General features: G+C 47.2%; 1 protein-coding gene, 6 non-coding genes and 3 pseudogenes across 7 annotated transcripts; 3 read left to right on the top strand and 7 right to left on the bottom strand.

The window, feature by feature from the left end:
• Positions 1–13,993: 13,993 nt before the first annotated feature.
• Positions 13,994–19,731, bottom strand: LOC132866596 (zinc finger protein 208-like; the record flags this gene model as incomplete). Its single annotated transcript, XM_060899401.1, is given in 4 exon segments — positions 13,994–15,634; positions 16,136–16,453; positions 18,289–18,571; positions 18,656–19,731. Coding segments are annotated over 4 exon segments (3,318 nt in total), but the record flags the coding sequence as incomplete, so codon positions are not given.
• Positions 19,732–20,671: 940 nt separating this feature from the next.
• Positions 20,672–28,097, bottom strand: LOC132866571 (zinc finger protein 208-like; annotated as a pseudogene).
• Positions 28,098–29,265: 1,168 nt separating this feature from the next.
• LOC132866570 (zinc finger protein 850-like) lies at positions 29,266–32,816 on the bottom strand (annotated as a pseudogene).
• A 5,091-nt stretch (positions 32,817–37,907) lies between these two features.
• On the bottom strand, positions 37,908–43,696 carry LOC132866595 (zinc finger protein 208-like; annotated as a pseudogene).
• A 4,537-nt stretch (positions 43,697–48,233) lies between these two features.
• trnay-gua (transfer RNA tyrosine (anticodon GUA)) lies at positions 48,234–48,321 on the top strand. The gene is given in 2 exon segments: positions 48,234–48,270; positions 48,286–48,321. It is a non-coding gene; the product is annotated as a tRNA-Tyr (tRNA).
• Positions 48,322–48,422: 101 nt separating this feature from the next.
• trnae-cuc (transfer RNA glutamic acid (anticodon CUC)) lies at positions 48,423–48,494 on the bottom strand. The gene has a single exon. It is a non-coding gene; the product is annotated as a tRNA-Glu (tRNA).
• A 10,286-nt stretch (positions 48,495–58,780) lies between these two features.
• Positions 58,781–58,868, top strand: trnay-gua (transfer RNA tyrosine (anticodon GUA)). The gene is given in 2 exon segments: positions 58,781–58,817; positions 58,833–58,868. It is a non-coding gene; the product is annotated as a tRNA-Tyr (tRNA).
• A 104-nt stretch (positions 58,869–58,972) lies between these two features.
• trnae-cuc (transfer RNA glutamic acid (anticodon CUC)) lies at positions 58,973–59,044 on the bottom strand. The gene has a single exon. It is a non-coding gene; the product is annotated as a tRNA-Glu (tRNA).
• A 4,110-nt stretch (positions 59,045–63,154) lies between these two features.
• On the top strand, positions 63,155–63,242 carry trnay-gua (transfer RNA tyrosine (anticodon GUA)). The gene is given in 2 exon segments: positions 63,155–63,191; positions 63,207–63,242. It is a non-coding gene; the product is annotated as a tRNA-Tyr (tRNA).
• Positions 63,243–63,345: 103 nt separating this feature from the next.
• Positions 63,346–63,417, bottom strand: trnae-cuc (transfer RNA glutamic acid (anticodon CUC)). The gene has a single exon. It is a non-coding gene; the product is annotated as a tRNA-Glu (tRNA).
• Between the last annotated feature and the right edge of the window lie 7,492 nt (positions 63,418–70,909).

Raw genomic sequence — 70,909 nt, 5'->3', positions numbered from 1 at the left:
GCATCATTGACATTACCAAGGTGTCATCAGCTCTCGGAGCCAGTGTGTGTTCAGCCTTGATTGGGATACATACATTCACTGGTTGTGACTCCACAAGTGCCTTTTATGGCAAAGGCAAAAGGAAGACATTTGCTGTGGCATGTGAGAAAGATGTCTACCTGAAGGCTTTCAAAAATCTGGGGACTGACTTTAACTTGGACCACTCAACATTTGCATTACTTTGCAAATATGTATGCCATCTGTACGATCAGCCAGCTGCAGAAAATATCAATGAGGCTAGGTACAAGGCTTTCTGTATGGCATCATCAGCCTTGCCAGAATTATCTATCCCCCAACAAGTGATGCCCTCCACCAGCACTGCAAAAGGGCAAATTATCAGGCTGCAATCATGAGGTCATGTATGAAACAAAACATTGGCGCTCCATCTCCCGCTGGATATGGTTGGCATCTGGAAAATGGAAATCTACAAGTGACATGGATGACAAGAAATCCAGCCCCTGACACTGTTCTGCATGTGATACACTGTGGTTGCAGAGGGAGTGCCTGTGAGACAAACAGATGCTCCTGTGTCTCTGCAGGACTCTGTTGTACAGACTTGTGCAGGTGTTCCAGCTGTTTGAACACAAAGGAAACAGAAGAGAAAGAAGACGATAACTGCCCTGACACTGACAGTGAGCAATAGCATGTCATGTGGTTTTTACCTCTATTCTATTCCATTGATATCATTATTCATTTTATTATATGATGTTTATTTATATATGTATACAAGTTTATGCCAGTCAATGTATACTTATGATTGTTTTTATGTGTTGTATATAGTTGTGAGTGAATAAATGAATACCTGAATGTTCCTTATCATTGATAATTAGAATTATTTCCATTTATTGATCAAAATGACAACATGAAAGGTCACTTGCATCATTGTTCTTCGTGCTATAAATAAAGCACTATTTAGAATCAATTTGGCCCACTTTAGAAGGATATTTTGGGAGATTCCTTTATGTTGGTTACATTTGACAACACCAGGCAGGCTGTCATTTTTCCAGTTTGTTGTCGTAAATCGGCTACGCAATTGGTATAGTGCGGTCACGTGATAAAAACTGCAAGAAAACAAGAAAAGCATACATAAACTTCACATACTAAATCTTGCACTCAAACATAACACACTGCATCTTTTAGCTTCCACGAACGTTACAAGCCTTGTTCGACTAGCATCGAAATGCTAGGAAACAAACATCTTATTAATTGCCAGAAAACTGAACTAAACTATCAGATTTTGCCGTAATTTCAACTCATTATGTTCAAACACAAATACATAGGCTACTTACAGACATAAATCATCCAGAGCTCAAGTGTGTAAAACAAACAACAATGCATGATAGCGTGGCGTTGTGAAGTCAGACTCAACAATTTAACAGGAAGTGGAACCCATACATCCGATAGTGCTGTTGCACATTAAGTCCACTAGGTGGCAGCATCCACCAGACCAACTGACCAAACTACATATAACCCAATACCCTTTACAGAAGGCAGAATACCATAGTAGTTTATCGATATGCCGCATAATGTCCTCCTTTTTGGTGTTATGGAAATGGTCACCCTAGTAAGGAATGGGGGTAAAGTTGAGAAAATAAGGAGGTAATGGTGATGGGGGTCAGGAGAAACTTGTCTTGGGGCCAGTTTGATCGGATATGACGGTTTAACACACAAACCAAATCCACGCAATGTGAGGGGTAAGACGGCGGCCAGATGGCTTCACTCTAACGAGCCTATGAGCTCTCGGTCCGGGAGAGAAGATGCAAAGCCACCCACACAGAACACTGAATGGGCTACTGAACAACACAGAGCAATCAGGATGCTCTCTCTCTCTCTCTCAGGGAGCTGATGTCACCTGGTCACATGACCTGGGTTTTCCCCTAAAGTTTAGGAGAAAACCCAGCTCGCATGATTCAATTTAATTAGTTTAAATGAAGACAGTTTAATGAGTTATGTTTCAAAATCTGCAGCTATATAAGAGCCACACATCCACACAGAGCTTCAGAGCGAGTAACAGCGAGTTTCCAGAGATTATCAGCAACTTGTCAGCAATTCATCAGCGAATCTCAGCAGTTTAATCTTCTCTTTCGTAGTAAGTCACCTTATACTAACTGAGTGATTTGTATTTTTTAAAGTTTTAGTAGTCTACTAACACAACACACACTAATCTCATAACTGTCTTTTGGGTCATTCCATGCCAAATCAACAAGAGGTTATGCTTGACCATCTCAGATTTCAATGAAATTTGGAGGGCTCAGAGATACTATTAAAAGAAGTTAATCCCCAAAAACTTGAGCTTCCTATCACCAATAGTTTCAGAGATACAGGCATTTGAATTTTTCAAATTTTTTTGTTTTTTGCTCAAAACATACATAGTTCAAAGTGCAATATAATCTTTATTATGCAAGACAGAAACCTAAAATTTTGCACAGAGAGACTCAATGTCTTGTAGTACAAGCGTCAACTTAGAATTTCAATGGTCATTGTATATTAGATGGTGATTTTAACAAGGAAATTAAAAAGACAAATTTGCATTTTTTTTGCATTTTTAACTCATTCTGGAAGCTTGCCTGTGGCAGTAATGCTTAAACTAAGAATGTTATTCAAATCTACACAGAAATATCTACCAATTTCAGTTTTACCAAGTCTCCAGTATTCCTAGTTTGTCTGTAATAGGGTTTTGAAATTCGCCGATTTCTAAAACATGCTATTTTCAGTAGCAAGAAATCCAATGTGGGATAGCAGTTAGGAACTTGTAAATTTTTTTCAGTAATCCCCAAGACCCATATTTTATATTTCCAAATTTTTGTTCTGTGTCTCTCAAGTATTTTTAAACTACAGGGGTTTAAAAAAATCCATTTTCACCAAATTCGAATTTGATATATTTTCATATAACTGACATTTGAGGGTTAATAAATGCTTCAATAAGGCTCAAGTAGGTTAGGAGACATGTTTCTTCCTCAATTTTAAATAAAATTTCAATTAATGCTCAGTATTAATTATTTGTAAATTGATTTTAATCTAAGACTGTGTAACATTAGCAATCAATGACCAGCTATTGTGTACCAGTCAACAGCCAGCCTTATCAATATCAACACAGCACAATAGGTGACCTTTGATACCAGAACAGGTGACTCGTATCTTATAGTTTTAGAGTCTGTAAACTGCATACTTGTTCAGATAACATTATATTGTTTGGATTATATTAAATACATTGCAATACAGAGCACTGAGAAAATTTACCAATGTTATTAACTGAATGTGTTTCTTTGCAAGGATTGGATATTTTGAATAGTTGACTAGGGAATTTAATTGTAGTTGCTTTCAATTTGAGATCAGTATAAATGAGTTTGTTCTTAGACATCTAGAAATGGCTGAACTTCCTCCCTGTTCTATAGGAATTGGACTAAAGAAAGATTCTGACTGCCATAAACTAACATACAACAGAAATTGTAAGTTAAATACACTCTCAGTATAGTTTGGAGCAAATTTCATTAATTAATAAAATTTCATTTTAGAACGTAAAGTTTCTTCTACTCGTTGCAGCTTTGCTTTGCCATATGCAGCTTTCTGTTTGTGGCTATACTTGGCAATTTTCATTGGAGAGCAACCAATTGACACAAGGCTTCTGTCAAGTGATTCAGCTACCTCACCAGTGTATGTTGGATCCACATCTACACACATGCTCTCTTGTTCTGATTCTGTAGAACCTGCTGAATCTGCTGGGCTTAAATGTTCTTTCACTCTCTGTGAACATTTAGAACACAATTTTTGTCCAGGTTTAATATTTTTATTTATCAGTTTTGAAAGTGAATCTGCTGTTTCAGGAAGAATTGAACGTAATTCTGTTTTAACTTTTATCTTGTGCCTTTCATATGGATCACAGCAACTTTTCTGTAGCGCTTCATATTTCATCAGAAACAGTTTCTCATGATGCAGACATACTGTGTCTGTGTTTGAAATGTTCTCAAGTTCAGTTCTCTGTTTAATTAATGAAATTTGCTCCAAACTATACTGAGAGAGTGTATTTAACTTACAGTTTCTGTTGTATGTTAGTTTATGGCAGTCAGAATCTTTCTTTAGTCCAATTCCTATAGAACTGGGAGGAAGTTCAGCCATTTCTAGATGTCTAAGAACAAACTAATTTATACTGATTTCAAATTGAAAGCAACTACAATTAAATTCCCTAATCAACTATTCAAAATATCCAATCCTTGCAAAGAAACACATTCAGTTAATAACATTGGTAAATTTTCTCAGTGCTCTGTATTACAATGTATTTAATATAATCCAAGCAATATAATGTTATCTGAACAAGTATGCAGTTTACAGACTCTAAAACTATAAGATATGAGCCACCTGTTCTGGTATCAAAGGTCACCCATTGTGCTGTGTTGATATTGATAAGGCTGGCTGTTGACTGGTACACAATAGCTGGTCATTGATTGCTAATGTTACACAGTCTTAGATTAAAATCAATTTACAAATAGTTAATACTGAGCATTAATTGAAATTTTATTTAAAATTGAGGAAGAAGGGGTGGCATGGTGGTGTAGTGGTTAGCGCTGTCACCTAACAGCAAGAAGGTCCGGGTTCGAGCCCCGTGGCCGGCGAGGGCCTTTCTGTGTGGAGTTTGCATGTTCTCCCCGTGTCCGTGTGGGTTTCCTCCAGGTGCTCCGGTTTCCACCAAAGACATACAGGTTAGGTTAACTGGTGACTCTAAATTGACCGTAGGTGTGAATGGTTGTCTGTGTCTATGTGTTTGGTTATCCCACCAAAAGGGGGCATCAAGACGCAGTAGATCGTAATAACTCTTTGTGGTTCTTTATTCCTTTTCAATTCAAGTTTAGTTCCACGTTTTCTTTAGTGGTTTCACACTTTCATTAGCTGAATTCAAGTTCATTTCCACATTTCTTTAGTTGAATTCAAGGTTTAGTTCCACAATCTTTAGGTTATTAATCTATAAACACAAGAGACCATGATGTAAGTGAAAGCCAAGTCCACTAAACAACATCAGAGTACACAAACATATATATAGCAATAGGCTAAAGATGAAAATATGTACCCAGAATTATAAATATTAGTTAAATGTAAATCGCATTATACTACATGTCTATAATGTCAACATATTAATCAGTAAATGTACGTTTAACTGAATAAGGAAAAGGCCACAATACAACAGCCTTGCTCTTTAACTCTAGCCACACAAGTTTAGCATTGCAAATAAACCACATAGCATAGCAGAGTTAGCACAGCATAGCAGTTAGCAATGTAAATAAACAGCATAGCACAGTTAGCACAACATAGCAGTTAGCAATATAACACATAGCCGTAACATTCAACATTGCATTAAACCATTTGTGTTACTAAACATCATAGCCATTACCAGTAAGTTTAACACTATATTTACACACTATATTTACACAAGACAAGCCCACAAATAATACTTATCCGCACAACCAAGAGCACAAAGCCATAAATGCAATTATCAGTAAACTAATTCATTGTCAATGCAAATGTCGGATCAAATCAGATACCGCGACCAGCGCCAAGCTTACAAACAGTGGATTTCACCCAGTGGACTAAAACAGTGGATTAAGGCCAAAAGTACAATTTAAACTGCAGCTTGAATGAATGAAGGAGAGATGACTTACCAGTGGTGTACTACTGTCTCAATGGAACGCTATACTAAAACTTTGGATCTCACGCTGGTTTAAAGCGCATGTGCAGCTCCAATTGGATGCCAAATCGGCAGCTTCAGATCTCATTGGCTCGCGTCACAACAGTTAAATTTGCCCTGCATACCAACCAGGGAAGACATCTCTCTCGCTCATTTTCTTGCGTTGCGTTGTTTTCAATTTCATTTGCCGCGTGCAACCTAGTGAACTCCACCCACTATCTCGGCCACGCACCGTGAGCAAAACAAAACACTTCTCACTTGATCGAGTGATCACAGATCCAATGAGGTCACACACAAATATTACATTATACCACATATACAATTATTTTATTTTTTTTGCGTTGCACCAAGTGTCCATGCACAGTTCAGTGTCCATAGTTACGTACATTCCATGGCAGGTGTGTGATTTCCCGCTTGGGTACGTGGAATGCAGCGAGTGCGTATGTTTATGTTAGTCTCTGTTCTTCATGTTGTGCAATATAAGGGCATGGTGGCAGCATTAAGCGTACACCACCAGCCTGGCGCATGTGCAATGTACTGGGCATGGTGGCAGCATTTGGCGTACACCACCAGCCAGTTTTGACAATAACGACTTGACCCAAGGAAAGTGGATCAAGTGGTCACCAGAGGAGGATTTTTGTCTTCCGCTGGAAGAAGGACCACCAGCCTTCTTATATCCCTCCTGATGACTGCCGTGGGCAATGGAGAACTGCCCTTCTTGCGGCCACCTGCCTGGGAGGCTGGAATGCCAGCACAGGTTACAATCTCTGCATCCCGGACAATCCCTTTGTTGTCAGGGTAGACAGTCAGAATTCGGCCCAGACGAAACTGACCTCTTAAAGCATTTGGATCAGCTACCCAGACGAGGTCACCAACTTGAACATTCCTCTCCGACCGGTGTCACTTCTGTCGAATGAAGAGATTTGGGCTGGCAAGTTCTCTCCATTTTGCCCAGAAGCGGTCCACCCTGATTTGGATGGCTCGTAGTCGGCGCCAGGAATGAGTCTCAAGATCAAGACCACAGGTGTCTCCTCCAGGCGATGCCCGACCCAGGATTAGGGAGTTCGGTGTTAAGTATTCAATGGACTTCTCCTGTTCTTGAGCTCTAGCATCTATTGGACGTTCATTCGTTAAATTGGCTGCCTGATAGAACAGAGTCTGCAGTTCTTCCCATGTAAGAGACCCTGTAGTCCCACCAAGGCTTGTGAGCGCCCTCTTCAGAAGCTTCACAGCGGCCTCTGCAGCTCCATTTCTATGGGGTGCATCTGCAGGGTGAAACTCCCAATTCCACTCAGTTCCATTCTTGGCAGCCACATTCTCCATGGACACAGCCTGCAGGCAATCCAGATGTTTGTAAAGCTGTTGCAGGGCAGGTTTAGCACCAATGAAGTTTGTCCCTCGATCAGACCATAGTTTTCTTGGATGCCCCCTTAGGGCAACAAAGTGGGTGTATGCCTGGAGGAAGCTTTCTGCAGACTGGTTGTCAGTGAGGTCTGCATGGACTGCTCTGGAGGCCATACAACAGTAGACAATACCCCACACTTTCTTTGTCGTCCTCCTTTTCACAGTGTCCTTCACTTCAAAGGGGCCAAACAGGTCAAGGGTAGTGAACTCAAAGGGGCTGGCTCTCTGGGTGCGTTCTGGAGGCAGATCACTCATTACTTGGCGGCACAATTTAGCTTTCTGCTTTGCGCAGGTGACACAATTGTTAAGGATTTTCTTAACCAATTTTCGTCCCTGCATGATCCAGGCTTTCCTTCGTGTTCGCAGGAGGGTTGAGGCAACGCCCTCGTGGTTTTCTTCATGGGCCTCCCTGGCCACTAGGGTTGCGAGCCACGATTTGCATGGGATCAATGGTACTGCCACTTGGTCCTCATCCCAACATTGAATTCTCCCTCCGCAGACGAGGAGACCTGTTTCTTCCCTTTGAACGACCAGGCGATCAAGAGTTGTGTGACGAAACTCAACACCATCTTGAGCCTCAAGAGCCAAGAATTTGAAAGCAGTTACTCTTTCTTCTGCCGACAGGTATGCTCTTGCCTCCCACTTTGAGCAGCCTGGGGCTTGCGTGTAACTACCCAGCCAGGTGTCCACTGCTCTCTTCAGCCAGCCCACAGCCCCACGCAGACGAGTCAGGGAGCTGAATCTTTTGGGTTTTACCAGCTGCACGAGTGCCATGATTGTCAGGCCTGGCCACTTCTGGGACTGATCTCCAGTTGCTGTGACCGCTGAGAATGCCTTTCTTTGGAGTCCTCCGATCTCCTCGGTGACAGAGGAGATTATTTCCCTGGTAGTTTTAACAGGCCAATCTTCAAAGGGGAGTTTGAGAAATCTGGGGCCTTCCTGCCAGGCTGATCCTTCAGCATGGTCCTCAGGGGGTGCTCCCCTTGTGATGAGGTCAGCAATGTTTTCTTTTCCTTCGACCCATCTCCAGCTGTCAACAGGTCCAGCCTTCTGTATTTCTCCTATCCGATTTGCAAAAAATGTCTGATAGCCATAGCTATCCTTCTGGATGGCCCCCAGTATTGTCTGGCTATCGATGAAATGGATCCACTTATCGACCTTGATGTGACAGTGCTTTTCAAAATAGGTCTTCAGACGGGTTGCAAACACAGCCCCACACAGCTCTGCCTTAATGACATCACCCTTTTGATCTAGTGGGGTGAGTTTGGCCTTTGATTCGACTAGCTTTACAATGACACCATCTTGCGCTGTCTTCCAGCAAAGGTAGAGAACGGCTCCGTAGGAAGTTTTGCTGCCGTCGGAGAACGTTACTCCCATTGGATGGCCTATGGCTCCTTGGGGTGTAAGGCTCCTGTCAAATCTCACCTGGCCAAGTCTTACACACTGCTCAGAGTGTTATTGCAGCCTCCCGGAGATGTGGAGAGAGAGGCTCATCCCAGGTGTCTTTGGCAGGACAGTCTTTTCCAGCCTCCTGAAAGGACTCCTTCACAAGCATCACTCCTCTTTGCTTGACTGGTGAGGCCAGGCCAATAGGGTCGTAGAAGCCCGCAATCTGGCTCAGCAGCATTTGTCGGGTGAGAGGGTCAGGGATGTTTGCTCTGACCTCATTCTCTCGTAGGTCCAGACCCGTCCTCATTTTCCCTCGCCGCTTTGAAAAATTCACCAATGTCAACAGGCGGAGTTGATCAGATTCTGGCTCATATCCTAGCCCAAGAGCCTTATTTTCTTTGTCCTGCATCTGATTTGGGAGTATCAGGGTCTTGGGCTCTGTTGACCTGTCATTACTGGTGCTGTCAAATTCCTCACTCCTCCCACTTTGACCGGTCAGGACCCAGGGTTTGAGTGAGAAACCTCCTACCTTTAAGATAGTTTTGACTCCTCTGGTCATCCTAATTAAAGCGTGGAGGTCATCATGGGAGGTTAATATGTCATCAACATAGCAGTCCTCTGTCAGAATGCGGCATTCTGTGATCATGGATGCGAATTGGGGCAGGTTAGCAGTCTCCCTCATGGTGACCTGAGCAATGCACCCGGCAGGTTTGTCGCCAATGTTGACCCTAACAACAGCAAACTCACTGATTTCCTCCTTGGGGTCATCCCTCCAGAGGAATCGGTGGAGGTGTACTTCCTTGTCCTTAAGCCACACCGAATTATACATTTTCTTGACATCGCCGAGGGCTGCATACAACCCGCTCCTGAATCTCAGGAGGACTCCTCAGATAGGGTTGAGAACATCAGGGCCTTTATAGAGCAGGTTGTTCAGACTCATCCTTTTGAACTCCTGGCTGCTGTTCCAGACTATTCTTACTGGCATGGAGCTGGAGTGAGGATTGGGTGCGACCTGGTGGCTGATATACCACACAGGCCCATTCCAGTCTTCCATCTGCTTCCTGGTGAGCTTAATGGCTGCTCCTCTTGCCACCATGTCATTAATCTGCTCTCCATAAGCTGCTTTCCACAAAGGTTCTTTTGCCAGCTGTGCCTCAGTGTTCCAGAAGGTTGCTTCAACTGCTTGGCAGTTGTTTAGCAGAATTGCTGGGCTGGCCTTCCACGGATAAGCAGCATCCCAGTGTGGAGAATCACTGTGTTTGTCTGCCAGGACATATGAGAGACAGGCTTTTATTTTTTCCAAGTCCCTTTCTTCTCCAAGGGTCATCTCTTGGCCACCCGGGGGACATTTGCCACACTTGCAGCCCCCACATTTTGGGTTGCATGCTGCCCCAATACTGTCCCACTTGAACCATTCAAAAATTGCTTTATTTGTGGCACTGGTGTTACTGAGAGTTACGGTCCGTGTTGAGTCCTCATCCGGGCTTTTTATGCTTACACGGACCTCTCTGTAAAGCCTTGAGGAGGTCCTCATGGTTCAATCAAAGTGGGTTTCAGACTGGTGTAGCGTCAGGTCAACAGACTCGAAGAGGTCAGGGTGGGTACCGCCAACCGTTTTGCCTAGCGGGCCATCCCAGAGGACGAGATCACCCTCCCTCTTGAATGGTTGTGGAACCAGACGGCCTTCTCTATGACTTATGAGGAGGTCGATGGTCTCAGGGCGGGCCAGCTCTGCCATAGCAACATCAGGAAATATTTTCTGGAGTTGTTGAGGGGTGACTGAGTGGCTGACCTCAGCGATGCTTTCCAGCCCGTAGCAAAGCAGCTTGTGTTCCACCACCATTCCCTTGATGGTCCTCACTCTCAGGCAGAGGGTATACCTCTTTGTTCTGACCTTCTTGGTCATTCCTCCGACACCATGAACTATCAGTTGAATGCTCTCACCATTCAGTCCGAGCCGCTGAGCGGCGCCATGGGTGATGTAATTTGTGTTGGAGGCGAGATCTATCAAGGTGCCTATGAGCTGGCCTGAGTTGGTTGTGACCTCCAGCAGCATCATCACTACCGGATACTCCACTGGTCCATTTCCAGCAGCACAGGTTATGGCATAGGTCTTATTTGAAAAGGCATTTCTGAATTCCTGCCTCAATTCAGGAGCGACCTTTGCCAGGAGTTTTTCTTGCCGACTAGCGAGACCGAGGCCTTTGCTATTTGTCCTCCTCTTGGCACTTTCCAGAGGCATGACTCGGGGACAGAGTAGGTAGTGGTCAGGCTCATCGGATCGGCAGTCTGCTTTGGTGCAGATGAACTTTTTGTTGTTGCAAGCACTTTGCATGTGAGAGCCAAGACACTGACAGCACAGCCCGTGCGAGTTGAGATGACTTTTCTTTGTATGAAGATCCATCCCTCTAAACGAGGCACATGCAAAAAGTCTACCGGCATGGGTCTTTTCAGAGCAAGCTGTGCATGAGCCTGCCTGTAACTTTGACCCCCTTTGGCCTGAGGTGGCTTTGGAGAATGCCTTTTTGGCTGACTTGTCCACCGGTGATTTTGCTGAGGAGTTGCCTTCTCTGAGGCTGTCATCTAACTGGTCCAACTCCTCCAGCATAGCCTCCTGTTTCTGGAGGAACTTCAGTAGACAGTCAAAGTGGTTTTGCGGGCTGAATTCATTCAGTGGCTCTGCCTTATGCTCAATCCATTTTCCTTTTAACGAGCTGGGCAACTTTCTCTCCAATGACTGTGCAACGAGGCGGTTTTTTAATACGTCCTCTTCCCCCAAGATCACCAGATTGCTCAGGGCCTGCTCCACGGCCTGGATTAACTCGATCGCTTTCCGAGGGTCATTTCCCTTCACAGGGGGTAGGCCTTCGATTTCCTCAGCAATCTTCAGGACGATCCTCGCTTTATTCCCAAAGCGGTTATCGAGGCGTCTGAACATCTCATCATCTGTGGCACAACTAGACAAGACAAGGTCTCTTTTCACTCAGGCTTGCCAACAGGTGGAATCGAGTGACTGCAGCAGTCCTTAGTGGGTTGCCCAATAGCTCCAATTCTGCCCACTCAGCCTTCCACCGATAGTAATCGGTCATGTCTCCTGAGAAGACAGGTAGCCGTGTTCTCTCCAGACTGATTTGTGGTTTTAAGATGGTAGGCGGGCTAGGTGATGGTAAGGCTGCTGGGGTGGTGGGTTGGCTGAGTGTTTTCTGCACATCAGATCTGCTTGGTTCTCACTTGGGTGTGCGGCTTGATATCTTCCAGCCAAGCTCCCAGTCCCGTGCTCTGTTCCTGAGCTTGAAGAGACGCTGCTTATGGTGGGTGACCTTGTCCGAGACAATGCGCTCCCATGCAAGCACCTTCTGCTCTAGCTCATGTATCATTTCAAGTAGGCCGTCACGTAGGGCTTCATAATCATGCTCCAGCAGGTCTTGGATATTTGTGGCTTCCACCACTTTACATCTCTCTTCTGTGGCTTCAGCATAGAGCTCGATTTCTGGCTGAGCAAACTTGGTCCACAGGGTTTCTCTGGCCAGCTGGATGGTTTCAGTGTAGGCAGAAAGGCATTGCTCTGTTTTTGCTTTGACTCTCGCTGCCTCTCCTTCAGCACCATCCACCTCTGCTAAGGCCTCCAGGAGCTCTAGGCTGATGTCATGCACCTTGCCGAAGTCACCACTAAGTGCACGGATTTCTTCAATGAGTGCTCCTTTTTCAATAATGTCAATAGTGAGAGAGAGCTTGTTACTCCTTTTTGTCAATGCTGCGTGTGCAGAGGCCCGCTTTACCTTTAGGGCCACAATTTCAGTCGACTCCATTTTGCTATATGAAGAAGTGGAGCTTAACAGAGGGCTTTTCCTCTTCCTCTTCTTCTTAACAGGTTGACTAGATGGCTTGGTGGTTTACTTGGTGGTGCACCTTGGTTAATAACTGTTTGGTTATCCCACTGAAAGGGGGCATCAAGATGCAGTAGATCATAATAACTCTTTGTGGTTCTTTATTCCTTTTCAATTCAAGTTTAGTTCCACATTTTCTTTAGTGGTTTCACACTTTCATTAGCTGAATTCAAGTTCATTTCCACATTTCTTTAGTTGAATTCAAGGTTTAGTTCCACAATCTTTAGGTTATTAACCTATAAACACAAGAGGCCATAAGGCCATGATGTAAGTGAAAGCCAAGTCCACTAAACAACAACCTCAGAGTACACAAACATATATAGCAATAGGCTAAAGATGAAAATATGTACCCAGAATTATAAATATTACAGTTAAATGTAAATCGCATTATACTACATGTCTCTAATGTCAACATATTAATCAGTAAATGCACATTTAACTGAATAAGGAAAAGGCCACAATACAACAACAGCCTTGCTCTTTAACTCTAGCCACACAAGTTTAGCATTGCAAATAAACCACATAGCATAGCAGAGTTAGCACAGCCTAGCAGTTAGCAATGTAAATAAACAGCATAGCACAGTTAGCACAACATAGCAGTTAGCAACATAACACATAGCCATAACATTCAACATTGCATTAAACCATTTGTGTTACTAAACATCATAGCCATTAGCAGTAAGTTTAACACTATATTTACACACTACATTTACACAAGACAAGTCCACAAATAATACTTATCCATGCAACCAAGAGCACAAAGCCATAAATGCAATTATCAGTAAACTAATTCATTGTCAACGCAAACGTCAGATCAAATCAGATACCGCGACCAGCGCCAAGCTTACAAACAGTGGATTTCACCCAGTGGACTAAAACAGTGGATTAAGGCCAAAAATACAATTTAAAACCGCAGCTTGAATGAATGAAGGAGAGATGACTTACCAGTGGTGTACTGCTGTCTCCATGAAACGCTATACTAAAACTTTGGATCTCACGCTGGTTTAAAGCGCATGTGCAGCTCCAATTGGATGCCAAATCGGCAGCTTCAGATCTCATTGGCTCGCGTCACAACAGTTAAATTTGCCCTGCATACCAACCAGGTAAGACCTCCCTATCACTCATTTTCTTGCGTTGCATTGTATTCAATTTCATTTGCCGCGTGCAACCTAGTGAACTCCACCCACTATCTCGGCCACGCACCATGAGCAAAACAAAACACTGTGTCAGCCCTGTGATGACCTGGCGACTTGTCCAGGGTGTACCCCACCTTTTGCCCGTAGTCAGCTGGGATAGGCTCCAGCTTGCCTGTGACCCTGTAGAACAGGACAAAGCGGCTTAGACTGGTACGAAAATCCGGAATTGTGACACCCAAAGGCATTTTTGAGACAAAGTCGGCAAACAGTCTTATTTTGTCAATTTGGGTGTGCCGAATTCAAATCTGCAATATGCCGAGCTCTATCTGACCTCTGTTGACCTCTAGAGGTCATTGAACTTTGGGCCTGTAAACGTCTCAGCTGAACCCAGTTTCTCAGCTTTCAAAGGAATGAAATGTACTAAAATGATGAATGAAGTTAGCAAAAGGCCAGCAGCGATACGGCTTCTCTCCTGTGTGAATGCGCTGGTGTTTTTGGAGAGCACTCTGCTGAGTAAAACTCTTTCCACACTGTGAGCAGTGATACAGTTTCTCTCTCGCGTGAATGCGCTGGTGAGTTTGGAGATCAGTCTGGGGAGTAAAACACTTCCCACACTGTGAGCAGTGATATGGTTTCTCTCCTGTGTGAATGCGCTGGTGTGTTTGGAGAAGACTCTGCAGAGTAAAACACTTTCCACACTGTGAGCAGTGATACAGCTTCTCTCCTGTGTGAATGCGCTGGTGTTGTTGGAGATGACTCTGACGAGTAAAACTCTTTCCACACTGTGAGCAGTGATACGGCTTTTCTCCTGTGTGAATGCGCTGGTGTGTTTGGAGAGCACTCTGCTGAGTAAAACACTTTCCACACTGTGAGCAGCGATATGGTTTCTCTACTGTGTGAATGCACTGGTGAGTTTGGAGAGCACTCTGCTGAGTAAAACTCTTTCCACACTGTGAGCAGTGATACAGCTTCTCTCCTGTGTGAATGCACTGGTGTTGTTGGAGATGACTCTGACGAGTAAAACTCTTTCCACACTGTGAGCAGTGATACGGTTTCTCTCCTGTGTGAATGCGCTGGTGTGTTTGGAGAGCACTCTGCTGAGTAAAACTCTTTCCACACTGTGAGCAGTGATACGGCTTCTCTCCTGTGTGAATGCGTTGGTGTAGTTGGAGAGCACTCTGCTGAGTAAAACTCTTTCTACACAGTGAGCAGCGATATGGTTTCTCTGCTGTGTGAATGCGCTCATGTGTTTGGAGAAGACTCTGCTGAGTAAAACTCTTTCCACACTGTGAGCAGCAATATGGTTTCTCTGCTGTGTGAATGCGCTGGTGTTTTTGGAGAGCACTCTGCTGAGTAAAACTCTTTCCACACAGTGAGCAGTGATACGGTTTCTCTCTTGTGTGAATGCGCTGGTGAGTTTGGAGATCACTCTGGTGAGTAAAACTCTTTCCATACTGTGAGCAGTGATACGGCTTCTCTCCTATATGACTGCGCTGGTGTTTTTGGAGATGACTCTGCTGAGTAAAACTCTTTCCACACAGTGAGCAGTGATACGGCTTCTCTCCTGTGTGAATGCGTTGGTGTAGTTGGAGAGCACTCTGCTGAGTAAAACTCTTCCCACACTGTGAGCAGTGATACGGTTTCTCTCCTGTGTGAATGCGCTGGTGTTGTTGGAGATGACTCTGACGAGTAAAACTCTTTCCACACTGTGAGCAGTGATACGGCTTCTCTCCTGTGTGAATGCGCTCGTGTATTTGGAGAGCACTCTGGTGAGTAAAACTCTTTCCACACTGTGAGCAGTGATACGGCTTCTCTCCTGTGTGAATGCGCTCGTGTATTTGGAGAGCACACTGGTGAGTAAAACTCTTCCCACACTGTGAGCAGCGATACGGTTTCTCTCCTGTGTGAATGTGCTGGTGTTGTTGGAGAGCACTCTGACGAGTAAAACTCTTTCCACACTGTGAACAGTGATACGGCTTCTCTCCTGTGTGAATGCGTTGGTGTTGTTGGAGAGCACTCGGGCGAGTAAAACTCCTTCCACACTGTGAGCAGTGAAATGGCTTCTCTCCTGTGTGAATGTGCTGGTGTGCTTGGAGATGACTCTGATGAGTAAAACTCTTCACATACTGTGAGCAGCGAAAGGGCTTCTCTCCTTTGTGAATGCGCTGGTGTTGTTGGAGAGCACTCTGGTGAGTAAAACTCCTTCCAAACTGTGAGCAGTGAAATGGCTTCTCTCCTGTGTGAATGTGCTGGTGTGTTTGGAGATGACTCTGACGAGTAAAACTCTTCCCACACTGTGAGCAGCGAAACAGATTCTCTCCTGTGTAAATGCGTTTGTGTTGCTTGAGATGACTCTGACGAGTAAAACACATCCCACACTGTGAGCAGTGATATGGTTTCTCTTCTGTGTGAATGCGCTAGTGTTGTTGTAGATGACTCTGACGAGTAAAACTCTTCCCACACTGTAAGCAGTGATACGGCTTCTCTCCTGTATGAATGCGTTGGTGTTTTTGGAGATGACTCTGCTGAGTAAAACTCTTCCCACACTGTGATCAGCGATATGGTTTCTCTGCTGAGTGAATGAGCTGGTGTTGTTGGAGAGCACTCTGGCGAGTAAAACTTCTTCCACACTGTGAGCAGTGAAATGGCTTCTCTCCTGTGTGAATGTGCTGGTGTGTTTGGAGATGACTCTGACGAGTAAAACTCTTCCCACACTGTGAGCAGCGATATGGTTTCTCTCCTGTATGAATGCGTTGGTGTTTTTGGAGATGACTCTGCTGAGTAAAACTCTTGCCACACTGTGAGCAGCGATACGGTTTCTCTCCTGTGTGAATGCGCTGGTGTTGTTGTAGATGACTCTGATGAGTAAAACACTTCCCACACTGTGAGTAGTGATATGACTTCTCTCCTGTGTGAATGCCCTGGTGTGTTTGGAGAGCACTCTGGTGTGTAAAACACTTCCCACACTGTGAGCAGCAATATGGTTTCTCTCTCCTATCTGAATGGGCTGGTGTTGTTGGAGATGACTCTGACGAGTAAATCTCTTCCCACACTGTGAGCAGTGATACGGCTTCTCTCCTGTGTGAATGCACTGGTGTTCTTGGAGAGCACTCTGGCGAGTAAAACTCCTTCCACACTGTGAGCAGTGATACGGCTTCTCTCCTGTGTGAATGCGCTGGTTTTGTTGGAGAACACTCTGACGAGTAAAACTCTTTCCACACTGTGAGCAGTGATACGGCTTCTCTCCTGTGTGAATGCGTTGGTGTTGTTGGAGAGCACTCTGGTAAGTAAAACTCTTCCCACACTGTGATCAGCGATATGGTTTCTCTGCTGAGTGAATGAGCTGGTGTTGTTGGAGAGCACTCTGGCGAGTAAAACTCCTTCCACACTGTGAGCAGTGATACGGCTTCTCTCCTGTGTGAATGCGCGGGTGTGTTTGGAGAGCACTCTTGTGAGTAAAACTCCTTCCACACTGTGAGAAGTGAAACGGCTTCTGTCCTGTATGAATGCTATGTTGTGTTTGGAGAGCGCTCTGATGAGTAAAACTCTTCCCACACTGTGAGCAGCGATATGGTTTCTCTCCTGTGTGAATGAACTGGTGAGTTTGATGATGACTCTGCTGAGTAAAACACTTTCCACACTGTGAGCAGTGATACGGTTTCTCTCTTGTGTGAATGCGCTGGTGTTGTTGGAGATGACTCTGATGAGTAAAACTCTTTCCACACTGTGGGCAGTGATACGGCTTCTCTCCTGTGCGAATGCGCTGGTGATGTTGGAGATGACTCTGACGAGTAAAACTATTCCCACACTGTGAGCAGTGATACGGCTTCTCTCCTGTATGACTGCGTTGGTGTTATTGGAGATGACTCTTCTGAGTAAAACTCTTCCCACACTGTGAGCAGTGATAAAGCTTCTTTCCTGTGTGAATGCTCTGGTGTGTTTGGAGAGCACTCTGCAGAGTAAAACTCTTTCCACACTGTGAGCAGTGATACAGCTTCTCTCCTGTGTGAAAGCGCTGGTGTTTTTGGAGAGCACCCTGTCGAGTAAAACTATTTCCACACTGTCAGCAGTGAAACGTCTTCACTCCTGTGTGAATGCTCTGGTGTGTTTGGAGATGACTCTGACGAGTAAAACTCTTTACACACTGTGAGCAGTGATACGGCTTCTCTCCTGTGTGAATGAGCTGGTGTTGTTGGAGATGAGTCTGATGAGTAAAACTCCTTCCACACTGTGAGCAGAGATATGGTTTCTCTCCTGTGTGAATGTGCTGGTGATGTTGGAGATGACTCTGACGGGTAAAACTCTTTCCACACTGTGAGCAGAGATATGGTTTCTCTCCTGTGTGAATGCGCTGGTGATGTTGGAGATGACTCTGACGAGTAAAACTCTTTCCACACTGTGAGCAGTGATACGGCTTCTCTCCTGTGTGAATGCCCTGGTGTGTTTGGAGAGCACCCTGTCGAGTAAAACTATTTCCACACTGTGAGCAGTGAAACGTCTTCACTCCTGTGTGAATGCCCTGGTGTGTTTGGAGAGTACTCTGGTGTGTAAAACACTTCCCACACTGTGAGCAGCGATATGGTTTCTCTCCTGTGTGAATGAGCTGGTGTTGTTGGAGATGAGTCTGATGAGTAAAACTCCTTCCACACTGTGAGCAGAGATATGGTTTCTCTCCTGTGTGAATGCCCTGGTGTGTTTGGAGAATACTCTGGTGTGTAAAACACTTCCCACACTGTGAGCAGCGATATGGTTTCTCTCCTGTGTAAATGCGCTGGTGTTGTTGGAGATGACCCTGACGAGTAAAACTCTTTCCACACTGTGAGCAGTGATACGGCTTCTCTCCTGTGTGAATGCGCTTGTGTATTTGGAGAGCACTCTGGTGAGTAAAACTCTTCCCACACTGTGAGCAGCGATACGGTTTCTCTCCAGTGTGAATGCGCTGGTGTTGTTGGAGAGCACTCTGACGAGTAAAACTCTTTCCACACTGTGAGCAGTGATACGGCTTCTCTCCTGTGTGAATGCGTTGGTGTTGTTGGAGAGCACTCGGGCGAGTAAAACTCCTTCCACACTGTGAGCAGTGAAATGGCTTCTCTCCTGGTTGAATGAGCTGGTGTTGGTGGAGATGAGTCTGATGAGTAAAACTCTTTCCACACTGTGAGCAGAGATATGGTTTCTCTCCTGTGTGAATGCGCTGGTGATGTTGGAGATGACTCTGACGAGTAAAACTCTTCCCACACTGTGAGCAGCAATATGGTTTCTCTACCGAGTGAATGCGCTGGTGTGTTTCGAGAGCACTCTGGTGAGTAAAACACTTCCCACACTGTGAGCAGAGATATGGTTTCTCTCCTGTGTGAATGCGCTGGTGTTGTTGGAGATGACTCTGATGAGTAAAACTCCTTCCACAATGTGAGCAGTGATACGGCTTCTCTCCTGTGTGAATGCGCTACTGTTGTTGGAGAGCACTCTGGCGAGTAAAACTCCTTCCACACTGTGAGCAGTGATACGGATTCTCTCCTGTGTTAATGCGCTGGTGTTGTTGGAGAGCACTCTGGCGAGTAAAACTCTTCCCACACTCTGAACAGTGATACGGCTTCTCTCCTGTGTGAATGTGCTGGTGTTGTTGGAGAGCACTCTGGCGAGTAAAACTCTTTCCACACTGTGAGCAGTGAAACAGCTTCTCTCCTGTGTTAATGTGCTGGTGTTGTTGGAGAGCACTCTGGCGCGTAAAACTCTTCCCACAGTCTGAGCAGTGATACAGCTTCTCTCCTGTGTGAATGTGCTGGTGTTGTTGGAGAGCACTCTGGCAAGTAAAACTCTTTCCACACTGTGAGCAGTGAAAGGTCTTCTCTCCTGTGTGAATGCTCTGGTGTTGTTGGAGATGACTCTGACGAGTAAAACTCTTTCCACGCTGTGAGCAGAGATATGGTTTCTCTCCTGTGTGAATGCGCTGGTGTTGTTGGAGATGTCCTTGACGAGTAAAACTCTTAACACACTGTGAGCAGTGATACGGCTTCTGTCCTGTGTGAATGCCGTGGTGTGTTTGGAGAGCACTCTGGTGTGTAAAACACTTCCCACACTGCGAGCAGTGATATGGTTTCTCTCCTTTGTGAATGGGCTGGTCTTGTTGGAGATGACTCTGACGAGTAAAACTCTTCCCACACTGTGAGCAGTGATAAGGCTTCTCTCCTGTATGACTGCGTTGGTGTTTTTGGAGATGACTCTGCTGAGTAAAACTCTTCCCACACTGTGAGCAGTGATATGGCTTCTCTCCTGTGTGAATGCGCGGGTGTGTTTGGAGAGCAATCTGGTGAGTAAAACTCCTTCCACACTGTGAGAAATGAAAAAGCTTCTCTCCTGTTTGAATGCTATGGTCTGTTTGGAGAGCACTCTGATGAGTAAAACTCTTCCAACACTGTGAGCAGCTATATGGTTTCTCTCCTGTGTGAATGCGCTGGTGCTGTAAGAGATGACTCTGACGAGTAAAACTCTTTCCACATTGTGAGCAGAGATATGGTTTCTCTCCTGTGTGAATGCGCTTTTGTTGTTGGAGATGACCCTGACGAGTAAAACTCTTCCCACATTGTGAGCATTCAAACGGCTTCCCTCCTGTGTGAATGTGCTGGTGTTTTTGGAGCTGACTCTGACTAGTAAAACTCTTCCCACACTGTGAGCAGCAATATGGTTTCTCTACCGAGTGAATGCGCTGGTGTGTTTCGAGAGCACTCTGGTGAGTAAAACACTTCCCACACTGTGAGCAGAGATATGGTTTCTCTCCTGTGTGAATGCGCTGGTGTTGTTGGAGATGACTCTGACGAGTAAAACTCTTTCCACACTGTGAGCAGAGATATGGTTTCTCTCCGGTGTGAATGTGCTGGTGATGTTGGAGATGACTCTGATAGGGTAAAACTCTTTCCACACTGTGAGCAGCGATATGGTTTCTCTCCTGTGTGAATGCGCTGGTGTTGTTGGAGATGTCTCTGACGAGTAAAACTGTTCCCACATTGTGAGCAGTGAAACGGCTTCTCTCCTGTGTGAATGCGCTGGTGTTGTTGAAGATGACTCTGAGGAGTAAAACTCTTTCCACACTGTGAGCAGTGATACGGCTTCTCTCCTGTGTGAATGCCCTAGTGTGTTTGGAGAGCACTCTGGTGTGTAAAACACTTCCCACATTGTGAGCAGTGATACGGCTTCTCTCCTGTGTGAATGCGCTGGTGTTGTTGGAGATGACTGACGAGTAAAACTATTTCCACACTATGAGCAGTGATACGGCTTCTCTCCTGTGTGAATGCACTGGTGTGTTTGGAGAGCACTCTAGTGAGTAAAACACTTCCCACACTGTGAGCAGCGATATGGTTTCTCTCCTGAGTGAATGCGCTGGTGTTGTTGGAGATAACTCTGACGAGTAAAACTCTTTCCACGCTGTGAGCAGAGATCTGGTTTCTCTCCTGAGTGAATGCGCTGGTGTTGTTGGAGATGTCCCTGACGAGTAAAACTCTTTCCACACTGTGAGCAGTGATACGGCTTCTCTCCTGTGTGAATGCCCGGGTGTGTTTGGAGAGCACTCTGGTGTGTAAAACACTTCCCACACTGTGAGCAGCGAAATGGTTTCTCTCCTTTGTGAATGCACTGGTGTTGTTGGAGATGACTCTGATGAGTAAAACTCTTCCCACACTCTGAGCAGCGATATGGTTTCTCTACTGAGTGAATGCGCTGGTGTGTTTGGAGATGACTCTGCTGATTAAAACTCTTCCCACACTGTGAGCAGTGATATGGCTTCTCTCCTTTGTGAATGCGCTGGTGTGTTTGGAGAGCACTCTGGTGAGTAAAACTCCTTCCACACTGTGAGAAGTGAAACGGCTTCTCTCCTGTGTGAATGCTATGGTGTGTTGGGAGATGACTCTGACGAGTAAAACTCTTTCCACACTGTGAGCAGTGATACGGCTTCTCTCCTGTGTGAATGCGCTGGTGTGTTTGTAGAGCACTATGGTGAGTAAAACTCCTTCCTCACTGTGAGAAGTGAAACGGCTTCTCTCCTGTGTGAATGCGCTGGTGTTGTTGGAGATTACTCTGACGAGTAAAACTCTTTCCACACTGTGTGCAGTGAAAGGTCTTCTGTCCTGTGTGAATGCTCTGGTGTTGTTGGAGATGACTCTGACGAGTAAAACTCTTTCCACGCTGTGAGCAGGGATATGGTTTCTCTCCTGTGTGAATGCGCTGATGTTGTTGGAGATGTCCCTGACGAGTAAAACTCTTTCCACACTGTGAGCAGTGATACGGCTTCTCTCCTGTGTGAATGCCCTGATGTGTTTGGAGAGCACTCTGGTGTGTAAAACACTTCCCACACTGTGAGCAGCGATATGGTTTCTCTCCTTTGTGAATGCGCTGGTGTTGTTGGAGATGTCTCTGACGAGTAAAACTCTTCCCACACTGTGAGCAGTGATACGGCTTCTCTCCTGTGTGAATGCGCTGGTGTGTTTGGAGAGCACTCTGGTGAGTAAAACTCCTTCCACACTGTGAGAAGTGAAACGGCTTCTCTCCTGTCTGAATGCTATGGTGTGTTTGGAGAGCACTCTGATGAGTAAAACTCTTCCCACACTGTGAGCAGCGATATGGTTTCTCTCCTGTGTGAAAGCTCTGGTGTGTTGGGAGATGACTCTGCTGAGTAAAACTCTTCCCACACTGTCAGCAGTGAAACGGCTTCTCTCCTGTGTGAATGTCCTGGTGTTGTTGGAGAGCACCCTGGCGAGTAAAACTCCTTCCACACTCTGAGCAGTGATACGGCTTCTCTCCTGTGTGAATGTGCTGGTGTTGTTGGAGAGCACTCTGGTGAGTAAAACTCTTCCCACACTGTGAGCAGCTATATGGTTTCTCTCCTGTGTGAATGCGCTGGTGATGTTGGAGATGACTCTGACGAGTAAAACTCTTTCCACACTGTGAGCAGTGATACGGCTTCTCTCCTGTGTGAATGAGCTGGTGTTGTTGGAGATGAGTCTAGATGAGTAAAACTCTTTCCATACTGTGAGCAGAGATATGGTTTCTCTCCTGTGTGAATGCGCTGGTGATGTTGGAGATGACTCTGACGAGTAAAACTCTTTCCACACTGTGAGCAGTGATACGGCTTCTCTCCTGTGTGAATGACCTGGTGTGTTTGGAGAGTACTCTGGTGTGTAAAACACTTCCCACACTGTGAGCAGCGATATGGTTTCTCTCCTGTGTGAATGCGCTGGTGTTGTTGGAGATGACCCTGACGAGTAAAACTCTTCCCACATTGTGAGCATTCAAACGGCTTCCCTCCTGTGTGAATGCGCTGGTGTTTTTGGAGAGCACTCTGCTGAGTAAAACTCTTTCCACACTGTGAGCAGTGATACAGTTTCTCTCTCGCGTGAATGCGCTGGTGAGTTTGGAGATCAGTCTGGGGAGTAAAACACTTCCCACACTGTGAGCAGTGATATGGTTTCTCTCCTGTGTGAATGCGCTGGTGTGTTTGGAGAAGACTCTGCAGAGTAAAACACTTTCCACACTGTGAGCAGTGATACAGCTTCTCTCCTGTGTGAATGCGCTGGTGTTGTTGGAGATGACTCTGACGAGTAAAACTCTTTCCACACTGTGAGCAGTGATACGGCTTTTCTCCTGTGTGAATGCGCTGGTGTGTTTGGAGAGCACTCTGCTGAGTAAAACACTTTCCACACTGTGAGCAGCGATATGGTTTCTCTACTGTGTGAATGCACTGGTGAGTTTGGAGAGCACTCTGCTGAGTAAAACTCTTTCCACACTGTGAGCAGTGATACAGCTTCTCTCCTGTGTGAATGCACTGGTGTTGTTGGAGATGACTCTGACGAGTAAAACTCTTTCCACACTGTGAGCAGTGATACGGTTTCTCTCCTGTGTGAATGCGCTGGTGTGTTTGGAGAGCACTCTGCTGAGTAAAACTCTTTCCACACTGTGAGCAGTGATACGGCTTCTCTCCTGTGTGAATGCGTTGGTGTAGTTGGAGAGCACTCTGCTGAGTAAAACTCTTTCTACACAGTGAGCAGCGATATGGTTTCTCTGCTGTGTGAATGCGCTCATGTGTTTGGAGAAGACTCTGCTGAGTAAAACTCTTTCCACACTGTGAGCAGCAATATGGTTTCTCTGCTGTGTGAATGCGCTGGTGTTTTTGGAGAGCACTCTGCTGAGTAAAACTCTTTCCACACAGTGAGCAGTGATACGGTTTCTCTCTTGTGTGAATGCGCTGGTGAGTTTGGAGATCACTCTGGTGAGTAAAACTCTTTCCATACTGTGAGCAGTGATACGGCTTCTCTCCTATATGACTGCGCTGGTGTTTTTGGAGATGACTCTGCTGAGTAAAACTCTTTCCACACAGTGAGCAGTGATACGGCTTCTCTCCTGTGTGAATGCGTTGGTGTAGTTGGAGAGCACTCTGCTGAGTAAAACTCTTCCCACACTGTGAGCAGTGATACGGTTTCTCTCCTGTGTGAATGCGCTGGTGTTGTTGGAGATGACTCTGACGAGTAAAACTCTTTCCACACTGTGAGCAGTGATACGGCTTCTCTCCTGTGTGAATGCGCTCGTGTATTTGGAGAGCACTCTGGTGAGTAAAACTCTTTCCACACTGTGAGCAGTGATACGGCTTCTCTCCTGTGTGAATGCGCTCGTGTATTTGGAGAGCACACTGGTGAGTAAAACTCTTCCCACACTGTGAGCAGCGATACGGTTTCTCTCCTGTGTGAATGTGCTGGTGTTGTTGGAGAGCACTCTGACGAGTAAAACTCTTTCCACACTGTGAACAGTGATACGGCTTCTCTCCTGTGTGAATGCGTTGGTGTTGTTGGAGAGCACTCGGGCGAGTAAAACTCCTTCCACACTGTGAGCAGTGAAATGGCTTCTCTCCTGTGTGAATGTGCTGGTGTGCTTGGAGATGACTCTGATGAGTAAAACTCTTCACATACTGTGAGCAGCGAAAGGGCTTCTCTCCTTTGTGAATGCGCTGGTGTTGTTGGAGAGCACTCTGGTGAGTAAAACTCCTTCCAAACTGTGAGCAGTGAAATGGCTTCTCTCCTGTGTGAATGTGCTGGTGTGTTTGGAGATGACTCTGACGAGTAAAACTCTTCCCACACTGTGAGCAGCGAAACAGATTCTCTCCTGTGTAAATGCGTTTGTGTTGCTTGAGATGACTCTGACGAGTAAAACACATCCCACACTGTGAGCAGTGATATGGTTTCTCTTCTGTGTGAATGCGCTAGTGTTGTTGTAGATGACTCTGACGAGTAAAACTCTTCCCACACTGTAAGCAGTGATACGGCTTCTCTCCTGTATGAATGCGTTGGTGTTTTTGGAGATGACTCTGCTGAGTAAAACTCTTCCCACACTGTGATCAGCGATATGGTTTCTCTGCTGAGTGAATGAGCTGGTGTTGTTGGAGAGCACTCTGGCGAGTAAAACTTCTTCCACACTGTGAGCAGTGAAATGGCTTCTCTCCTGTGTGAATGTGCTGGTGTGTTTGGAGATGACTCTGACGAGTAAAACTCTTCCCACACTGTGAGCAGCGATATGGTTTCTCTCCTGTATGAATGCGTTGGTGTTTTTGGAGATGACTCTGCTGAGTAAAACTCTTGCCACACTGTGAGCAGCGATACGGTTTCTCTCCTGTGTGAATGCGCTGGTGTTGTTGTAGATGACTCTGATGAGTAAAACACTTCCCACACTGTGAGTAGTGATATGACTTCTCTCCTGTGTGAATGCCCTGGTGTGTTTGGAGAGCACTCTGGTGTGTAAAACACTTCCCACACTGTGAGCAGCAATATGGTTTCTCTCTCCTATCTGAATGGGCTGGTGTTGTTGGAGATGACTCTGACGAGTAAATCTCTTCCCACACTGTGAGCAGTGATACGGCTTCTCTCCTGTGTGAATGCACTGGTGTTCTTGGAGAGCACTCTGGCGAGTAAAACTCCTTCCACACTGTGAGCAGTGATACGGCTTCTCTCCTGTGTGAATGCGCTGGTTTTGTTGGAGAACACTCTGACGAGTAAAACTCTTTCCACACTGTGAGCAGTGATACGGCTTCTCTCCTGTGTGAATGCGTTGGTGTTGTTGGAGAGCACTCTGGTAAGTAAAACTCTTCCCACACTGTGATCAGCGATATGGTTTCTCTGCTGAGTGAATGAGCTGGTGTTGTTGGAGAGCACTCTGGCGAGTAAAACTCCTTCCACACTGTGAGCAGTGATACGGCTTCTCTCCTGTGTGAATGCGCGGGTGTGTTTGGAGAGCACTCTTGTGAGTAAAACTCCTTCCACACTGTGAGAAGTGAAACGGCTTCTGTCCTGTATGAATGCTATGTTGTGTTTGGAGAGCGCTCTGATGAGTAAAACTCTTCCCACACTGTGAGCAGCGATATGGTTTCTCTCCTGTGTGAATGAACTGGTGAGTTTGATGATGACTCTGCTGAGTAAAACACTTTCCACACTGTGAGCAGTGATACGGTTTCTCTCTTGTGTGAATGCGCTGGTGTTGTTGGAGATGACTCTGATGAGTAAAACTCTTTCCACACTGTGGGCAGTGATACGGCTTCTCTCCTGTGCGAATGCGCTGGTGATGTTGGAGATGACTCTGACGAGTAAAACTATTCCCACACTGTGAGCAGTGATACGGCTTCTCTCCTGTATGACTGCGTTGGTGTTATTGGAGATGACTCTTCTGAGTAAAACTCTTCCCACACTGTGAGCAGTGATAAAGCTTCTTTCCTGTGTGAATGCTCTGGTGTGTTTGGAGAGCACTCTGCAGAGTAAAACTCTTTCCACACTGTGAGCAGTGATACAGCTTCTCTCCTGTGTGAAAGCGCTGGTGTTTTTGGAGAGCACCCTGTCGAGTAAAACTATTTCCACACTGTCAGCAGTGAAACGTCTTCACTCCTGTGTGAATGCTCTGGTGTGTTTGGAGATGACTCTGACGAGTAAAACTCTTTACACACTGTGAGCAGTGATACGGCTTCTCTCCTGTGTGAATGAGCTGGTGTTGTTGGAGATGAGTCTGATGAGTAAAACTCCTTCCACACTGTGAGCAGAGATATGGTTTCTCTCCTGTGTGAATGTGCTGGTGATGTTGGAGATGACTCTGACGGGTAAAACTCTTTCCACACTGTGAGCAGAGATATGGTTTCTCTCCTGTGTGAATGCGCTGGTGATGTTGGAGATGACTCTGACGAGTAAAACTCTTTCCACACTGTGAGCAGTGATACGGCTTCTCTCCTGTGTGAATGCCCTGGTGTGTTTGGAGAGCACCCTGTCGAGTAAAACTATTTCCACACTGTGAGCAGTGAAACGTCTTCACTCCTGTGTGAATGCCCTGGTGTGTTTGGAGAGTACTCTGGTGTGTAAAACACTTCCCACACTGTGAGCAGCGATATGGTTTCTCTCCTGTGTGAATGAGCTGGTGTTGTTGGAGATGAGTCTGATGAGTAAAACTCCTTCCACACTGTGAGCAGAGATATGGTTTCTCTCCTGTGTGAATGCCCTGGTGTGTTTGGAGAATACTCTGGTGTGTAAAACACTTCCCACACTGTGAGCAGCGATATGGTTTCTCTCCTGTGTAAATGCGCTGGTGTTGTTGGAGATGACCCTGACGAGTAAAACTCTTTCCACACTGTGAGCAGTGATACGGCTTCTCTCCTGTGTGAATGCGCTTGTGTATTTGGAGAGCACTCTGGTGAGTAAAACTCTTCCCACACTGTGAGCAGCGATACGGTTTCTCTCCAGTGTGAATGCGCTGGTGTTGTTGGAGAGCACTCTGACGAGTAAAACTCTTTCCACACTGTGAGCAGTGATACGGCTTCTCTCCTGTGTGAATGCGTTGGTGTTGTTGGAGAGCACTCGGGCGAGTAAAACTCCTTCCACACTGTGAGCAGTGAAATGGCTTCTCTCCTGGTTGAATGAGCTGGTGTTGGTGGAGATGAGTCTGATGAGTAAAACTCTTTCCACACTGTGAGCAGAGATATGGTTTCTCTCCTGTGTGAATGCGCTGGTGATGTTGGAGATGACTCTGACGAGTAAAACTCTTCCCACACTGTGAGCAGCAATATGGTTTCTCTACCGAGTGAATGCGCTGGTGTGTTTCGAGAGCACTCTGGTGAGTAAAACACTTCCCACACTGTGAGCAGAGATATGGTTTCTCTCCTGTGTGAATGCGCTGGTGTTGTTGGAGATGACTCTGATGAGTAAAACTCCTTCCACAATGTGAGCAGTGATACGGCTTCTCTCCTGTGTGAATGCGCTACTGTTGTTGGAGAGCACTCTGGCGAGTAAAACTCCTTCCACACTGTGAGCAGTGATACGGATTCTCTCCTGTGTTAATGCGCTGGTGTTGTTGGAGAGCACTCTGGCGAGTAAAACTCTTCCCACACTCTGAACAGTGATACGGCTTCTCTCCTGTGTGAATGTGCTGGTGTTGTTGGAGAGCACTCTGGCGAGTAAAACTCTTTCCACACTGTGAGCAGTGAAACAGCTTCTCTCCTGTGTTAATGTGCTGGTGTTGTTGGAGAGCACTCTGGCGCGTAAAACTCTTCCCACAGTCTGAGCAGTGATACAGCTTCTCTCCTGTGTGAATGTGCTGGTGTTGTTGGAGAGCACTCTGGCAAGTAAAACTCTTTCCACACTGTGAGCAGTGAAAGGTCTTCTCTCCTGTGTGAATGCTCTGGTGTTGTTGGAGATGACTCTGACGAGTAAAACTCTTTCCACGCTGTGAGCAGAGATATGGTTTCTCTCCTGTGTGAATGCGCTGGTGTTGTTGGAGATGTCCTTGACGAGTAAAACTCTTAACACACTGTGAGCAGTGATACGGCTTCTGTCCTGTGTGAATGCCGTGGTGTGTTTGGAGAGCACTCTGGTGTGTAAAACACTTCCCACACTGCGAGCAGTGATATGGTTTCTCTCCTTTGTGAATGGGCTGGTCTTGTTGGAGATGACTCTGACGAGTAAAACTCTTCCCACACTGTGAGCAGTGATAAGGCTTCTCTCCTGTATGACTGCGTTGGTGTTTTTGGAGATGACTCTGCTGAGTAAAACTCTTCCCACACTGTGAGCAGTGATATGGCTTCTCTCCTGTGTGAATGCGCGGGTGTGTTTGGAGAGCAATCTGGTGAGTAAAACTCCTTCCACACTGTGAGAAATGAAAAAGCTTCTCTCCTGTTTGAATGCTATGGTCTGTTTGGAGAGCACTCTGATGAGTAAAACTCTTCCAACACTGTGAGCAGCTATATGGTTTCTCTCCTGTGTGAATGCGCTGGTGCTGTAAGAGATGACTCTGACGAGTAAAACTCTTTCCACATTGTGAGCAGAGATATGGTTTCTCTCCTGTGTGAATGCGCTTTTGTTGTTGGAGATGACCCTGACGAGTAAAACTCTTCCCACATTGTGAGCATTCAAACGGCTTCCCTCCTGTGTGAATGTGCTGGTGTTTTTGGAGCTGACTCTGACTAGTAAAACTCTTCCCACACTGTGAGCAGCAATATGGTTTCTCTACCGAGTGAATGCGCTGGTGTGTTTCGAGAGCACTCTGGTGAGTAAAACACTTCCCACACTGTGAGCAGAGATATGGTTTCTCTCCTGTGTGAATGCGCTGGTGTTGTTGGAGATGACTCTGACGAGTAAAACTCTTTCCACACTGTGAGCAGAGATATGGTTTCTCTCCGGTGTGAATGTGCTGGTGATGTTGGAGATGACTCTGATAGGGTAAAACTCTTTCCACACTGTGAGCAGCGATATGGTTTCTCTCCTGTGTGAATGCGCTGGTGTTGTTGGAGATGTCTCTGACGAGTAAAACTGTTCCCACATTGTGAGCAGTGAAACGGCTTCTCTCCTGTGTGAATGCGCTGGTGTTGTTGAAGATGACTCTGAGGAGTAAAACTCTTTCCACACTGTGAGCAGTGATACGGCTTCTCTCCTGTGTGAATGCCCTAGTGTGTTTGGAGAGCACTCTGGTGTGTAAAACACTTCCCACATTGTGAGCAGTGATACGGCTTCTCTCCTGTGTGAATGCGCTGGTGTTGTTGGAGATGACTGACGAGTAAAACTATTTCCACACTATGAGCAGTGATACGGCTTCTCTCCTGTGTGAATGCACTGGTGTGTTTGGAGAGCACTCTAGTGAGTAAAACACTTCCCACACTGTGAGCAGCGATATGGTTTCTCTCCTGAGTGAATGCGCTGGTGTTGTTGGAGATAACTCTGACGAGTAAAACTCTTTCCACGCTGTGAGCAGAGATCTGGTTTCTCTCCTGAGTGAATGCGCTGGTGTTGTTGGAGATGTCCCTGACGAGTAAAACTCTTTCCACACTGTGAGCAGTGATACGGCTTCTCTCCTGTGTGAATGCCCGGGTGTGTTTGGAGAGCACTCTGGTGTGTAAAACACTTCCCACACTGTGAGCAGCGAAATGGTTTCTCTCCTTTGTGAATGCACTGGTGTTGTTGGAGATGACTCTGATGAGTAAAACTCTTCCCACACTCTGAGCAGCGATATGGTTTCTCTACTGAGTGAATGCGCTGGTGTGTTTGGAGATGACTCTGCTGATTAAAACTCTTCCCACACTGTGAGCAGTGATATGGCTTCTCTCCTTTGTGAATGCGCTGGTGTGTTTGGAGAGCACTCTGGTGAGTAAAACTCCTTCCACACTGTGAGAAGTGAAACGGCTTCTCTCCTGTGTGAATGCTATGGTGTGTTGGGAGATGACTCTGACGAGTAAAACTCTTTCCACACTGTGAGCAGTGATACGGCTTCTCTCCTGTGTGAATGCGCTGGTGTGTTTGTAGAGCACTATGGTGAGTAAAACTCCTTCCTCACTGTGAGAAGTGAAACGGCTTCTCTCCTGTGTGAATGCGCTGGTGTTGTTGGAGATTACTCTGACGAGTAAAACTCTTTCCACACTGTGTGCAGTGAAAGGTCTTCTGTCCTGTGTGAATGCTCTGGTGTTGTTGGAGATGACTCTGACGAGTAAAACTCTTTCCACGCTGTGAGCAGGGATATGGTTTCTCTCCTGTGTGAATGCGCTGATGTTGTTGGAGATGTCCCTGACGAGTAAAACTCTTTCCACACTGTGAGCAGTGATACGGCTTCTCTCCTGTGTGAATGCCCTGATGTGTTTGGAGAGCACTCTGGTGTGTAAAACACTTCCCACACTGTGAGCAGCGATATGGTTTCTCTCCTTTGTGAATGCGCTGGTGTTGTTGGAGATGTCTCTGACGAGTAAAACTCTTCCCACACTGTGAGCAGTGATACGGCTTCTCTCCTGTGTGAATGCGCTGGTGTGTTTGGAGAGCACTCTGGTGAGTAAAACTCCTTCCACACTGTGAGAAGTGAAACGGCTTCTCTCCTGTCTGAATGCTATGGTGTGTTTGGAGAGCACTCTGATGAGTAAAACTCTTCCCACACTGTGAGCAGCGATATGGTTTCTCTCCTGTGTGAAAGCTCTGGTGTGTTGGGAGATGACTCTGCTGAGTAAAACTCTTCCCACACTGTCAGCAGTGAAACGGCTTCTCTCCTGTGTGAATGTCCTGGTGTTGTTGGAGAGCACCCTGGCGAGTAAAACTCCTTCCACACTCTGAGCAGTGATACGGCTTCTCTCCTGTGTGAATGTGCTGGTGTTGTTGGAGAGCACTCTGGTGAGTAAAACTCTTCCCACACTGTGAGCAGCTATATGGTTTCTCTCCTGTGTGAATGCGCTGGTGATGTTGGAGATGACTCTGACGAGTAAAACTCTTTCCACACTGTGAGCAGTGATACGGCTTCTCTCCTGTGTGAATGAGCTGGTGTTGTTGGAGATGAGTCTAGATGAGTAAAACTCTTTCCATACTGTGAGCAGAGATATGGTTTCTCTCCTGTGTGAATGCGCTGGTGATGTTGGAGATGACTCTGACGAGTAAAACTCTTTCCACACTGTGAGCAGTGATACGGCTTCTCTCCTGTGTGAATGACCTGGTGTGTTTGGAGAGTACTCTGGTGTGTAAAACACTTCCCACACTGTGAGCAGCGATATGGTTTCTCTCCTGTGTGAATGCGCTGGTGTTGTTGGAGATGACCCTGACGAGTAAAACTCTTCCCACATTGTGAGCATTCAAACGGCTTCCCTCCTGTGTGAATGCGCTGGTGTTTTTGGAGCTGACTCTGACTAGTAAAACTCTTCCCACACTGTGAGCAGCAATATGGTTTCTCTACCGAGTGAATGCGCTGGTGTGTTTCGAGAGCACTCTGGTGAGTAAAACACTTCCCACACTGTGAGCAGAAATATGGTTTCTCTCCTGTGTGAATGCGCTGGTGTTGTTGGAGATGACTCTGATGAGTTAAACTCCTTCCACACTGTGAGCAGTGATACGTTTTCTCTCCTGTGTTAATGCGCTGGTGTTGTTGGAGAGCACTCTGGCGAGTAAAACTCTTCCCACACTCTGAGCAGTGATACGGCTTCTCTCCTGTGTGAATGTGCTGGTGTTGTTGGAGAGCACTCTGGCGACTAAAACTCTTTCCACACTGTGAGCAGTGAAACGGCTTCTCTACTGTGTGAATGCGCTGCTGTTGTTGGAGAGCACTCTGGCGAGTAAAACTCCTTCCACACTGTGAGCAGTGATACGGTTTCTCGCCTGTGTTAATGCGCTGGTGTTGTTGGAGAGCACTCTGGCGAGTAAAACTCTTCCCACAGTCTGAGCAGTGATACAGCTTCTCTCCTGTGTGAATTTGCTGGTGTTGTTGGAGAGCACTCTCGCAAGTAAAACTCTTTCCACACTGTGAGCAGTGAATGGTCTTCTCTCCTGTGTGAATGCTCTGGTGTTGTTGGAGATGACTCTGACGAGTAAAACTCTTTCCACGCTGTGAGCAGAGATATGGTTTCTCTCCTGTGTGAATGCGCTGGTGTTGTTGGAGATGACTCTGATGAGTAAAACTCTTCCCACACTGTGAGCAGTGATACGGCTTCTCTCCTGTATGACTGCGTTGGTGTTTTTGGAGATGACTCTGCTGAGTAAAACTCTTCCCACACTGTGAGCAGTGATACGGCTTCTCTCCTGTGTGAATGCGCTGGTGTGTTTGGAGAGCATTCTGGTGAGTAAAACTCCTTCCACACTGTGAGAAGTGAAACGGCTTCTCTCCTGTCTGAATGCTATGGTGTGTTTGGAGAGCACTCTGATGAGTAAAACTCTTCCCACACTGTGAGCAGTGATATGGTTTCTCTCCTGTGTGAATGCTCTGGTGTGTTGGGAGATGACTCTGCTGAGTAAAACACTTTCCACACTGTGAGCAGTGATACGGTTTCTCTACTGAGCGAATGCGCTGGTGTTTGGAGAGCACTCTGGTGAGTAAAACACTTCCCACACTGGGAGCAGCGATATGGTTTCTCTCCTTGTAAGCGACCCTACGTGTGGGTGGAGCACAGAGGACGGCACGACAGAGATCAGGTTTTATAAATTGGCTTTATTGCCACACTTTTCAGTCTAACAATACTTTTCATAGACACACACACAACCGGCATCTGGTTCAGGGTTGAGCCTCATCTGCTCTCGCTCTCCCTCCTGATATAGGGCGCAGTCACTGGGAAGACACACAAACAGGTTAATTGCTCTCAGGTGACATGATTCTGCCACTTACCTTCCCTGACTCCGCCCTCCTGTCACAGACCGGCGCTTGACCACGCCCCCGCTGCCACATACCCCCACCACCCGACTCAGGCCAGGTGGCCGTCCAGCCTGCAGGCCGACTCCCCCCCCCTTGACGGGAGAGGAAGTCCGCCACGACCATCTGCGCCCCCGGCCTGTGGACCACCTTGAAATTAAAGGGTTGGAGCGCCAGATACCAACGGGTGATCCGCGCGTTGGCATCTTTCATGCGGTGGAGCCACTGGAGGGGCGCGTGGTCCGACCAGAGGGTGAAAGGGCGCCCCAGCAGGTAGTACCGGAGTGCAAGAACCGCCCACTTGATGGCCAGACACTCTTTCTCTATGGTGCTGTAGCGCCCCTCACGCACCGACAGCTTCCTGCTGATATACAGGACAGGGCGGTCCTCCCCCTCCACCTCCTGGGACAAAACCGCCCCCAGCCCTCTGTCCGACGCATCGGTCTGCAACATAAAAGGGAGAGAAAAGTCAGGGGAGTGTAGAAGTGGCCCCCCACACAGTGCAGCCTTTACCTCTGAGAAAGCCCGCTGGCACTGCTCCATCCACTGGACCGGATCTGGTGCCCCCTTTTTAGTGAGATCAGTCAGCGGGCTGGTGACGTCCGAATAATTAGGTATAAACCTGCGATAATAGCCAGCCAGCCCCAGGAACTGTCTCACCCCCTTTTTGGTCTTGGGCCTCGGGCAGGCCGCAATTGCTGCCGTCTTATTAATTTGGGGACGCACCTGCCCGTTACCCAAGTGGAAGCCCAGATACCGTACTTCCACCCGCCCAATCGCACACTTCTTTGGGTTGGCTGTGAGCCCCGCTCGCCTCAGTGACCTAAGGACGGCCCTCAGATGTTCGAGGTGCCGCTGCCAGTCATTGCTATAGATGATTGTCATCTTGCTGCATACGTGGCGTGAGGGCGGAGGACTCTGTCCATCAGCCGCTGAAACGTTGCGGGCGCCCCAAACAGCCCAAACGGAAGGGTGACGAATTGGTGTAAACCAAACGGTGTGGAAAAGGCCGTTTTTTCTCGGGATAGTGGAGTCAAGGGGATCTGCCAATATCCCTTCGTCAAATCCAGTGTCGAATAAAAGCGAGCAGTGCCGAGTCGATCGAGCAACTCATCAATACGAGGCATTGGGTACGCGTCGAATTTAGACACCGCGTTGACTTTTCTATAGTCCACACAGAACCGGACCGACCCGTCGGCCTTGGGTACCAAGACCACTGGGCTGCTCCAGTCACTGTAGGACTCCTCGACGATGCCCATTTCGAGCATGGTCTGAAGTTCTTCCCGAACCACCTTTTTTTTGTGTTCGGGTAGCCTGTAAGGGCGGCTACGCACTACCACCCCCGGGGGTGTCTCTATGTGGTGCTCTATGAGGTTAGTGCGACCGGGCAGGGGCGAGAACACATCCGAAAACTCGGTCTGCAACTGGGCGACCTCCGTGAGTTGGGTCGGGGAGAGGTGGTCTCCACAGGGGACCGGAGAGGTACGTGATGCCAATGTCCCTTTTTGAACCTCCGGCCCCAGCTCCGCCTTCTCTGGAACTACCGACACCAACGCCACGGGGACCTCCTCGTTCCAGAGTTTAAGCAGGTTGAGGTGGTAAATCTGTAGCGCCCCACCCCTGTCTGTTCACCTCACCTCATAGTCGACGTCCCCGACTCACCGTGTGACCTCCAAGGGTCCTTGCCACTTGGCGATCAATTTGGAGCTCGACGTGGGCAACAGTACGAGTACCTTATCTCCCGGAGTGAACTCTCTAAGGCGCGTACCCTTGTTGTACAGGCGGGCTTGCCGTTCCTGGGCCTGCCGCAAATTCTCCTGAGTTAGGTGTGTGAGTGTGTGGAGTTTTGCGTGCAGGTCCATAACGTACTGAATTTCGTTCTTACTTTGTGAAGGTCCCTCCTCTCAATTTTCCCACAGCACGTCCAGGATGCCGCGCGGCTTACGCCCATATAATAATTCAAACAGGGAGAACCCCGTGGAGGCTTGGGGGACCTCTCGCACTGAGAACAGCAAGGGTTCGAGCCACTTATCCCAGTTACGTGCGTCCTCACTTACGAATTTTTTAATAATATTTTTGAGGGTGCGGTTGAATCGTTCCACTAAACCGTCCATTTGTGGGTGATACACGCTGGTGCGGATCGGCTTAATCCCCAGTAACCCATACAGTTCGCGCAGTGTTCGTGACATAAACGTAGTGCCTTGATCAGTCAGAATCTCTTTCGGGATTCCAACTCGGGAGATGACGCGGAAGAGTGCCTCGGCAATACTGCGTGCTGAGATATTGCGCAGAGGCACTGCTTCCGGGTATCGCGTTGCATAGTCCACCAGAACTAATATAAAGCGGTACCCTCGTGCTGACCGATCTAATGGCTCGACGAGATCCATCCCAATTCTCTCAAACGGGGTCTCGATTAACGGTAGAGGGCGCAAAGGCGCTTTTGGAATGGCCGCTGGGTTTACTAACTGGCATTCGCGGCATGCTGTACACCACCTACGAACATCGCCGCGAATCCACGGCCAATAGAAATGGGCCATTATTCGGGCTAGTGTTTTATCCTGCCCCAAGTGTCTGGCCATGGGATTAAAGTGAGCCGCCTGGAATACCAATTCCCGGCGGCTCTTCGGAATTAAAAGCTGCATGACTCGCTCTTTAGTTTGAGTGTCCTGCGTCACTCGGTATAATCTATCCTTCATAATCGCGAAGTAGGGGAAGGACGGGGTGGCGTTCGGCTGGAGCGTTTGACCATCGATTACTCTCACTTGGTCAAACACATGCCGCAGAGTCTCGTCTCGCGACTGCTCTAATGGGAAATCCGCGAGGGATTCCCCAAGAGAGAGAGGAGGAGCCGGCGGCTCCTCACTCTGACGCGGAGATGACGTAGACGGCTCTGTGACAGCTGCTCCCGCCAAAGCGACACCGGGACCTCCCCCTGTCAAATGGCAGGACCCACTCTCGACTAGGGGTGTCATTAAACCCCGAAATCCTGGCCAATCCGTCCCCAAAATTAGAGAGTGGGTAAGGCGAGGATTAACCGCCGCCTTCACTATAAATTTTTCCCCTCTGAAAATAATGTGGACCGACACCAAAGGGTAGCTGTGAACATCCCCGTGCACACAAAACACCTTCACCCCTTGTGCTCCCCCCAATGCCTCGTTTTGAACCAGGCTTTAGCGAATTGAGGTCTGATTACAACCAGAATCCACCAACGCCTGATATGTAGCCCCTTGGATACTCACCGGTATGCGATACGCTCCGGCCCGATCGAGGGCGGCCTCTGGCGCGTCGGGGATCCGAACCACCGCGCCCACTTCCATTGCCGTGCACTGCTGTTGAAGGTGGCCCGGCTCCCCGCAGCGCCAGCAAACCAGCCCGGGCTTTCCCTCTGCACCGGTGATCTGGGGCTCACTCACCTGAGGTGGGGGAGAGACAGACACAGAAGGGAGAAACGGGAGGGCACCGCGGGTGCGGCGGGCCAGCTGGGGGGGTGCCGGCCCCCGCCTCCACGGAGGGGGAATGGGGCGAGGACAGGACACAGGAGGAGGGGGAGAGAGAGAGAGAGAGAGAGAAGAGGAGAGAAGAGAAGATGCCATCTGCTGTCCTGCTGCCGGGACAGCCGCCAGATGATCCTCCGCCAGCTCGACTGCCTGATCCAGCGACGCCGGGCGGTGGCACTGGACCCACTCCGCGGTTCCGGCTGGTAAGCGGGCGATGAACTGTTCCAGTACCACATGGTCGACGATTCCCTCGGCATCGCGATCGTTGGCCCTCAGCCACCGCCAGCAGGCGTCCCGGAGCTGCTGGCCGAACGCGAACGGCCGGCCGACTTCCTCCAGTCGCAGCGCGCGGAAGCGCTGGCGCTGTTGCTCCGGTGTGCGCCCCACGCGCTGGAGGATGGCCCGGCGAAGGTCCGCGTAGGCCAGCCGGCGGTCGGCGGGGAGCTGTAGCGCGGCCAGCTGTGCCTCTCCCGTGAGCAGGGGGAGGAGGCGCGCCGCGCGCTGCTCCATCGGCCACCCCGAGGCTTCGGCGACCTGTTCAAACAACGTGATGAACGCCTCGGGGTCGTCCTGCGGGCCCATCTTGGTGACAATGAGGGGAGACGGGCCCGCGGCCGGAGCGCTGGTGGACCCCGCCGACGCGAGGAGATGCCGGAACGCCTCGCGATCTTCCTGCTGGGCCAGCACCAGGGCTTCGAAGCACTGCTCCTGCTCCTTTCGGAGCGTGACGAGTGCCTGGTGCTGGCTTTGCTGAGCCGTGGCGAGGGCGTGGACCAGATCGGCGAACGGGGAGGATTCCATGGGGCTGCTGGTTTGGTGCTCCACTGTCCCGGGTTTTGGCACCACTGTAAGCGACCCTACGTGTGGGTGGAGCACAGAGGACGGCAGGACAGAGATCAGATTTTATAAATTGGCTTTATTGCCACACTTTTCAGTCTAACAATACTTTTCACAGACACACACACAACCGGCGTCTGGTTCAGGGTTGAGCCTCATCTGCTCTCGCTCTCCCTCCTGATATAGGGCGCAGTCACTGGGAAGACACACAAACAGGTTAATTGCTCTCAGGTGACGTGATTCTGCCACTTACCTTCCCTGACTCCGCCCTCCTGTCACAGAACGGCGCTTGACCACGCCCCCGCTGCCACATTCCTGTATGACTGCGTTGGTGTTTTTGCAGATGTCTCTGACGAGTAAAACTCTTCCCACATTGTGAGCAGTGAAACGGCTTCTCTCTTGTGTGAATGCGCTGGTGTGTTTGGAGAGCACTCTGGTGAGAAAAACTCTTTCCACTCTGTGAGCAGCTATATGGTTTCTCTCCTGTGTGAATGCGCTGGTGGATTTGGAGAGCATTCTGGTGAGTAAAACTCTTCCCACACTCTGAGCAGCTATATGGTTTCTCTGCTGAATGAATGAGCTGGTTTTAGTGGGGAGCACTCTGACGAGTAAAACTCTTTCCACAATGTGAGCAGTGATACGGCTTCTCTCCTGTGTGAATGCGCTGGTGTTTTTGGAGATGACTCTGATGAGTAAAACTCTTTCCACACTTTGAGTAGAGATATGTTTTCTCTCCTGTGTGAATGCTCTGGTGTCTTTGGAGAGCACTCTGCAGAGTAAAACTCTTCCCACTCTGTGAGCAGTGATACAGCTTCTCTCCTGTGTGAATGCTCTGGTGTGTTTGGAGAGCACTCTGCAGAGTAAAACTCTTTCCACACTGTGAGCAGTGATACAGCTTCTCTCCTGTGTGAATGTGCTGGTGTGTTTGGAGAGCACTCTGGTGTGTAAAACACTTCCCACACTGTGAGCAGCGATATGGTTTCTCTCCTGTGTGAATGCGCTTGTGTTGTGGGAGATGACTCTGACGAGTAAAACTCTTCCCACACTGTGAGCAGCGATATGGTTTCTCTACTGAGTGAATGCACTGGTGTGTTTGGAGAGCACTCTGGAGAGTAAAACATTTCCCACACTGTGAGCAGCGATATGGTTTCTCTCCTGAGTGATTGCGCTGGTGTGTTTCGAGAGCACTCTGGTGAGTAAAACACTTCCCACACTGTGAGCAGCGATATGGTTTCTCTCCTGTGTGAATGCTCTGGTGTGTTTGGAGATGACTCTGCTGAGTAAAACACTTTCCACACTGTGAGCAGTGATACGGCTTCTCTCCTGTATGCCTGCTTTGGTGTTTTTGGAGATGACTTTGCTGAGTAAATCTCTTCCCATACTGTGAGCAGTGAAACAGTTTCTCTCCTGTGTGAATGCGCTGGTGTTGTTGGAGATGACTCTAACGATTAAAACTCTTTCCACTCTGTGAGCAGTGATATGGCTTCTCTCCTGTGTGAATGCTCTGGTGTGTTTGGAGAGAACTCTGCAGAGTAAAAGTCTTTCCACACTGTGAGCAGTGATACAGCTTCTCTCCTGTGTGAATGCGCTGGTGTTGTTGGAGATGACTCTGACGAGTAAAACTCTTTCCACACTGTGAGCAGTGATATGGTTTCTCTACTGAGTGAATGCGCTGGTGTGTTTGGAGAGCACTCTGGTGAGTAAAACTCTTCCCACACTGTGAGCAGCGATATGGTTTCTCTACTGAGTGAATGCGATGGTGTGTTTCGAGAGCACTCTGGTGAGTAAAACACTTCCCACACTGTGAGCAGTGATATGGTTTCTCTCCTGTGTGAATGCTCTGGTGTGTTTGGAGATGACTCTGCTGAGTAAAACACTTTCCACACTGTGACCAGTGATACGGCTTCTCTCCTGTATGCCTGCTTTGGTGTTTTTGGAGATGACTTTGCTGAGTAAATCTCTTCCCATACTGTGAGCAGTGAAACGGCTTCTCTCCTGTGTGAATGTGCTGGTGTTGTTGGAGAGCACTCTGGCGAGTAAAACTCCTTCCACACTGTGAGCAGCGAAACGGCTTCTCTCCTTTGTGAATGCGCTGGTGTTGTTGGAGAGCACTCTGGCGAGTAAAACTCTTCCCACACTCTGAGAAGTGATACGGCTTCTCTCCTGTGTGAATGCGCTGGTGTTGTTGGAGAGCACTCTGGCGAGTAAAACTCTTTCCACACTGTGAGCAGTGATACGGCTTCTCTCCTGTGTGAATGCTCTGGTCTGTTTGGAGAGCACTCTGATGAGTAAAACTCTTCCCACACTGTGAGCAGTGATATGGTTTCTCTACAAAGAACAGAGCACATTACTCCAATTCTAAGGTCCCTTCACTGGCTTCCAGTAAGCTACAGAATTGACTTTAAAGTATTGCTGCTGGTATACAAATCTGTAAATGGTACAGGGCCCAATTACCTCTCTGATATTTTGCAGCAGCGTAACCCAATCAGATCTACCAGATCGCAACAGAAAAATTTACTATTAAAACCAGTTGTTATAACAAAGTGTGGTGAAGCAGCTTTAAGCTACTATGCAGTACAGCTATGGATCCAACTGCCAGAGGACATTAAAAATGCTCCTGCTGTTGGCAGCTTCAAATGTAGGTTAAAGACCAAGCTGTTTTCAGATGCTTTCTGTTAAATAATTAATATTTTTACATTTTTTATAATCTTTACTTTCTCTGCATGTTTTAAATTTACTTTAATTTTATTCTATTTTATTCCGCTGGTTTCTTTTTCTTTTTCTCCTTTTTTCTTTTTGGCATTTTATTATTTTATTTCTACTATTGTTTAATTCTTATTATTTTCTTTTAATTCTTTTAATTCTTTTAATGAATTGTTTTAGAATAAAAATAAAATTTTATGTAATTTTATTTCTCTATTGTTTACTGTTTTTGTTGTTGCTTCTGTAAAGCACATTGAACTGCCATTGTGTATGAAATGTGCTATATAAATAAACTTGCCTTGCCTTGCCTTACTGAGTGAATGCGCTGGTGTGTTTGGAGAGCACTCTGGTGAGTAAAACACTTCGCACACTGTGAGCAGCGATATGGTTTCTCTCCTGTGTCAATGCTCTGGTGTTGTTGGAGATAACTCTGCTGAGTAAAACACTTTCGACACTGTGAGCAGTGATACAGTTTCTCTTGTGTGAATGCCCTGGTGTGTTTGGAGATAACTCTCGTGAGTAAAACACTTCCCACACTGTGAGCAGCGATATGGTTTCTCTCTTGTGTGAATGCGCTGGTGTTGTTGGAGATGACTCTGACGAGTAAAACTCTTTCCACACTGTGAGCAGTGATATGGTTTCTCTACTGAGTGAATGCGCTGGTGTGTTTGGAGAGCACTCTGGTGAGTAAAACTCTTCCCACACTGTGAGCAGCGATATGGTTTCTCTCCTGTGTGAATGCTCTGGTGTTGACGGAGATGACTCTGGCGAGTAAAACTCTTCCCACACTCTGAGAAGTGATACGGCTTCTCTCCTGTGAGAATGCGCTGGTGTTGTTGGAGAGCACTCTGGCGAGTAAAACTCTTTCCACACTGTGAGCAGTGATACGGCTTCTCTCCTGTGTGAATGCTCTGGTGTGTTTGGAGAGCACTCTGATGAGTAAAACTCTTCCCACACTGTGAGCAGTGATATGGTTTCTCTACAAAGAACAGAGCACATTACTCCAATTCTAAGGTCCCTTCACTGGCTTCCAGTAAGCTACAGAATTGACTTTAAAATATTGCTGCTGGTATACAAATCTGTAAATGGTACAGGGCCCAATTACCTCTCTGATATTTTGCAGCGGCGTAACCCAATCAGATCTACCAGATCGCAACAGAAAAATTTACTATTAAAACCAGTTGTTATAACAAAGTGTGGTGAAGCAGCTTTAAGCTACTATGCAGTACAGCTATGGATCGAACTGCCAGAGGACATTAAAAATGCTCCTGCTGTTGGCAGCTTCAAATGTAGGTTAAAGACCAAGCTGTTTTCAGATGCTTTCTGTTAAATAATTAATATTTTTACATTTTTTATAAACTTTACTTTCTCTGCATGTTTTAAATTTACTTTAATTTTATTCTATTTTATTCCGCTGGTTTCTTTTTCTTTTTCTCCTTTTTTTCTTTTTGGCATTTTATTATTTTATTTCTACTATTGTTTAATTCTTATTATTTTCTTTTAATTCTTTTAATTATTTTAATGAATTGTTTTAGAATAAAAATAAAATTTTATGTAATTTTATTTCTCTATTGTTTACTGTTTTTGTTGTTGCTTCTGTAAAGCACATTGAACTGCCATTGTGTATGAAATGTGCTATATAAATAAACTTACCTTGCCTTGCCTTACTGAGTGAATGCGCTGGTGTGTTTGGAGAGCACTCTGGTGAGTAAAACACTTCGCACACTGTGAGCAGCGATATGGTTTCTCTCCTGTGTCAATGCTCTGGTGTTGTTGGAGATAACTCTGCTGAGTAAAACACTTTCGACACTGTGAGCAGTGATACAGTTTCTCTTGTGTGAATGCCCTGGTGTGTTTGGAGATAACTCTCGTGAGTAAAACACTTCCCACACTGTGAGCAGCGATATGGTTTCTCTCCTGTGTGAATGCGCTGGTGTTGTTGGAGATGACTCTGACGAGTAAAACTCTTTCCACACTGTGAGCAGTGATATGGTTTCTCTACTGAGTGAATGCGCTGGTGTGTTTGGAGAGCACTCTGGTGAGTAAAACTCTTCCCACACTGTGAGCAGCGATATGGTTTCTCTCCTGTGTGAATGCTCTGGTGTTGACGGAGATGACTCTGACGAGTAAAACTCTTCCCACACTGTGAGCAGTGATACGGCTTCTCTCCTGTATGACTGCTTTGGTGTTTTTGGAGATGACTCTGCTGAGTAAAACTCTTCCCAGACTGTGAGCAGTGAAACGGCTTCTCTCCTGTTTGAATGCGCTGGTGTTGTTGGAGATGACTCTGACGAGTAAAACTCTTTCCACACTGTGAGCAGTGATACGCCTTCTCTCCTGTGTGAATGCCCTGGTGTGTTTGGAGAGCACTCTGGTGTGTAAAACACTTCCCACACTGTGAGCAGCGATATGGTTTCTCTCCTGTGTGAATGCGCTGGTGTTGTTGGAGATGACTCTGACGAGTAAAACTCTTCCCACACTGTGAGCAGTGATACGGCTTCTCTCCTGTATGACTGCTTTGGTGTTTTTGGAGATAACTTTGCTGAGTAAAACTCTTCCCACACTGTGAGCAGTGATACAGCTTCTCTCCTGTGTGAATTCGCTGATGATGGAGATCACTCTGCTGAGTAAAACTCTTCGTACTCTGTGAGCAGTGATATGGTTTCTCTCCTGTGTGAATGCGCTGGTGTTGTTGGAGATGTCTCTGAAGAGTAAAACTCATCCCACATTGTGAGCCGCGATATGGTTTCTCTACTGAGTCAATGAGCTGGTGTTTTTGGAGAGCACTCAGGTGAGTAAAACACTTCCCACGCTGTGAGCCGCGATATGGTTTCTCTCCTGTGTGAATGCTCTGGTGTTGTTGGAGATAACTCTGCTGAGTAAAACTCTTCCCACACTGTGAGCAGCGATATGGTTTCTCTCCTGTGTGAATGCTCTGGTGTTGTTGGAGATGACTCTGCTGAGTAAAACTCTTCCAACACTGTGAGCAGCGATATGGTTTCTCTCCTGTGTGAATTCGCTGGTGTTGTTGGAGATGACTCTGACGAGTAAAATCTTTCCACACTGTGAGCAGTGATACGGCTTCTCTCCTGTGTGAATGCGCTGGTGTTGTTGGAGATGTCTCTGATGAGTAAAACTCTTCCCACACTGTGAGCAGTGTTACGGCTTCTTTCCTGTGTGAATGCTCTGGTGTGTTTGGAGAGCACTCTGCAGAGTTAAACTCTTCCCACACTGTGAGCAGTGATGTGGCATCTCTCCTTTATGACTGCTTTGGTGTTTTTGGATATGACTTTGCTGAGAAAAACTCTTCCCACACTGTGAGCAGTGATACAGCTTCTCTCCAGTGTGAATGCGCTGATGTTGGAGATCACTCTGCTGAGTAAAACTCTTCCCACTCTGTGAGCAGTGATATGGTTTCTCTCCTGTGTGAATGCGCTGATGTTGTTGGAGATGACTCTGACGAGTAAAACTCTTTCTGCACTGTGAGCAGTGACACGGCTTCTCTCCTGTATGCCTGCGTTGGTGTTTTTGGAGATGACTCTGATGAGTAAAACTCTTCCCACACTGTGAGCAGTGAAACAGCTTCTCTCCTGTGTGAATGCGCTGGTGTTGTTGGAGATGACTCTGACGAGTAAAACTCTTTCCACACTGTGAGCAGTGATACGGCTTCTCTCCTGTGTGAATGCGCTCTTGTATTTGGAGAGCACTCTGGTGAGTAAAACTCTTCCCACACTGTGAGCAGCAATACGGTTTCTCTCCTGTATGACTGCTTTGGTGTTTTTGGAGATGACTCTGCTGAGTAAAACTCTTCCCACACTGTGAGCAGTGAAACGGCTTCTCTCCTGTGTGAATGCGCTGGTGTAGTTGGAGATGACTCTGATGAGTAAAACTCCTTCCACACTGTGAGCAGTGATATGGCTTCTCTCCTGTTTGAATGCGCTGGTGTTGTTGGAGAGCACTCTGATGAGTAAAACTCTTTCCGAACTGTGAGCAGTGATACGGCTTCTCTCCTGTATGCCTGCGTTGTTGTTTTTGGAGATGACTCTGCTGAGTAAAACTCTTCCCACACTGTGAGCAGTGAAACGGCTTCTCTCCTGTGTGAATGCGCTGGTGTTGTTGGAGATGACTCTGATGAGTAAAACTCTTTCCACACTGTGAGCAGTGAAACGGCTTCTCGCCTGTGTGAATGCGCTGGTTTTGTTGGAGAGCACTCTGGCGAGTAAAACTCCTTCCAAACTATGAGCAGTGATACGGCTTCTCTCCTGTGTGAATGCGCTGGTGTTGTTGGAGATGACTCTGATGAGTAAAACTCCTTCCACACTGTGAGAAGTGAAACGGCTTCTCTCCTGTGTGAATGCTATGGTGTGTTTGGAGAGCACTCTGATGAGTAAAACTCTTCCCACACTGTGAGCAGTGATATGGTTTCTCTACTGATTGAATGCACTGGTGTGTTTGGAGAGCACTCTGGTGAGTAAAACACTTCCCACACTGTGAGCAGCGATTATGGTTTCTCTCCTGTGTGAATGCTCTGGTGTGTTTGGAGATGACTCTGCTGAGAAAAACTCTTCCCACACTGTGAGCAGTGAAACGGCTTCTTTCCTTTGTGAATGCTCTGGTGTGTTTGGAGAGCACTCTGCAGAGTAAAACTCTTTCCACACTGTGAGCAGTGATACAGTTTCTCTCCTGTGTGAATGCACTGGTGTTGTTGGAGATGACTCTGATGAGTAAAACCGTTATACATGCATCTAGAAATAATTAAGGTGGGTGGAGCACAGAAGCACGGCAGGCCAGAACTGAGCTCGGAAAAAACCTTTTATTTTAGCTTTTAAGCTTTACATTTATTCTCCCACACACGCACGCACGCACACACAGACAGACACACAAGTGTCCAGGTTGGGGGAGAGCCCCCTTCCTCTGCTCTCCCTCTCCTCTTATGGGGCGCGGTCACTGGGGAAGACACACAAACACAGGTTAATTCCCGTCAGGTGCAGTGATTCTGCCACTTACCTTCCCTGACTCTGACCTCCATTCACAGACCGACGCTTGACCACGCCCCTGCTGCCACATACCCCCACCGCCCGACTCAGGCCGGGGAGCCGTCCGTCCTGCAGCTGACTCCCCACCCCCTTGACGGGAGAGGAAATCCGCCACGACCATCTGCGCCCCCTGGCCTGTGGACCACCTCGAACTTAAATGGCTGGAGTGCCAGATTCCAACGGGTGATCCGCGCGTTGGCATCCTTCATGAGTTGGAGCCACTGCATGGGGCGCATGGTCTGGCCAGAGGGTGAAAGGGCACCCCAGCAGGTAGTAGCGGGAGGCGAGGACCAACCACTTGATGGCGGGGCATTCCTTTTCTATGGTGCTGTATCTGCCCTCGCGCACCGACAGCTTCCGGCTGATGTACAGCACTGGACAGTCCTCCCCCTCCACCTCCTGGGACAGAACAGCCCCCAGCCCTCTGTCCGAAGCATCCGTCTGCAAAACAAAGGGGAGAGAAAAGTCAGGGGAGTGTAACAGTGGCCCCCCACACAATGCAGCCTTTACCTTAGAGAAAGCCTGCTGGCATTGCTCCGTCCACTGGACCGGATCTGGTGCCCCCTTTTTAGTTAGATCAGTCAGTGTGCTGGTGTATGCTGACTCACCAAGCCCATGAGATTTTACACTTGCATATGTGCTTTTCATGTATAAAAGCACCATAAAAACATCAGGGGTCGTCGGGCTTGGGTTGCACACACCCCTCTAGAGTCTTAAATTTCAGATTTTTTTTTTCGGAAATGTTTTTTTTCTCCGGGGCGCATGTGCTGTCAAGGCTCGGGCTCTCGAGGCCAGGGCTCTCGAGGCCAGAGCTGACAAGGCCTTTGAAATAGTGGTGCAAGTGTACAGAGAACCTACAAAAACCATCAGAAAGGGTTCTACACACCCCTGCACAGTGTTAGCCAACAAAGAATATGAATATGATTTATGAATATGATTTTTTTTTCAGATAATCAAAATTTTTTCCCCAGCGCATGCTACCGATGCAAGTATCAATGCTGAGAAGTCCAAGTGTCCAATTGGTCAAAGTGGCCAGAAAAAAAGTGGTTCATGTTGACAGAAAACTCACAAAAAACATCATTGTCATTAAATAAATCCCAGCTCACACAAGTCGGGAAGTTCAGCATACTTGCTGACCAAGTATGTACAGTGTCAGCCCAAAAATAATAAGATTTTTTTTTTAACATTGTCATTTAATAAATCTAAGATCACTCAAGTTGGGAAGGTCAGCATACTTGCTGACCAAACCAGGGAGAAGCTGAAGTGGCCCTGCATTACCTGCTGTGACCATCATATGGCAATAAATCTAAGTTCACTTAAGTCGGGAAGGTCAGCACCATTGCTGACCATTCCAGGGAAGAAGCTGAGGTGGCCCTGCATTACCTGCTCTGACCACCAGATGGCAATAATGGGATATATTGGCCTCCAGTGAGGTTTTGCAGGCAGACTCGTGTACCAGAGAGCCCAAAACAAAGGAAGGGCCATTAAGAAGGATAAAGAGCTGTGGGGGGGTTGGGGTGCAGCCTGGGTTAGGAAGTTGGGTTGCAGTTCCATGGCCTGATTAGATAAAAAATGTTGAAAAATGGAATTAAAAGTTAAATCTATCCCAAAGCATCCAAACTTGGTATATGAATATTGGCCAGTATACAGGTGCTACTCAGTGGGTCCAAGGTTGGGATGCTTTCAGCAAAGTTTTGGCCACAACTGTGACTGTCTCTCATGGCAGAGAACAGCAAACTTATGGTTAGTTCCGTGTATTCTAATGTCTTTTTATTTTCTGTATTTCCTGGTAGTCCTCTCTTTCCCAATCCTCTCTCTCTCTCTCTCTCTCTCTCTCTCTCTCTCTTTGATGATGATTTAGTCCTGACTTTTTTTACCATGGGCAGAAAAATGGCAAAGTCCCACAGTTTAGAAAAATGGCAAAGTCCCACAGTTCAGAAAAATGACAATGTCCCACTGCTCAGTTTTACCATGGGCATCAGGCAGAAAAATGACAAAATCCCACAGTTCAGAAAAATGGCAGAGTCCCACAGTTCTGAAAAATGACAAATTGCCACAGTTCAGAAAAATGACAATGTCCCACTGCTCAGTTTTACCATGGGCATCAGGCGGAAAAATGACAAAATCCCACAGTTCAGAAAAATGGCAAAATCCCACTGCTCAGTTTTACAATCACACAAACCTTCTTTACTGAGCTAGGACAATAATTGAAGATCTGACTGTGGAAACAACAGTGGCGATGATAGTGATACGCGGTCACGTGGTTCCTCAGCCGCAAAAAGAAAAACAAAACAAAAACACGAGTCAGCATTTCAAATTTAAGTAACTTCATTACCAGCATGAGCAGAGATCAATTTTCAGATCTTTTTTTTTTTGAGAATATCTAGAAGCAATTACACTGTACGGCCACACGATGTCATTAAAGTACCAACAAGCTTTTCCTGCCCTTGCACTTTGCCCTGACTGAGCAATTCTCTTCATCCTCTCGTCTCTGTGAAGGCCACTGGTAAATTGGTGAGGACAAGCCTACAACGTTTGAATAAATCCATTTGATTAAATCAGAATAGGAAATAAAGCCTCAAGGGCCGGAATACTAAAAATGAATACTGTTTTAATAGAACCTGGAGTTCGACTGGAGTTTTGTGTACGGAGTATCACAGTCATCGTCAACACAACTTCTCTGGAGTTTGCTTTCACATTTGCCAAAATGCCCGAAACACACAAGATCCATTCATTTGTTTCTGTTCTTTTGAAGCTGAGCATTTCATCAGCCTTAAAAGACTGAAGAGAAATCACTATTTATAATAGATTTTCTAAATTATTTCATTGCGTTGCGTAGTGCGGGTGCACATAATTTGGTAGGTTAAGCCAGCTTGTGCAAAACAAGTTTTGGCACAAAACAATATATATGAAGTATATTAAAAGCAAGCGCTGTTGGAGATGTTGCTTGATGGCTCACTCAGCAGAAACAAGCTTCAGGGTACCCTTCGATAGCTCAGTTGGAAGAGCGGAGGACTGTAGTTGCTTGTGATGGCCATCCTTAGGTCGCTGGTTCGAATCCGGCTCGAAGGAAGCGTTTGTTCCGACAGAGAGTCTGATGCTATTTTAGTAATAATAATGGGGAGGTGGGGGTTAAAAAAAAACACACACACACACACCCCAAGCCAAGACTTTTCCCTGACCGGGAATCGAACCCAGGCCGCGGCGGTGAGAGCGCCGAATCCTAGCCACTAGACCACCAGGGAGTGACCAGAGGCAAACGGGAATGCCCACAGGACCTATGAGGACCAGCTGTGGCTGGGTGTAATACCTTTGAGGTGCCATGTACTGTCTGGGCAAAGTACCTCTGCGGTCCTCGAGTGGCTTGGGGCGGTACCTTTGTGAACCTGTCGTCACGTCTGTGTCCGGTACCTTACAAGCTTCTCGTGGCCAGGGGCAGTTCCTCCGAGGCCCTCCGGTGGATGTCCCTCTGGTGCTTCTCAAGGCTGAGTGCAGTACTTTTGGCTGGGCACAGTACCTTTGGGGCATCTGCAAAAATAAGGCAAATTTTAACTTACATCTTCACAAATTATTCTCTGGGATAGGATTCTGTCGTTTTTACAAGTTTGACTGAGCTTGACATCTCGCCCAATGTTATTGCAGTTTTTCTGGCAGGTTGCTCCTTTTGATGCCAGCTTATTGTGCTGATACTACAAGGAGCAAACAAATGTGAATTTAGTGATATTCATTCACCAAGGCAGGTAACTCTTGCTAAGTTGCATAACAGTTTACTACTGACTGTATGTCCTCATCTCACCCTCAAATTTGACCTTAATTTACTCAAATTCACTCTTGACTGTATGTCTGTAGCTAACGCTCAAAGAACCCAACTGGAACATTGTCATCAGGTTTTCCAAAGTTTTCTTGCATTGCAGTAGTAAGGGGAACTTTAATACAACCAAAAGGGAACGCTCTCCAAAAGCTCTCCCGAGGTTCCCACTTTACAAACATTAGGAGAAAGTTAGGAGAAAGATCCATCAACCAAAACATGCAAACAAAAACTGCCATTATACATGCATCTAGAAATAGTTAAGGTGGGTGGAGCACAGAAGCACGGCAGGCCAGAACTGAGCTCGGGAAAAACCTTTTATTTTAGCTTTTAAGCTTTACATTTATTCTCCCACACAGGCACGCACGCACACACAGACACACACACAAGTGTTCAGGTTGGGGGAGAGTCCCCCTCCCTCTGCTCTCCCTCTCCTCTTATGGGGCGCGGTCACTGGGGAAGACACACAAACACAGGTTAATTCCCGTCAGGTGCAGTGATTCTGCCACTTACCTTCCCTGACTCCGACCTCCATTCACAGACCGACGCTTGACCACGCCCCTGCTGCCACATACCCCCACCGCCCGACTCAGGCCGGGGAGCCATCCGTCCTGCAGCTGACTCCCCACCCCCTTGACGGGAGAGGAAATCCGCCACGACCATCTGCGCCCCCCGGCCTGTGGACCACCTCGAACTTAAATGGCTGGAGTGCCAGATGCCAACGGGTGATCCGCGCGTTGGCATCCTTCATGAGTTGGAGCCACTGCATGGGGCGCATGGTCTGGCCAGAGGGTGAAAGGGCACCCCAGCAGGTAGTAGCGGGGGGCGAGGACCACCCACTTGATGGCGGGGCATTCCTTTTCTATGGTGCTGTATCTGCCCTCGCGCACCGACAGCTTCCGGCTGATGTACAGCACTGGACAGTCCTCCCCCTCCACCTCCTGGGACAGAACAGCCCCCAGCCCTCTGTCCGACGCATCCGTCTGCAAAACAAAGGGGAGAGAAAAGTCAGGGGAGTGTAACAGTGGCCCCCCCACACAATGCAGCCTTTACCTTAGAGAAAGCCTGCTGGCATTGCTCCGTCCACTGGACCGGATCTGGTGCCCCCTTTTTAGTTAGATCAGTCAGTGTGCTGGTGTATGCTGACTCACCAAGCCCATGAGATTTTACACTTGCATATGTGCTTTTCATGTATAAAAGCACCATAAAAACATCAGGGGTCATCGGGCTTGGGTTCCACACACCTCTCTAGAGTCTTAAATTTCAGATTTTTTTTTTTCGGAAATGTTTTTTTTCTCCGCGGCGCATATGCTGTCAAGGCTCGGGCTCTCGAGGCCAGGGCTCTCGAGGCCAGAGCTGACAAGGCCTTTGAAATAGTGGTGCAAGTGGACAGAGAACCTACAAAAACCATCAGAAAGGGTTCTACACACCCCTGCACAGTGTTAGCCAACAAAGAATATGAATATGATTTATGAATATGATTTTTTTTCAGATAATCAAAATTTTTTCCCCAGCGCATGCTACCGATGCAAGTACCAATACTGAGAAGTCCAAGTGTCCAATTGGTCAAAGTGGCCAGAAAAAAAGTGGTTCATGTTGACAGAAAACTCACAAAAAACATCGTCATTAAATAAATCCCAGCTCACACAAGTCGGGAAGTTCAGCATACTTGCTGACCAAGTATGTACAGTGTCAGCCCAAAAATAATAAGATTTTTTTTTTTTAACATTGTCATTTAATAAATCTAAGATCACTCAAGTTGGGAAGGTCAGCATACTTGCTGACCATACCAGGGAGAAGCTGAAGTGGCCCTGCATTACCTGCTGTGACCATCATATGGCAATAAATCTAAGTTCACTTAAGTCGGGAAGGTCAGCACCATTGCTGACCATTCCAGGGAAGAAACTGAGGTGGCCGTGCATTAACTGCTCTGACCACCAGATGGCAATAATGGGATATATTGGCCTCCAGTGAGGTTTTGCAGGCAGACCCGTGTACCAGAGAGCCCAAAACAAAGGAAGGGCCATTAAGAAGGACAAAGAGCTGTGGGGGGTTGGGTTGCAGCCTGGGTTAGGAAGTTGGGTTGCAGTTCCATGGCCTGATTAGATAAAAAATGTTGAAAAATGGAATTAAAAGTTAAATCTATCCCAAAGCATCCAAACTTGGTATATGAATATTGGCCAGTATACAGGTGCTCCTCAGTGGGTCCAAGGTTGGGATGCTTTCAGCAAAGTTTTGGCCACAACTGTGACAGTCTCTCTTGGCAGAGAACAGCAAACTTATGGTTAGTTCCGTGTAATCTAATGTCTTTTTATTTTCTGTATTTCCTGGTAGTCCTCTCTCTCTCAATCCTCTCTCTCTCTCTCTCTCTCTCTCTCTTTGATGATGATTTAGTCCTGACTTTTTTTACCATGGGCAGAAAAATGGCAAAGTCCCACAGTTCAGAAAAATGACAATGTCCCACTGCTCAGTTTTACCATGGGCATCAGGCGGAAATATGACAACATCCCACAGTTCAGAAAAATGGCAGAGTCCCACAGTTCAGAAAAATGACAAATTCCCACAGTTCAGAAAAATGACAATGTCCCACTGCTCAGTTTTACCATGGGCATCAGGCGGAAAAATGACAAAATCCCACAGTTCAGAAAAATGGCAAAGTCCCACTGCTCAGTTTTACAATCACACAAACCTTCTTTACTGAGCTAGGACAATAATTGTAGATGTTAGGGTTTTGCTGGGATTCGAACCTGGTTCGTTGGTGTGATAATCCAGCAAACCCCCACTAGGCCACCAGGGGGATGACTCAAATGCAGAGGCGTGAGGCGGAAGTAGAAAAAGAATCAAAAGGTTTATTTAAACTATATACACTATATACAGGGCAAAACAAAAGACAAAAAAAAACCAAAGAGTATAATCCAAAAGAAAAGCAAAGTGCAAAAATTCAAAAGCTAAGAAGATCAAAAAACACAGTACAAAGGAAACTGGAGATAAACATAACAGCACAAAGACTCCGTGACAAGAGGACTGAACTCAGGGGTATAAATAGACAAACTAATTAAGGACACAGGTGAAGATAATTAGGCAATTAACACAAACACAAAACACAGGAACAGTGGCGGCCTCTAGAGGCCAAAATAAACACGACATGAAAAGGAAATAACAGCGGCCTCTAGAGGCCAAAACAGTCCTAGTCCTAACAGGACCCCCCCCTCTAGGAGCGTCTCCTGACGTTCCCAGGGCGATCCGGATGGGCCGAATGGAAGTCCCGACATAGTTCTTTATCAAGGACATCCCGAGCAGGAACCCAGCAGCGCTCCTCAGGACCATAGCCCTCCCAGTCCACCAGATATTGCAACCCGCCGCGGACCCGGCGGGAGTCAAGCAGGTGATTCACAGTGAACACAGTCTGCCCCTGGAAGATGCGGGGGGGTGGGGGGTTCCTAGGGGCAGGGGCATACGTAGACGTCAGTACGGGCCGTAACAGGGAAACATGGAAAGTGGGGTTGATCCTCAGAGTCCGGGGCAACTGGAGCCGGTAGGAGACAGGGTTCACCCTGCGCACCACCTTGAAGGGGCCAATGTAGCGAGGAGCAAGCTTGCGGTTCTCCACCCGCAGTGGAAGGTCCTTAGTGGACAGCCAAACACGCTGCCCAGGGCGGAAAGCGTGTGCAGGTCTTCTATGGCGGTTGGCCTGAGTCTGGTTGGTTCTGGAGGTCTGTATGAGGGTCTTCCTGACCTTGCTCCAGGTCTTGCGACACCGTCTCACATATTGGTTGACCGAGGGCACCCCCGCGTCCTCCTCCTGGTCCGGGAACAGAGGTGGCTGGAACCCGAATTGGCACTGGAATGGCGACAGCTTGGTGGCCGATGATTGCAGGGTGTTGTGGGCGTACTCCGCCCATGGCAGCCAGGTGCTCCACGATGTCGGGTTATCCATAGCCAGGCCTCGCAGGGTGGTTTCCAGGTCCTGGTTGAGCCTCTCCGTCTGACCATTGGACTGTGGGTGAAACCCAGAGGAGAGGCTGGCAGTGGCTCCGATGACCTTGCAGAACCCGTGCCACACTCGGGAGGAGAACTGGGGCCCTCGGTCTGAGACGATGTCCTGTGGAAGACCAAAGACTCGGAAGACATGATTAAACAAAAGTTTCGCAGTTTCAAGAGCAGAGGGGAGTTTGCACAGTGGTATGAAGCGGCAGGCCTTGGAGAATCTGTCAACTAAGACCAAAATGACCGTGTTACCTTGTGACTCAGGGAGACCCGTGATAAAGTCGACTGCCACGTGGGACCAGGGACGCCGGGGAATGGTCAGAGGATGCAGGAGACCCTGGGGACGCTGTCGTGGGTTCTTGGTTCTGGTGCAAACCTCACAGGACAGGACAAATGACCTTACTTCCTTCTCCATGTTAGGCCACCAGAAGCGTCTTTTCAGGAAGTCCAGGGTCCTCCGAGCTCCCGGGTGGGCGGTGAGAGGGGAAGAGTGACCCCACTGGAGAACCTTGGCCCGGGCTTGATGTGGGACGTACAAGAGGCCTGGTGGCCCCGTCCCAGGACCGGGGTCCTGGCGTTGGGCTCGTCGGACAGCCTCCTCAATACCCCAGCGGACAGGGGCCACAATCCGGGACACAGGGATAATAGGCCCGACTTCATTCTCCCTGTTAGTGGCAGAGAACAGTCTGGACAGTGCGTCAGGTTTGGTGTTCTTGGAGCCGGGGCGGTATGAGAGGGTGAAGTCAAACCGACTGAAAAACAGGGCCCACCTAGCCTGTCGAGGGTTCAGTCTCTTGGCTTGCTGGAGGTACTCCAGGTTCTTGTGGTCAGTCCAAACCAGGAATGGATGTTGTGCTCCCTCCAGCCAGTGCCTCCACTCCTCAAGGGCCAGTTTGACCGCTAGCAGTTCTCGATCCCCCACATCGTACCGGGACTCAGCAGGACTCAGGCGGTGGGAGAAGTAAGCGCAGGGGTGCAGCTTTCCTTCCGAACGTTGAGAGAGCACCGCGCCGACACCACTGTCCGAGGCGTCCACCTCCACGATGAATGGTTGGGAGGTGTCCGGGAGAACCAGAATGGGTGCCGTGCAGAAGCGGTCCTTGAGGTCTTTGAATGCCTTTTCTGCCTGAGGAGACCAGCCATAAGATCCACCTGTCCCTTTGGTGAGGTCTGACATGGGTGCTGCCACAGAACTGAAGTTCCTGATGAACTTGCGGTAGAAGTTAGCGAATCCTAAGAACCGCTGAACCTCCTTAACGGACTTGGGAGTAGGCCAATCCCGGACGGCCAGGGTCTTGGCAGGGTCCATTTGGAGTTGGCCTGTCCGTACAATAAATCCCAGAAAGGAGACCTCGGGAACATGAAATTCGCATTTCTGGGCCTTGGCGAACAGATTGTTCTGTAGCAGCCTCTGGAGAACCTGGCGGACATGGTGGCGGTGCTCCTGCACGGTCTTGGAAAAGATAAGGATGTCGTCGAGGTAGACAAAAACGTATAGGTTAATCATGTCCCTTAAGACGTCGTTGATTAGGGCCTGAAAAACAGCTGGTGCGTTGGTGAGTCCGAAGGGCATCACCTGGTATTCGTAGTGCCCAGACGGGGTGTTAAAGGCAGTCTTCCACTCGTCTCCCTGTCGGATACGGATGAGGTGGTATGCGTTCCGTAGGTCCAACTTGGTGAAGACGGTGGCGCCTTGGAGCAGGTCGAAAGCTGTGGACATCAGCGGAAGGGGATATCGGTTGCGCACAGTGATCTTATTCAGGCCCCTGTAATCAATACATGGTCGGAGCCCCCCATCCTTCTTGCCGACAAAGAAGAAGCCGGCTCCAGCAGGTGAAGTGGAGGGTCGAATAAACCCAGAGACCAGGGCATCTTTGAGGTATTCCTCCATGGCCTTGCGTTCTGGCTGAGAGAGTGAAAACAGTCTGCCACGAGGAGGGGTAGTCCCAGGGAGCAAGTCGATGGCACAGTCGTAGGCCCGGTGCGGAGGAAGAACGGCGGCCCTGCTCTTGCTGAATACCTCCTTGAGATCCCAGTACTCTGTGGGAACTTGAGATAACTCGGTGAGATCAGGGGGCTCGGCAGGAGACACAGGAGAGCTAGAGAGCAGACAAGAGGCATGGCATGCAGGGCCCCATTCCACAACCTGGCTTGTTACCCAGTCTATGCGAGGGTTGTGGCGAGTAAGCCAAGGAAGGCCTAGAATAACTGGGAACTCAGGTGAAGGAATCAGGTGCAGGGATATTTCTTCCTTGTGACCTTGAGACTGGAGGAAAACTGGAGAAGTAACTTGGGTGACTCTTCCATCACCTAACGCTTGGCCATCGAGGGCAGACACAGACAGTGGGACTTCAAGAGGTGCAGTCGGAATATTGATGCTTTGGGCGAAGTGAATATCCATAAAGTTCCCAGCCGCCCCTGAGTCTATCAAAGCTTGACAAGAGTGGACTGACTCACCCCAGGAGATGGAGACCGGGATGTAGATTCCTTGGCCAGGGAGTCCGGGAGAGAGGGTAGGCCCCGTCACAACCCTCCCTCGGCTGGACGGGGCGGTCCTTTTCCCAAGAGTTCGGGACATGATGTTCGGAAGTGACCAGGCTTGCCACAGTAGATGCAGCACTTGTCCCTCCTTCTGCGCTCCCTCTCAGATGCGGAGAGGCGAGTACGACCCACTTGCATGGGTTCTGGACAGTCACTGAAGGAGGTAGACGGTCTCCAGGTAGAGGTAGGGAGGCTGGGGGGGCTCAAGGCTTGGTGGCGTTCTCTCATCCTGTTGTCCAGACGAATAGCATGTGAGATGAGGGTTTCGAGGTCACTTGGGCATCCAATAGAGGCCAGACCGTCCTTGATGGGGTCAGACAGACCATGGTGGAAGGCTGACACCAGGGCAGTCTCGTTCCATCCACTTACTGCTGCGAGTGTTCGGAACGAGATGGCGTAATCTGCGACGCTTCCTCCTTGCCGGATGGACATGAGCTTTCGGGCTGCGTCGGTACTGATGTCTGCCTGATCGAAGACCCGAAGCATCTCTTCAGAAAACAGCTGGAAATCAAAGCACTCAGGTCCCTGTCTTTGCCAGATAGCAGTAGCCCAGGCTCGCGCCTTACCAGCTAATAAGGTGATCACAAAGGCAATCTTGCGGCGATCCGTAGTGTAGGTGGTAGGCTGAAGCTCAAAGGTGAGTTGACACTGGGTAAGGAACTCTCGGCACTCACTGTGCTTGCCGTCATACCTCTGTGGTGCAGGAAGGCTGGGTTCGCGAGGTGAAGAAGGCAGCATTGCAGGAGGCACTGGATCAGGAGTGGGAGCTGGATCAGGAGCAGGAACTGGATCAGGAGCAGGAACTGGATCAGGAGCAGGAACTGGATCAGGAGCAGGAACTGGATCAGGAGCAGGAACTGGATCAGGAGCAGGAACTGGATCAGGAGCAGGAACTGGATCAGGAGCAGGAGATGCAGGCAGAGATGTCAGCTGTGCCAGGGTTTTCCCAATTTGCTGAAGCAGTTCCTCGTGGCGAGCGAGGGCCTCACGTTGGCTGGTGAGCGTACGTCCATGAGCGTCCATGGTCGCTCCGAAGCGTGTCAAAGCTGCCATAATTCCCTGAAGGTTGGTCGGGTAGACAGTTGAAGCAGCCTCTGCTGAGTCAGTCATGACGGAGTCTTTCTGTTAGGGTTTTGCTGGGATTCGAACCTGGTTCGTTGGTGTGATAATCCAGCAAACCCCCACTAGGCCACCAGGGGGATGACTCAAATGCAGAGGCGTGAGGCGGAAGTAGAAAAAGAATCAAAAGGTTTATTTAAACTATATACACTATATACAGGGCAAAACAAAAGACAAAAAAAAACCAAAGAGTATAATCCAAAAGAAAAGCAAAGTGCAAAAATTCAAAAGCTAAGAAGATCAAAAAACACAGTACAAAGGAAACTGGAGATAAACATAACAGCACAAAGACTCCGTGACAAGAGGACTGAACTCAGGGGTATAAATAGACAAACTAATTAAGGACACAGGTGAAGATAATTAGGCAATTAACACAAACACAAAACACAGGAACAGTGGCGGCCTCTAGAGGCCAAAATAAACACGACATGAAAAGGAAATAACAGCGGCCTCTAGAGGCCAAAACAGTCCTAGTCCTAACAGTAGATCTGACTGTGGAAACAACAGTGGCGATGATCAGTGATGAGAATAACGGCGTTAGAAATAATGGCGTTACTAACGGCGTTACTTTTTTTAGTAACGAGTAATCTAACTAATTACTTTTTACATCGTTATAAGGCCGTTCCCGTTACTTACAATAAAATACTATGCGTTACTTTATTAAAGCTGTTCTCATCTGGCACGCTGCTCATTCAGCCTTTCTTTACTCTGCTTTCGTGTGGGGCGGGGAGACACGAGACAACGGCACAGTAAGCCAATCAGAGAAGATTTGGACAACATACATAGGTAGGCCACGCCTACTGCACTACTGCGTGGTCTTTCAATCGGAAGACCCAGCGATGGCGAGCGGTCAGCCCAACACTGCGCTTTCACACTGGAAATACAGCCATTACTTTTCATTACTTGAAATAAAAGGCAAGAGTGTTTATGTGCAATGCACATTATGTCGAGGAACAAAGCGTTTGTCCTTGTCAGTGGCCAGTAATTAGTAACATAATTTTAATAACTACAAAAATATATTACATTTGATAGATGTCTTATCTCACATTGTCCCACAAAAATATTAATATAGTGTAGATAACATTACTAATTGGTTCTGTTAAGTGTCCATTTCAGTCAGTAAACACATTTAACATTCACTTTTATTATGATTACACTAATTGAATTTGATTTTTTTTGAGGGGGAACAAAATGTAACGGAATAATTACTTTCCCTGGTAATTAGTTACTTTCATGACAAAGTAACTCCGTTACTAACTCAGTTACTTTTTGGGAAAAGTAACTAGTAACTATAACTAATTCCTTTTTGAAAGTAACGTGCCCAACACTGGCGATGATAGTGATACGCGGTCACGTGGTTCCTCAGCCGCAAAAAGAAAAACAAAACAAAAACACGAGTCAGCATTTCAAATTTAAGTAACTTCATTACCAGCATGAGCAGAGATCAATTTTCAGATCTTTTTTTTTGAGAATATCTAGAAGCAATTACACTGTACGGCCACACGATGTCATTAAAGTACCAACAAGCTTTTCCTGCCCTTGCACTTTGCCCTGACTGAGCAATTCTCTTCATCCTCTCGTCTCGGTGAAGGCCACTGGTAAATTGGTGAGGACAAGCCTACAACGTTTGAATAAATCCATTTGATTAAATCAGAATAGGAAATAAAGCCTCAAGGTCCGGAATACTAAAAATGAATACTGTTTTAATCGAACCTGGAGTTCGACTGGAGTTTTGTGTACGGAGTATCACAGTCATCGTCAACACAACTTCTCTGGAGTTTGCTTTCACATTTGCCAAAATGCCCGAAACACACAAGATCCATTCATTTGTTTCTGTTCTTTTGAAGCTGAGCATTTCATCAGCCTTAAAAGACTGAAGAGAAATCACTATTTATAATAGATTTTCTAAATTATTTCATTGCGTTGCGTATTGCGGGTGCACATAATTTGGTAGGTTAAGCCAGCTTGTGCAAAACAAGTTTTGGCACAAAACAATATATATGAAGTATATTAAAAGCAAGCGCTGTTGGAGATGTTGCTTGATGGCTCACTCAGCAGAAACAAGCTTCAGGGTACCCTTCGATAGCTCAGTTGGAAGAGCGGAGGACTGTAGTTGCTTGCGATGGCCATCCTTAGGTCGCTGGTTCGAATCCGGCTCGAAGGAAGTGTTTGTTCCGACAGAGAGTCTGATGCTATTTTAGTAATAATAATGGGGAGGTGGGGGTTAAAAAAAAAAAACACACACACACACACCCCAAGCCAAGACTTTTCCCTGACCGGGAATCGAACCCAGGCCGCGGCGGTGAGAGCGCCGAATCCTAGCCACTAGACCACCAGGGAGTGACCAGAGGCAAACGGGAATGCCCACAGGACCTATGAGGACCAGCTGTGGCTGGGTGTAATACCTTTGAGGTGCCATGTACTGTCTGGGCAAAGTACCTCTGCGGTCCTCGAGTGGCTTGGGGCGGTACCTTTGTGAACCTGTCGTCACGTCTGTGTCCGGTACCTTACAAGCTTCTCGTGGCCGGGGGCAGTTCCTCCGAGGCCCTCCGGTGGATGTCCCTCTGGTGCTTCTCAAGGCTGAGTGCAGTACTTTTGGCTGGGCACAGTACCTTTGGGGCATCTGCAAAAATAAGGCAAATTTTAACTTACATCTTCACAAATTATTCTCTGGGATAGGATTCTGTCGTTTTTACAAGTTTGACTGACCTTGACATCTCGCCCAATGTTATTGCAGTTTTTCTGGCAGGTTGCTCCTTTTGATGCCAGCTTATTGTGCTGATACTACAAGGAGCAAACAAATGTGAATTTAGTGATATTCATTCACCAAGGCAGGTAACTCTTGCTAAGTTGCATAACAGTTTACTACTGACTGTATGTCCTCATCTCACCCTCAAATTTGACCTTAATTTACTCAAATTCACTCTTGACTGTATGTCTGTAGCTAACGCTCAAAGAACCCAACTGGAACATTGTCATCAGGTTTTCCAAAGTTTTCTTGCATTGCAGTAGTAAGGGGAACTTTAATACAACCAGAAGGGAACGTTCTCCAAAAGCTCTCCCGAGGTTCCCACTTTACAAACGTTAGGAGAAAGATCCATCAACCAAAACATGCAAACAAAAACTGCCGTTATACATGCATCTAGAAATAGTTAAGGTGGGTGGAGCACAGAAGCATGGCATGCCAGAACTGAGCTCGGAAAAAACCTTTTATTTTAGCTTTTAAGCTTTACATTTATTCTCCCACACAGGCACGCACGCACACACAGACACACACACAAGTGTTCAGGTTGGGGGAGAGTCCCCCTCCCTCTGCTCTCCCTCTCCTCTTATGGGGCGCGGTCACTGGGGAAGACACACAAACACAGGTTAATTCCCGTCAGGTGCAGTGATTCTGCCACTTACCTTCCCTGACTCCGACCTCCATTCACAGACCGACGCTTGACCACGCCCCTGCTGCCACATACCCCCACCGCCCGACTCAGGCCGGGGAGCCATCCGTCCTGCAGCTGACTCCCCACCCCCTTGACGGGAGAGGAAATCCGCCACGACCATCTGCGCCCCCCGGCCTGTGGACCACCTCGAACTTAAATGGCTGGAGTGCCAGATGCCAACGGGTGATCCGCGCGTTGGCATCCTTCATGAGTTGGAGCCACTGCATGGGGCGCATGGTCTGGCCAGAGGGTGAAAGGGCACCCCAGCAGGTAGTAGCGGGGGGCGAGGACCACCCACTTGATGGCGGGGCATTCCTTTTCTATGGTGCTGTATCTGCCCTCGCGCACCGACAGCTTCCGGCTGATGTACAGCACTGGACAGTCCTCCCCCTCCACCTCCTGGGACAGAACAGCCCCCAGCCCTCTGTCCGACGCATCCGTCTGCAAAACAAAGGGGAGAGAAAAGTCAGGGGAGTGTAACAGTGGCCCCCCCACACAATGCAGCCTTTACCTTAGAGAAAGCCTGCTGGCATTGCTCCGTCCACTGGACCGGATCTGGTGCCCCCTTTTTAGTTAGATCAGTCAGTGTGCTGGTGTATGCTGACTCACCAAGCCCATGAGATTTTACACTTGCATATGTGCTTTTCATGTATAAAAGCACCATAAAAACATCAGGGGTCGTCGGGCTTGGGTTCCACACACCTCTCTAGAGTCTTAAATTTCAGATTTTTTTTTTCGGAAATGTTTTTTTTCTCCGCGGCGCATATGCTGTCAAGGCTCGGGCCCTCGAGGCCAGGGCTCTCGAGGCCAGAGCTGACAAGGCCTTTGAAATAGTGGTGCAAGTGGACAGAGAACCTACAAAAACCATCAGAAAGGGTTCTACACACCCCTGCACAGTGTTAGCCAACAAAGAATATGAATATGATTTATGAATATGATTTTTTTTCAGATAATCAAAATTTTTTCCCCAGCGCATGCTACCGATGCAAGTACCAATACTGAGAAGTCCAAGTGTCCAATTGGTCAAAGTGGCCAGAAAAAAAGTGGTTCATGTTGACAGAAAACTCACAAAAAACATCGTCATTAAATAAATCCCAGCTCACACAAGTCGGGAAGTTCAGCATACTTGCTGACCAAGTATGTACAGTGTCAGCCCAAAAATAATAAGATTTTTTTTTTTAACATTGTCATTTAATAAATCTAAGATCACTCAAGTTGGGAAGGTCAGCATACTTGCTGACCATACCAGGGAGAAGCTGAAGTGGCCCTGCATTACCTGCTGTGACCATCATATGGCAATAAATCTAAGTTCACTTAAGTCGGGAAGGTCAGCACCATTGCTGACCATTCCAGGGAAGAAACTGAGGTGGCCGTGCATTAACTGCTCTGACCACCAGATGGCAATAATGGGATATATTGGCCTCCAGTGAGGTTTTGCAGGCAGACCCGTGTACCAGAGAGCCCAAAACAAAGGAAGGGCCATTAAGAAGGACAAAGAGCTGTGGGGGGTTGGGTTGCAGCCTGGGTTAGGAAGTTGGGTTGCAGTTCCATGGCCTGATTAGATAAAAAATGTTGAAAAATGGAATTAAAAGTTAAATCTATCCCAAAGCATCCAAACTTGGTATATGAATATTGGCCAGTATACACGTGCTCCTCAGTGGGTCCAAGGTTGGGATGCTTTCAGCAAAGTTTTGGCCACAACTGTGACTGTCTCTCTTGGCAGAGAACAGCAAACTTATGGTTAGTTCCGTGCAATCTAATGTCTTTTTATTTTCTGTATTTCCTGGTAGTCCTCTCTCTCTCAATCCTCTCTCTCTCTCTCTCTCTCTCTTTGATGATGATTTAGTCCTGACTTTTTTTACCATGGGCAGAAAAATGGCAAAGTCCCACAGTTCAGAAAAATGACAATGTCCCACTGCTCAGTTTTACCATGGGCATCAGGCGGAAATATGACAACATCCCACAGTTCAGAAAAATGGCAGAGTCCCACAGTTCAGAAAAATGACAAATTCCCACAGTTCAGAAAAATGACAATGTCCCACTGCTCAGTTTTACCATGGGCATCAAGCGGAAAAATGACAAATTCCCACAGTTCAGAAAAATGACAATGTCCCACTGCTCAGTTTTACCATGGGCATCAGGCGGAAAAATGACAAAATCCCACAGTTCAGAAAAATGGCAAAGTCCCACTGCTCAGTTTTACAATCACACAAACCTTCTTTACTGAGCTAGGACAATAATTGTAGATCTGACTGTGGAAACAACAGTGGCGATGATAGTGATACGCGGTCACGTGGTTCCTCAGCCGCAAAAAGAAAAACAAATCAAAAACACGAGTCAGCATTTCAAATTTAAGTAACTTCATTACCAGCATGAGCAGAGATCAATTTTCAGATCTTCTTTTTTTGAGAATATCTAGAAGCAATTACACTGTTCGGCCACACGATGTCATTAAAGTACCAACAAGCTTTTCCTGCCCTTGCACTTTGCCCTGACTGAGCAATTCTCTTCATCCTCTCGTCTCGGTGAAGGCCACTGGTAAATTGGTGAGGACAAGCCTACAACGTTTGAATAAATCCATTTGATTAAATCAGAATAGGAAATAAAGCCTCAAGGTCCGGAATACTAAAAATGAATACTGTTTTAATCGAACCTGGAGTTCGACTGGAGTTTTGTGTACGGAGTATCACAGTCATAGTCAACACAACTTCTCTGGAGTTTGCTTTCACATTTGCCAAAATGCCCGAAACACACAAGATCCATTCATTTGTTTCTGTTGTTTTGAAGCTGAGCTTTTCATCAGCCTTAAAAGACTGAAGAGAAATCACTATTTATAATAGATTTTCTAAATTATTTCAATGCGTTGCGTATTGCGGGTGCACATAATTTGGTAGGTTAAGCCAGCTTGTGCAAAACAAGTTTTGGCACAAAACAATATATATGCAGTATATTAAAAGCAAGCGCTGTTGGAGATGTTGCTTGATGGCTCACTCAGCAGAAACAAGCTTCAGGGTACCCTTCGATAGCTCAGTTGGAAGAGCAGAGGACTGTAGTTGCCTGCGATGGCCATCCTTAGGTTGCTGGTTCGAATCCGGCTCGAAGGAAGCGTTTGTTATGACAGAGAGTCTGATGCTATTTTAGTAATAATAATGGGGAGGTGGGGGTTAAAAAAAAAAAAACACACACACACCCCCCAAGCCAAGACTTTTCCCTGACCGGGAATCGAACCCAGGCCGCGGCGGTGAGAGCGCTGAATCTTAGCCACTAGACCACCAGGGAGTGACCAGAGGCAAACGGGAATGCCCACAGGACCTATGAGGACCAGCTGTGGCTGGGTGTAATACCTTTGAGGTGCCATGTACTGTCTGGGCAAAGTACCTCTGCGGTCCTCGAGTGGCTTGGGGCGGTACCTTTGTGAACCTGTCGTCACGTCTGTGTCCGGTACCTTACAAGCTTCTCGTGGCTGGGGGCAGTTCCTCCGAGGCCCTCCGGTGGATGTCCCTCTGGTGCTTCTCAAGGCTGAGTGCAGTACTTTTGGCTGGGCACAGTACCTTTGGGGCATCTGCAAAAATAAGGCAAATTTTAACTTACATCTTCACAAATTATTCTCTGGGATAGGATTCTGTCGTTTTTACAAGTTTGACTGACCTTGACATCTCGCCCAATGTTATTGCAGTTTTTCTGGCAGGTTGCTCCTTTTGATGCCAGCTTATTGTGCTGATACTACAAGGAGCAAACAAATGTGAATTTAGTGATATTCATTCACCAAGGCAGGTAACTCTTGCTAAGTTGCATAACAGTTTACTACTGACTGTATGTCCTCATCTCACCCTCAAATTTGACCTTAATTTACTCAAATTCACTCTTGACTGTATGTCTGTAGCTAACGCTCAAAGAACCCAACTGGAACATTGTCATCAGGTTTTCCAAAGTTTTCTTGCATTGCAGTAGTAAGGGGAACTTTAATACAACCAAAAGGGAACGTTCTCCAAAAGCTCTCCCGAGGTTCCCACTTTACAAACGTTAGGAGAAAGATCCATCAACCAAAACATGCAAACAAAAACTGCCGTTATACATGCATCTAGAAATAGTTAAGGTGGGTGGAGCACAGAAGCACGGCAGGCCAGAACTGAGCTCGGAAAAAAACTTTTATTTTAGCTTTTAAGCTTTACATTTATTCTCCCACACACGCACGCACACACAGACACACACACAAGCGTTCAGGTTGGGGGAGAGCCCCCTTCCTCTGCTCTCCCTCTCCTCTTATGGGGCGCGGTCACTGGGGAAGACACACAAACACAGGTTAATTCCCGTCAGGTGCAGTGATTCTGCCACTTACCTTCCCTGACTCCGACCTCCATTCACAGACCGACGCTTGACCACGCCCCTGCTGCCACATACCCCCACCGCCCGACTCAGGCCGGGGAGCCGTCCGTCCTGCAGCTGACTCCCCACCCCCTTGACGGGAGAGGAAATCCGCCACGACCATCTGCGCCCCCCGGCCTGTGGACCACCTCGAACTTAAATGGCTGGAGTGCCAGATTCCAACGGGTGATCCGCGCGTTGGCATCCTTCATGAGTTGGAGCCACTGCATGGGGCGCATGGTCTGGCCAGAGGGTGAAAGGGCACCCCAGCAGGTAGTAGCGGGGGGCGAGGACCACCCACTTGATGGCGGGGCATTCCTTTTCTATGGTGCTGTATCTGCCCTCGCGCACCGACAGCTTCCGGCTGATGTACAGCACTGGACAGTCCTCCCCCTCCACCTCCTGGGACAGAACAGCCCCCAGCCCTCTGTCCGAAGCATCCGTCTGCAAAACAAAGGGGAGAGAAAAGTCAGGGGAGTGTAACAGTGGCCCCCCCACACAATGCAGCCTTTACCTTAGAGAAAGCCTGCTGGCATTGCTCCCTCCACTGGACCGGATCTGGTGCCCCCTTTTTAGTTAGATCAGTCAGTGTGCTGGTGTATGCTGACTCACCAAGCCCATGAGATTTTACACTTGCATATGTGCTTTTCATGTATAAAAGCACCATAAAAACATCAGGGGTCGTCGGGCTTGGGTTCCACACACCCCTCTAGAGTCTTAAATTTCAGATTTTTTTTTTTCGGAAATGTTTTTTGTCTCCGTGGCGCATGTGCTGTCAAGGCTCGGGCTCTCGAGGCCAGGGCTCTCGAGGCCAGAGCTGACAAGGCCTTTGAAATAGTGGTGCAAGTGGACAGAGAACCTACAAAAACCATCAGAAAGGGTTCTACACACCCCTGCACAGTGTTAGCCAACAAAGAATATGAATATGATTTCTCATCTCATTATCTCTAGCCGCTTTATCCTTCTACAGGGTCGCAGGCAAGCTGGAGCCTATCCCAGCTGACTATGGGCGAAAGGCGGGGTACACCCTGGACAAGTCGCCAGGTCATCACAGGGCTTGAATATGATTTATGGATATGATTTTTTTTTCAGATAATCAAAATTTTTTCCCCAGCGCATGCTACCGATGCAAGTACCAATACTGAGAAGTCCAAGTGTCCAATTGGTCAAAGTGGCCAGAAAAAAAGTGGTTCATGTTGACAGAAAACTCACAAAAAACATCATTGTCATTAAATAAATCCCAGCTCACACAAGTCGGGAAGTTCAGCATACTTGCTGACCAAGTATGTACAGTGTCAGCCCAAAAATAATAAGATTTTTTTTTTTTAACATTGTCATTTAATAAATCTAAGATCACTCAAGTTGGGAAGGTCAGCATACTTGTTGACCATACCAGGGAGAAGCTGAAGTGGCCCTGCATTACCTGCTGTGACCATCATATGGCAATAAATCTAAGTTCACTTAAGTCGGGAAGGTCAGCACCATTGCTGACCATTCCAGGGAAGAAGCTGAGGTGGCCCTGCATTACCTGCTCTGACCACCAGATGGCAATAATGGGATATATTGGCCTCCAGTGAGGTTTTGCAGGCAGACTCGTGTACCAGAGAGCCCAAAACAAAGAAAGGGCCATTAAGAAGGACAAAGAGCTGTGGGGGGTTGGGTTGCAGCCTGGGTTAGGAAGTTGGGTTGCAGTTCCATGGCCTGATTAGATAAAAAATGTTGAAAAATGGAATTAAAAGTTAAATCTATCCCAAAGCATCCAAACTTGGTATATGAATATTGGCCAGTATACAGGTGCTACTCAGTGGGTCCAAGGTTGGGATGCTTTCAGCAAAGTTTTGGCCACAACTGTGACTGTCTCTCTTGGCAGAGAACAGCAAACTTATGGTTAGTTCCGTGTAATCTAATCTCTTTTTATTTTCTGTATTTCCTGGTAGTCCTCTCTCTCTCAATCCTCTCTCTCTCTCTCTCTCTCTCTCTCTCTTTGATGATGATTTAGTCCTGACTTTTTTTACCATGGGCAGAAAAATGGCAAAGTCCCACAGTTCAGAAAAATGGCAAAGTCCCGCAGTTCAGAAAAATGACTATGTCCCACTGCTCAGTTTTACCATGGGTATCAGGCGGAAAAATGACAAAATCCCACAGTTCAGAAAAATGGCAGAGTCCCACAGTTCAGAAAAATGACAAATTCCCACACTTCAGACAAATGACAATGTCCCACTGCTCAGTTTTACCATGGGCATCAGGCGGAAAAATGACAAAATCCCACAGTTCAGAAAAATGGCAAAGTCCCACTGCTCAGTTTTACAATCACACAAACCTTCTTTACTGAGCTAGGACAATAATTGTAGATCTGACTGTGGAAACAACAGTGGCGATGATAGTGATACGCGGTCACGTGGTTCCTCAGCCGCAAAAAGAAAAACAAAACAAAAACATGAGTCAGCATTTCAAATTTAAGTAACTTCATTACCAGCATGATCAGAGATCAATTTTCAGATCTTTTTTTTTTGAGAATATCTAGGAGCAATTACACTGTACGGCCACACGATGTCATTAAAGTACCAACAAGCATTTCTTGCCCTTGCACTTTGCCCTGACTGAGCAATTCTCTTCATCCTCTCGTCTCTGTGAAGGCCACTGGTAAATTGGTGAGGACAAGCCTACAACGTTTGAACACAACTTCTCTGGAGTTTGCTTTCACATTTGCCAAAATGCCCAAAACACACAAGATCCATTTATTTGTTTCTGTTCTTTTGAAGCTGCAAAACAAAGGGGAGAGAAAAGTCAGGGGAGTGTAACAGTGGCCCCCCACACAATGCAGCCTTTACCTTAGAGAAAGCCTGCTGGCATTGCTCCGTCCACTGGACCGGATCTGGTGCCCACTTTTTAGTTAGATCAGTCAGTGTGCTGGTGTATGCTGACTCACCAAGCCCATGACATTTTACACTTGCATATGTGCTTTTCATGTATAAAAGCACCATAAAAACATCAGGGGTCATCGGGCTTGGGTTCCACACACCCCTCTAGAGTCTTAAATTTCAGATTTTTTTTTTTCAGAAATGTTTTTTTTTCTCCCGGGCACATGTGCTGTCAAGGCTCGGGCTCTCGAGGCCAGAGCTGACAAGGCCAAGGCCTTTGAAAAAGTGGTGCAAGTGGACAGAGAACCTGCAAAAAACATCAGAAAGGGTTCTACACACCCCTGCACAGTGTTAGCCCACAAAGAATATGAATATGATTTATGAATATGATTTTTTTTTCAGATAATCAAAAATTTTTCCCCAGCGCATGCTACCCATGCAAGTACCAATACTGAGAAGTCCACGTGTCCAATTGGTCAAAGTGGTCAGAAAAAAAGTGGTTCATGCTGACAGAAAACTCACAAAAAACATCATTGTCATTAAATAAATCCCAGCTCACATATGTCGAGAAGTTCAGCATACTTGCTGACCAAGTATGTACAGTGTTAGCCCAAAAATAATATTTTTTTTACATTGTCATTTAATAAATCTAAGATCACTCAAGTTGGGAAGTTCAGCATACTTGCTGACCATACCAGCGAGAAGCTGAAGTGGCCCTGCATTACCTGCTCTGACCACCAGATGGCAATAATGGGATATATTGGCCTCCAGTGAGGTTTTGCAGGCAGACTCATGTTCAAGAGAGCCCAAAACAAAGGAAGGGTCATTAAGAAGGACAAAGAGCTGTGGGGGGTTAGGTTGCAGCCTGGGTTAGGAAGTTCGGTTGCAGTTCCATGGCCTGATTAGTTAAAAAATGTTGAAAAATGGAATTAAAAGTTAAATCTATCCCAAAGCATCCAAACTTGTTATATGAATATTGGCCAGTATACAGGTGCTACTCAGTGGGTCCAAGGTTGGGATGCTTTCAGCAAAGTTTTGGCCACAACTGTGACTGTCTCTCTTGGCAGAGAACAGCAAACTTATGGGTAGTTCCCTGTAATCTAATGTCTTTTTATTTTTCTGTATTTCCTGGTACTCCTCTCTCTCTCTCTCTCTCTCTGATGATGATTTTGTCCTGACTTTTTTTTTACCATGGGCATCAGGCAGAAACATGACAAAGTCCCACAGTTCAGAAAAATGGCAAAGTCCCACAGTTCAGAAAAATGACAAATTCCCACAGTTCAGAAAAATGACAAATTCCCACAGTTCAGAAAAATGGCAATGTCCCACTGCTCAGTTTTACCATGGGCATCAGGTAAAAAAAAATGACAAAGTCCCACTGCTGAGTTTTACCATGGGCATCAGGCATAAAAATGACAAAATCCCACAGTTCAGAAAAATGTCAAAGTCCCACTGCTCAGTTTTACTATGGGCATCAGGCTGAAAAAAAATGACAAAGTCCCACAGTTTATGGTTAGCATGTATGCTTACTCACCAAACACATGAGCTTTTCACACCTGCATATGTGCTTTTCATGTATAAAAGCACCCTAAAATCATCAGGGGTTTTCAGGCTTGGGTTCAACACACCCCTCTAGAGTCTTAAATTTCAGAACTTTTTTTTTCAGAATTTTTTTTTCCTCCCCCACTCATGTGCTGTCAAGGCTGAGGCACCATGTAAAAAAGTATCCAAGTGGGCAGAAATTCCTCAAAAAAAAACATCAGAAGGGACTCTATACCACCTGTAAATACAAGGCACCCACTCATCTGATTGTTTTTTTTTTTGCTTTTCAATTTTTTAAAATATTATGCAGCACGGGCGGTGTAGTGGTTAGCGCTGTCGCCTCACAGCAAGAAGGTCCGGGTTCGAGCCCTGTGGCCGGCGAGGGCCTTTCTGTGTGGAGTTTGCATGTTATCCCCGTATCCTCGTGGGTTTCCTCCGGGTGCTCCGGTTTCCCCCACAGTCCAAAGACATGCAGGTTAGGTTAACTGGAGACTCTAAATTGACCGTAGGTGTGAGTGTGAATGGTTGTCTGTGTCTATGTGTCAGCCCTGTGATGACCTGGCGACTTGTCCAGGGTGTACCCAGCCTTTCGCCTGTAGTCAGCTGGGATAGGCTCCAGCTTGCCTGCGACCCTGTAGAACAGGATAAAGCGGCTACAGATAATGAGATGAGATTATCCAGCACATGAGCTGTCAAGGCTCAGGCTCTCAAGGCCAAGGCTCTTGATGCCAAGGCTGTCAAGGCCAAGGCATTAGAAAAAGTGGTGTAAGTGGACAGAGAACCTACAAAAACCATCAGAAAGGGTTCTACACACCCCTGCACAGTTTTAGCCCACTATGAATATGATTTTTTTTCAGAAAATCAAATTTTTTTCCCCAGCACATGCTACCGATGCAAGTACCAATACTCAGAAGTCCAATTGGCCAAAGTGGCCAGAAAAAAGTGGTTCATGTTGACAGAAAACTCACAAAAAACATCATCGTCATTAAATAAATCCCAGCTCACATAAGTCGGGAAGTTCAGCATACTTGCTGACCAAGTATGTACAGTACTTACTTACTTGGGCCCTTTGCCCTGATCGGAGCGTAGGCCATTGATGATGTTCCTCCATTGCACTCGTCTTTTCGCCTTCTTCCTTAGGTCATGCCAGCTGTTGTCTATACTCCTCATCTCCTCCTCTGTGTCCCTTCTCCAGCTGTTTTTTGGCCTTCCTCTCTTTCTTCTGCCCTGTGGATTCCAGGTGCAATGCTGGATCTTGGCTTCCTGAGTGTGTGCCCTATCCAGGACCATTTCCTCTTGAGGATCTGGCTTACAACTGGGTTTTATCCTGCTCTATCCCACAGCTCCAGGTTGCTGATCTTGTCTGACCACTTGATTTTCAAGATTCTTCTCAGACAAGTGTTTATGAAGGTTTGTATCCTGTGCTGTGTTGCTTTTGTTGTTCTCCATGTCTCAGATCCATAGAGCAGTACTGACTTGACATTAGAGTTGAAGATCCGGAGTTTGGTGGCTACTCATATCATGCTAGTGGCCCAGACATTCTTCAGCATTATGAAGGTTGCTCTTGCTTTCCCTATCCTGGCTGTTACATCTCTATCCATGCCCCCCTGATGGTCTACTACGCTTCTGAAGTACACAAAGGACTCAGCCTCCTTCAATTCTTCCCCTCCGATTGTGACTGGTGTGCTGTTTGTAGTGTTAATCTTCATGAGTTCAGTCTTCTTTTTGCTGATTTTGAGTCCTGTACTTACTGATGTTGTGTCCAGATGTGTTGTTTTATCTTGCATCTGTATGTGGTTGTGTGAGAGGAGTACCACTCACCCGGAAACTGAATTTTTAAAAAAATGTTTTTAGAACGTTCGCATAGAATTGTTCGTGAACATGAAATGAATATTGCATGAGCATTACATGAACAAAGAATGAGGACAGGTAATGTTCATATGCGAACATTATATGAACATTATACAAATGTTCACAAACATCATATGAACAGGTGAAGCAGA

Source organism: Neoarius graeffei, chromosome 18 (assembly GCF_027579695.1).
Source record: "Neoarius graeffei isolate fNeoGra1 chromosome 18, fNeoGra1.pri, whole genome shotgun sequence".
NCBI lineage: Eukaryota > Metazoa > Chordata > Actinopteri > Siluriformes > Ariidae > Neoarius > Neoarius graeffei.
The sequence above is the reverse complement of the archived record's forward strand: the minus strand, read 5'-3'. Positions and strand labels throughout refer to the sequence as shown.